The sequence below is a fragment of the Engystomops pustulosus genome, unplaced genomic scaffold (genome assembly GCF_040894005.1).
Source record: "Engystomops pustulosus unplaced genomic scaffold, aEngPut4.maternal MAT_SCAFFOLD_110, whole genome shotgun sequence".
NCBI lineage: Eukaryota > Metazoa > Chordata > Amphibia > Anura > Leptodactylidae > Engystomops > Engystomops pustulosus.
Window position 1 is genome coordinate 79,427 of NW_027284992.1, and position 72,089 is coordinate 151,515.

The window sequence follows — 72,089 nt, forward strand, 5'->3', positions numbered from 1 at the left end:
AGACATTACATACACTGCAGACACTAGTACAGATAATACAGACATTACATACACTGCAGACACTAGTACAGATCATACAGACATTACACACACTGCAGACACTAGTACAGATAATACAGACATTACATACACTGCAGACACTAGTACAGATAATACAGACATTACATACACTGCAGACACTAGTACAGATAATACAGACATTACATACACTGCAGACACTAGTACAGATAATACAGACATTACATACACTGCAGACAATAGTACAGATAATACAGACATTACATACACTGCAGACACTAGTACAGATAATACAGACACTACATACACTGCAGACACTAGTACAGATAATACAGACACTACATACACTGCAGACACTAGTACAGATAATACAGACATTACATACACTGCAGACACTAGTACAGATAATACAGACATTACATACACTGCAGACACTAGTACAGATAATACAGACATTACACACACTACAGACACCAGTACAAATAATACAGACATTACATACACTGCAGACACTAGTACAGACAATACAGACATTACATACACTGCAGACACTAGTACAGATAATACAGACATTACATACACTGCAGACACTAGTACAGATAATACAGACATTACATACACCGCAGACACTAGTACAGATAATACAGACATTACATACACTGCAGACACTAGTACAGATAATAGATACATTACATACACCGCAGACACTAGTACAGATAATATACACATTACATACACTGCAGACACTAGTACAGATAATACACACATTACATACACTGCAGACACTAGTACAGATAATACAGACATTACATACACTGCAGACACTAGAACAGATAATAAACACATTACATACATTGCAGACACTAGTACAGATAATACAGACATTACATACACTGCAGACACTAGTACAGATAATACAGACATTACATACACTGCAGACACTAGTACAGATAATACAGACATTACATACACTGCAGACACTAGTACAGATAATACAGACATTACATACACTGCAGACACTAGTACAGATAATACAGACATTACATACACTGCAGACACTAGTACAGATAATACAGACATTACATACACTGCAGACACTAGTACAGATAATACAGACATTACATACACTGCAGACACTAGTACAGATAATACAGACATTACATACACTGCAGACACTAGTACAGATAATACAGACATTACATACACTGCAGACACTAGTACAGATAATACAGACATTACATACACTGCAGACACTAGTACAGATAATACAGACATTACATACACTGCAGACACTAGTACAGATAATACAGACATTACATACACTGCAGACACTAGTACAGATAATACACACATTACATACACTGCAGACACTAGTACAGATAATACAGACATTACATACACTGCAGACACTAGTACAGATAATACAGACATTACACACACTGCAGACACTAGTACAGATAATACAGACATTACATACACTGCAGACACTAGTACAGATAATACAGACATTACATACACTGCAGACACTAGTACAGATAATACAGACATTACATACATTACAGACACTAGTACATATAATACAGACATTACATACACTGCAGACACTAGTACAGATAATACAGACATTACATACACTGCAGACACTAGTACAGATAATACAGACATTACATACACTGCAGACACTAGTACAGATAATACAGACATTACATACACTGCAGACACTAGTACAGATAATACAGACATTACATACATTACAGACACTAGTACATATAATACAGACATTACATACACTGCAGACACTAGTACAGATAATACAGACATTACATATACTGCAGACACTAGTACAGATAATACAGACATTACATACACTGCAGACACTAGTACAGATAATACAGACATTACATACACTGCAGACACTAGTACAGATAATACAGACATTACATACACTGCAGACACTAGTACAGATCATACAGACATTACACACACTGCAGACACTAGTACAGATAATACAGACATTACATACACTGCAGACACTAGTACAGATAATACAGACATTACATACACTGCAGACACTAGTACAGATAATACAGACATTACATACACTGCAGACACTAGTACAGATAATACAGACATTACATACACTGCAGACAATAGTACAGATAATACAGACATTACATACACTGCAGACACTAGTACAGATAATACAGACATTACATACACTGCAGACACTAGTACAGATAATACAGACATTACATACACTGCAGACACTAGTACAGATAATACAGACATTACATACACTACAGACACTAGTACAGATAATACAGACATTAGATAATCTGCAGACACTAGTACAGATAATACAGACATTACATACACTACAGACACTAGTACAGATAATACAGACATTACATACACTGCAGACACTAGTACAGATAATACAGACATTACATACACTACAGACACTAGTACAGATAATACAGACATTACATACACTGCAGACACTAGTACAGATAATACAGACATTACATACACTGCAGACACTAGTACAGATAATACACACATTACATACACTGCAGACACTAGTACAGATAATACAGACATTACATACACTGTAGACAATAGTACAGATAATACAGACATTACATACACTGCAGACACTAGTACAGATAATACAGACATTACATACACTGCAGACACTAGTACAGATAATACAGACACTACATACACTGCAGACACTAGTACAGATAATACAGACATTACATACACTGCAGACACTAGTACAGATAATACAGACATTACATACATTACAGACACTAGTACATATAATACAGACATTACATACACTGCAGACACTAGTACAGATAATACAGACATTACATACACTGCAGACACTAGTACAGATAATACAGACATTACATACACTGCAGACACTAGTACAGATAATACAGACATTACATACACTGCAGACACTAGTACAGATAATACAGACATTACATACACTGCAGACACTAGTACAGATCATACAGACATTACACACACTGCAGACACTAGTACAGATAATACAGACATTACATACACTGCAGACACTAGTACAGATAATACAGACACTACATACACTGCAGACACTAGTACAGATAATACAGACATTACATACATTACAGACACTAGTACATATAATACAGACATTACATACACTGCAGACACTAGTACAGATAATACAGACATTACATACACTGCAGACACTAGTACAGATAATACAGACATTACACACACTGCAGACACTAGTACAGATAATACAGACATTACATACACTGCAGACACTAGTACAGATAATACAGACACTACATACACTGCAGACACTAGTACAGATAATACAGACATTACATACATTACAGACACTAGTACATATAATACAGACATTACATACACTGCAGACACTAGTACAGATAATACAGACATTACATACACTGCAGACACTAGTACAGATAATACAGACATTACATACACTGCAGACACTAGTACAGATAATACAGACATTACATACACTGCAGACACTAGTACAGATAATACAGACATTACATACACTGCAGACACTAGTACAGATCATACAGACATTACACACACTGCAGACACTAGTACAGATAATACAGACATTACATACACTGCAGACACTAGTACAGATAATACAGACATTACATACAATGCAGACACTAGTACAGATAATACAGACATTACATACACTGCAGACACTAGTACAGATAATACAGACATTAGATACTCTGCAGACACTAGTACAGATAATACAGAGATTACATACACTGCAGACACTAGTACAGATAATACAGACACTGCAGACACTAGTACAGATAATACAGACATTACATACACTGCAGACACCAGTACAGATAATACAGACATTACATACACTGCAGACACTAGTACAGATTATACAGACATTACATACACTGCAGACACTAGTACAGATAATATAGACATTACATACACTGCAGACACTAGTACAGATAATACAGACACTACATACACTGCAGACACTAGTACAGATAATACAGACATTATATACACTATAGTCACTAGTACAGATAATACAGACATTACATACACTGCAGACACTAGTACAGATTATACAGACATTACATACATTACAGACACTAGTACAGATAATACAGACATTACAGACACTGCAGACACTAGTACAGATAATACAGACACTGCAGACACTAGTACAGATAATACAGACATTACATACACTGCAGACACTAGTACAGATTATACAGACATTACATACACTGCAGACACTAGTACAGATAATACAGACATTACATACACTGCAGACACTAGTACAGATAATACAGACATTACATACACTGCAGACACTAGTACAGATAATACAGACATTACATACACTGCAGACACTAGTACAGATAATACAGACACTACATACACTGCAGACACTAGTACAGATAATACAGACATTACATACACTATAGTCACTAGTACAGATAATACAGACATTACATACACTGCAGACACTAGTACAGATTATACAGACATTACATACATTACAGACACTAGTACAGATAATACAGACACTACATACACTGCAGACACTAGTACAGATAATACAGACATTACATACACTGCAGACACTAGTACAGATAATACAGACATTACATACACTACAGACACTAGTACAGATAATACAGACATTACATACACTGCAGACACTAGTACAGATAATACAGACATTACATACACTGCAGACACTAGAACATATAATACAGACATTACATACACTGCAGACACTAGTACAGATAATACAGACATTACATACACTGCAGACACTAGTACAGATAATACAGACATGAGATACTCTGCAGACACTAGTACAGATAATACAGACATTACATACACTGCAGACACTAGTACAGATAATACAGACATTACATACACTGCAGACACTAGTACAGATAATACAGACATGAGATACTCTGCAGACACTAGTACAGATAATACAGACATTACATACACTGCAGACACTAGTACAGATAATACAGACATTACATACACTGCAGACACTAGTACAGATAATACAGACATGAGATACTCTGCAGACACTAGTACAGATAATACAGACATTACATACACTGCAGACACTAGTACAGATAATACAGACATTACATACACTGCAGACACTAGTACAGATAATACAGACATTACATACACTACAGACACTAGTACAGATAATACAGACATTACATACACTGCAGACACTAGTACAGGTAATACAGACATTACATACACTGCAGACACTAGTACAGATAATACAGACATTACATACACTGCAGACACTAGTACAGATAATACAGACAATACATACACTGCAGACACTAGTACAGATAATACAGACATTACATACACTGCAGACACTAGTACAGATAATACAGACATGAGATACTCTGCAGACACTAGTACAGATAATACAGACATTACATACACTGCAGACACTAGTACAGATAATACAGACATTACATACACTGCAGACACTAGTACAGATAATACAGACATGAGATACTCTGCAGACACTAGTACAGATAATACAGACATTACATACACTGCAGACACTAGTACAGATAATACAGACATTACATACACTGCAGACACTAGTACAGATAATACAGACATGAGATACTCTGCAGACACTAGTACAGATAATACAGACATTACATACACTGCAGACACTAGTACAGATAATACAGACATTACATACACTGCAGACACTAGTACAGATAATACAGACATTACATACACTACAGACACTAGTACAGATAATACAGACATGAGATACTCTGCAGACACTAGTACAGATAATACAGACATTACATACACTACAGACACTAGTACAGATAATACAGACATTACATACACTACAGACACTAGTACAGATAATACAGACATTACATACACTACAGACACTAGTACAGATAATACAGACATTACATACACTGCAGACACAAGTACAGATAATACAGACATTACATACACTGCAGACACTAGTACAGATAATACAGACACTACATACACTGCAGACACTAGTACAGATAATACAGACATTACATACACTACAGACACTAGTACAGATAATACAGACATTACATACACTACAGACACTAGTACAGATAATACAGACACTACATACACTACAGACACTAGTACAGATAATAGATACATTACATACACTGCAGACACTAGTACAGATAATACAGACATTACATACACTGCAGACACTAGTACAGATAATACAGACATTACATACACTGCAGACACTAGTACAGATAATACAGACATTACATACACTGCAGACACTAGTACAGATAATACAGACATTACATACACTACAGACACTAGTACAGATAATACAGACATTACATACACTGCAGACACTAGTACAGATAATACAGACATTACATACACTGCAGACACTAGTACAGATAATACAGACATTACATACACTGCAGACACTAGTACAGATAATACAGACATTACATACACTGCAGACACTAGTACAGATAATACAGACATTACATACACTACAGACACTAGTACAGATAATAGATACATTACATACACTGCAGACACTAGTACAGATAATACAGACATTACATACACTGCAGACACTAGTACAGATAATACAGACATTACATACACTGCAGACACTAGTACAGATAATACAGACATTACATACACTGCAGACACTAGTACAGATAATACAGACATTACATACACTGCAGACACTAGTACATATAATACAGACATTACATACACTGCAGACACTAGTACAGATAATACAGACATTACATACACTGCAGACACTAGTACAGATAATAGATACATTACATACACTGCAGACACTAGTACAGATAATACAGACATTACATACACTGCAGACACTAGTACAGATAATACAGACATTACATACACTGCAGACACTAGTACAGATAATACAGACATTACATACACTACAGACACTAGTACAGATAATAGATACATTACATACACTGCAGACACTAGTACAGATAATACAGACATTACATACACTGCAGACACTAGTACAGATAATACAGACATTACATACACTGCAGACACTAGTACAGATAATACAGACATTACATACACTACAGACACTAGTACAGATAATAGATACATTACATACACTGCAGACACTAGTACAGATAATACAGACATTACATACACTGCAGACACTAGTACAGATAATACAGACATTACATACACTGCAGACACTAGTACAGATAATACAGACATTACATACACTACAGACACTAGTACAGATAATAGATACATTACATACACTGCAGACACTAGTACAGATAATACAGACATTACATACACTGCAGACACTAGTACAGATAATACAGACATTACATATACTGCAGACACTAGTACAGATAATACAGACATTACATACACTGCAGACACTAGTACAGATAATACAGACATTACATACACTGCAGACACTAGTACAGATAATACAGACATTACATACACTACAGACACTAGTACAGATAATACAGACATTACATACACTGCAGACACTAGTACAGGTAATACAGACATTACATACACTGCAGACACTAGTACAGATAATACAGACATTACATACACTGCAGACACTAGTACAGATAATACAGACAATACATACACTGCAGACTCTAGTACAGATAATACAGACATTACATACACTGCAGACACTAGTACAGATAATACAGACATGAGATACTCTGCAGACACTAGTACAGATAATACAGACATTACATACACTGCAGACACTAGTACAGATAATACAGACATTACATACACTGCAGACACTAGTACAGATAATACAGACATGAGATACTCTGCAGACACTAGTACAGATAATACAGACATTACATACACTGCAGACACTAGTACAGATAATACAGACATTACATACACTGCAGACACTAGTACAGATAATACAGACATGAGATACTCTGCAGACACTAGTACAGATAATACAGACATTACATACACTGCAGACACTAGTACAGATAATACAGACATTACATACACTGCAGACACTAGTACAGATAATACAGACATTACATACACTACAGACACTAGTACAGATAATACAGACATGAGATACTCTGCAGACACTAGTACAGATAATACAGACATTACATACACTACAGACACTAGTACAGATAATACAGACATTACATACACTGCAGACACTAGTACAGATAATACAGACATTACATACACTACAGACACTAGTACAGATAATACACACATTACATACACTGCAGACACTAGTACAGATAATACACACATTACATACACTGCAGACACTAGTACAGATAATACAGACATTACACACACTACAGACACTAGTACAGATAATACAGACAATACATACACTGCAGACACTAGTACAGATAATACAGACACTACATACACTACAGACACTAGTACAGATAATACAGACATTACATACACTGCAGACACTAGTACAGATAATACAGACATTACATACACTACAGACACTAGTACAGATAATACAGACATTACATACACTACAGACACTAGTACAGATCATACAGACATTACATACATTGCAGACACTAGTACAGATAATACAGACATTACATACATTACAGACACTAGTACAGATAATACAGACATTACATACATTACAGACACTAGTACAGATAATACAGACATTACATACACTGCAGACACTAGTACAGATAATACACACATTACATACACTGCAGACACTAGTACAGATAATACAGACATTACATACACTGCAGACACTAGTACAGATAATACAGACATTACATACACTGCAGACACTAGTACAGATAATACACACATTACATACACTGCAGACACTAGTACAGATAATACAGACATTACATACACTGCAGACACTAGTACAGATAATACAGACATTACACACACTGCAGACACTAGTACAGATAATACACACATTACATACACTACAGACACTAGTACAGATAATACAGACAATACATACACTGCAGACACTAGTACAGATAATACAGACATTACATACACTGCAGACACTAGTACAGATAATACAGACATTACATACACTGCAGACACTAGTACAGATAATACAGACAATACATACACTGCAGACACTAGTACAGATAATACAGACATTACATACACTGCAGACACTAGTACAGATAATACAGACATTACATACACTCCAGACACTAGTACAGATAATACAGACATTACATACACTGCAGACACTAGTACAGATAATACAGACATTACATACACTGCAGACACTAGTACAGATAATACAGACATTACATACACTGCAGACACTAGTACAGATAATACAGACATTACATACACTACAGACACTAGTACAGATAATAGATACATTACATACACTGCAGACACTAGTACAGATAATACAGACATTACATACACTGCAGACACTAGTACAGATAATACAGACATTACATACACTGCAGACACTAGTACAGATAATACAGACATTACATACACTGCAGACACTAGTACTGATAATACAGACATTACATACACTGCAGACACTAGTACAGATAATACAGACATTACATACACTACAGACACTAGTACAGATAATACAGACATTACATACACTGCAGACACTAGTACAGATAATACAGACATTACATACACTGCAGACACTAGTACAGATAATACAGACATTACATACACTGCAGACACTAGTACAGATAATACAGACATTACATACACTACAGACACTAGTACAGATAATACAGACATTACATACACTGCAGACACTAGTACAGATAATACAGACATTACATACACTGCAGACACTAGTACAGATAATACAGACATTACATACACTGCAGACACTAGTACAGATAATACAGACATTACATACACTGCAGACACTAGTACAGATAATACAGACATTACATACACTGCAGACACTAGTACAGATAATACACACATTACATACACTGCAGACACTAGTACTGATAATACAGACATTACATACACTACAGACACTAGTACAGATAATACAGACATTACATACACTGAAGACACTAGTACAGATAATACAGACATTACATACACTACAGACACTAGTACAGATAATAGATACATTACATACACTGCAGACACTAGTACAGATAATACAGACATTACACACACTGCAGACACTGGTACAGATAATACAGACATTACATACACTACAGACACTAGTACAGATAATAGATACATTACATACACTGCAGACACTAGTACAGATAATACAGACATTACATACACTGCAGACACTGGTACAGATAATACAGACATTACATACACTACAGACACTAGTACAGATAATAGATACATTACATACACTGCAGACACTAGTACAGATAATACAGACATTACATACACTGCAGACACTAGTACAGATAATACAGACATTACATACACTGCAGACACTAGTACAGATAATACAGACATTACATACACTGCAGACACTAGTACAGATAATAGATACATTACATACACTGCAGACACTAGTACAGATAATACAGACATTACATACACTGCAGACACTAGTACAGATAATACAGACATTACATACACTGCAGACACTAGTACAGATAATACAGACATTGCACACACTGCAGACACTAGTACAGATAATACAGACATTACATACACTGCAGACACTAGTACAGATAATACAGACATTACATACACTGCAGACACTAGTACAGATAATACAGACATTACATACACTGCAGACACTAGTACAGATAATACAGACATTACATACACTGCAGACACTAGTACAGATAATACAGACATTACATACACTGCAGACACTAGTACAGATAATACAGACATTACATACACTGCAGACACTAGTACAGATAATACAGACATTACATACACTGCAGACACTAGTACAGATAATACAGACATTACATACACTGCAGACACTAGTACAGATAATACAGACATTACATACACTGCAGACGATGACTCAAGCCACTACCTGGGACCAGAGTCTAAGTGGTACCCGGTTTTCACCAGAGCCCGCAGCAAAGCGGGTTAGACAAGCTGCGGCGTGGTACCACCAGGTCGTTCCACAGGCGTGACTTGTCTGCAGTGGCGGCCAAGGTAGAAGTACAGGAACAGCAATCAAACTCGAGGTCACAGTCCAGGCACAGGGTCAGGGCAGGCAGCAGAGATGCAACGTCAGAGTCCAATCCGGGGTCAGCAACAGGAGGTCCAAGCAGAAGGGTACGGGAACACAGCACACACGGCAGCAACACGGAGGAACACTGGTACACGGGAACACGGAGGAGATCAGGTAACACAGGAACACGGAGGGACACAGGAACGCAGGAGACACAGGAATGCAGGTGCAACATCCCCCACCGGGGCCTAGCCTTTACTCGGGGCCTGGAGTCAGCCGGGGCCCGCAGTACCTGAGTGGCTGGCGGTTGCGGCCTAAGCACGCTTGTGTCACGGTGCTTGGTATGGGGAACCGGAGGGCTGTCCTACAGCCTGGCAGGTCTCCAGCAGGGTGGTGTTGGCAAGAAATGATGAGGGAGAGGCTGCTATAGCGGATCTCCCTGGGGCAACCCCTTAATGTCCCGAGTGTGAGTCTCTGGGTGATGGACAGGGTGCCGGTGATGAAGGCAGCCGTATTAGCAGGGACCAGACGGAGACAGAAGTTGAAGAAAACAACTTACAGTTCTTTATTTGAACCGGCAGGAACCGCAGCAACGTGCCTTTAACAGGTAGATGGAGTGCTGAGATGTGAGTTGGAGGGAGCCTCAGGAGATAGTTCACCAGCCTGGATGTAGAGGGCAGGCTGGGAGGCAGCTGTGTCCTGGTAGGAAGCTTCAGCTTGTCCTGTAGGGCTTCAGGTATCACCTTTAAAGGTAAGATGATACCCCTTTTCCTCACTACACTAACTCTAGTCTTATACTCCACTCTTCAGAGGCAGGGGCTAGGCTCTTCCTGCTCTGGTATGGGCTAGACAGAGATTGCTCACTCACTCACTGATCTCTAGGATTCTCCTACACTAGAATCTCTCTGTAAGAAGATCTCTTAGATCTGAGACTTCTCTAGGATTCCTCCAGAACATTCCTGGCCAGGGGGTTTTATTACCTCCCTTTGGTCAGGTGGTGGCTGCTCCTCCAATCACATCTCAGCTTACAAAGGACAGGATGTAACACAGATCATTGGACAATAGCATCTTGCATCATACAAAATACTTAACCTCTGCCTTGCCAGGCAGGATTCACCACTGCAATATCCCCTATGTCCTATCAGGACCATGTAGTGTAATGTGGATACATGCAGGTGGGACGTATTCGCAAACACTCCTTCGCCATTGCATCGGCGAGGGTGTTGCACAGGCAAATCGCAACAGAGCTTCCTCTAAGGCTGTGAGGCACAAAGATCCGGCAGGGTTAGATGGGAGAGGCAGGTATAAATAGCCTCATGGGAAATTGCCAGCGCCAATTAATAACGCGCTGGCCCTTTAAATTTTCTAAAGCTGCCGCGCACGTGCCCTAAGGCATGGGAACACGCACACACGGAGCGAGGCCGGGACTCGGGAGCGTGGAGAGGTATGGCGCCCTGGCGCTGCGCCTGCAGGGAGCGAGAGGCACGGGTGAGCTCGTGACATTCCATAAATAATATATTTATATACTGGGAAAGGGGACACCCCTGTGTTGTTCTGTTCGTTATCGAGAAGGGGGGGATACCATTCACCCTGACAGGCTGCTAAGCATAAAGAACCAGCTCACCCTGTCAAATGCCTTCTCGGCATCGGTGCCAAGAAGGACTTGCAGGGTTTTGGTGTTCCTCGCATGTTCGATGAGCCTCAGCACTCTACGTGTGTTGCCTGCCCATAACAAACCCTGATTGTTCAGGGGAGATCAGTTCGGTAATAAGCTACATATCCGGTTAGCCAAAGCTTTTGCCCACCACTCCACGTCCATGTTCAAAAGTGATATAGGGCGGTAATTCCCACAGTGTGTGGGGTCCTTACCCTCTTTATGAATGATGGTGATATTTGCCATTAAAGCCTGTCGGTGTACAGTCCTGGCCATAAGTCCTGAGAGTGACACAAATCTCCTCTTGTCACATGATGTGTCCCTCTGGTCTGTCAGATGTTTATCACATACAGAGATACAAGTGCAATCATATTATGGGGAGCAGAAGCTTTTATTGTCAGGTGGGAGGAGTTACTGCAGCGAGTCAGTATCTGCAGGACCTCTCCTTCTTCTTCAGGACCTCTGCAATTCTCCCTGGCAGCTCTCATCACCTCCTGCACCAGATCCTGACTGATCGCCGTCCATTCCTGCACAATCACTGCGCAGGGGACCACAATGGGATAAGATCTGGGAGTCTCCAGGCCATGGACCCAGAATCTCTGTGTTCTGTTCCCGGGCCATGGACCCAGAATCTCTGTGTTCTGTTCCCGGGCCGTGGACCCAGAATCTCTGTGTTCTGTTCCCTGATCCATTTAGTTCTCCCCTTTATGGCAGGTGCTCCATCATGCTGGAGGAGGCTCTGCTCATCACCATCTGCTCCTGGAGGGTTGGGAGAAGCGGCTCCTGGAGGACATTCTGCTCCATTCTTTATTCATGGAGGTGTTATTAGGCGATTCCCTTGGCTGAGAAGCCGCCCCCCCCCCCCCCACATGAATGGCTGCAGGAGGCTTTACAGGTGCAGGAGACAGGACTGGGGGCATCGCTCACCTTGTCTCCTCCCAACAATCGGAAAGGAGATTCATCAGAGACAATGGGGGTCATTTACTAAGGGCCCGATTCGCGTTTTCCCGACGTGTTACCCGAATATTTCCGATTTGCGCCGATTGTACCTGAATTGCCCCGGGATTTTGGCACGCGACGGAAATCGGGGGGCGTGGCCGAGCGAAAACCCGACAGATTCGGAAAAACCGCCGCATTTGAAAAAAAATTGTGTCGCGAAAATTTCACTCACCTTCATCCTGGATAGGCCGGTGTATTTCGAGGCATTCCAGCGGACTTCAGCGCAGCAGCGCCACCTGGTGGACGGCGGAGGAACTACCATCATAAATCCCGGCCGGACCCGAATCCTGTGCAGAGAACGCGCCGCTGAATCGCGAATGGACCGGGTAAGTAAATCTGCCCCAATGCCTTTCCCCCAGTCCCCAGCCGTCCACTCCCAGCACCTCCTGCAGAATATCCGTCTGTCCCTGATGGTTTCTGGAGAGAAGCGGCTTCTGTGCTGCCCTCCTGGACACCAGGCCTTGCTCCAGGAGTCTCCGCAGTGTCACAGTGCATGCAGATGCCTTACACCTGCCTGCTGCCATTTCCTTTCCATTTGTGCAGTGCAATGATGACTGCACGTGTTTCTTTAGAGATAACCATGGGTAACCGAAGAGAAACAATGATGCCAAGCACCAGCCTCCTTGTAAAGTGTCCAGGGGTGTGATTGTTACTTATCCTGACAGATTGTCCCCCAGCCCTGTCCCCATCAGCCCCGGCACCTGTGTTACTGGAGACATCACTGACACCACGGCAGCTGCTCCGCCTAAGGCGCCTGCAATGAAGGGGAAATGTGTTTTGGGGGAAAAAGTTCATTTTCTAGGCAAATATTGACTTTGCAATGAATTGCTGTTACGCTGATCACTCTTTATAACATTCTGGAGAATATGCAAATTACCATTATAACACCTGATGCCGGAGACTTTGTAACAATTACTATTTGTATCATTCTCAGAACTTATGGCCATGACTGTAATGAGCCCCCGGCAAGAGACACTCAGCAAATTTCTTGTAATACACTATTGGTAACCCATCAGGGCCTGGACACTTTCCAGATGGGATGGATCTGAGCTCATCCTCTGTAATAGGGGTAACGATCTCGGCCGCGCTCAATTGAGCTGATATCCCTCATGAGACAAGATTTTTCCAGGTTTACAACCTTTTTCCATTCAGTTTCCCTTACGGGGTCTGATATTATTCCCCGCTGTCATTGGAGAGGTCCGAGGGACCGTGATGCCATGGAAAGAGCTCACAAAATCCTGAATATCAGGTTATCCAAACATGTCACTTCATTGGGCTGAGCGGGGTTTCGCCATGTAGATTTGGAAGGCAACAATCGTCATCTTTTCATTGGTGCCAGTGTCCATCTGAACCTAATAGGGCTGGACATTCCGGTTTCTATACTTTTATTTATTATTTTATGTTCATATAAATAAAAATTGCTGTGGCCGACCCAGAACAAACCACCATGCATTGTCCTTTAATGGGAAGTGTTTGGTATAGGGTACAGGGTCAAGAGCCAGGCGCATGGCTGAGTTTTCAAATCCCTACAGTCCCTCTGGTGTTGTAGATCTGGAGACCTCCTGCGGATCAGGCTGTGCAGAGGTGAAGCTTCTCCAGCAGGTCCTCCTCTCCTCTGTGCAGAGGTGAAGCTTCTCCAGCAGGTCCTCCTCTCCTCTGTGCAGAGGTGAAGCTTCTCCAGCAGGTCCTCCTCTCCTCTGTGCAGAGGTGAAGCCTCTCCAGTAGGTCCTCCTCTCCTCTGTGCAGAGGTGAAGCTTCTCCAGCAGGTCCTCCTCTCCTCTGTGCAGAGGTGAAGCTTCTCCAGAAGGTCCTCCTCTCCTCTGTGCAGAGGTGAAGCTTCTCCAGCAGGTCCTCCTCTCCTATGTGCAGAGGTGAAGCTTCTCCAGAAGGTCCTCCTCTCCTATGTGCAGAGGTGAAGCTTCTCCAGCAGGTCCTCCTCTCCTCTGTGCAGAGGTGAAGCTTCTCCAGCAGGTCCTCCTCTCCTCTGTGCAGAGGTGAAGCCTCTCCAGCAGGTCCTCCTCTCCTCTGTGCAGAGGTGAAGCTTCTCCAGCAGGTCATCCTCTCCTCTGTGCAGAGGAGAAGCCTCTCCAGCAGGTCCTCCTCTCCTCTGTGCAGAGGTGAAGCTTCTCCAGCAGGTCCTCCTCTCCTCTGTGCAGAGGTGAAGCTTCTCCAGCAGGTCCTCCTCTCCTCTGTGCAGAGGTGAAGCTTCTCCAGCAGGTCCTCCTCTCCTCTGTGCAGAGGTGAAGCTTCTCCAGCAGGTCCTCCTCTCCTCTGTGCAGAGGTGAAGCTTCTCCAGCAGGTCCTCCTCTCCTCTGTGCAGAGGTGAAGCTTCTCCAGTAGGTCCTCCTCTCCTCTGTGCAGAGGTGAAGCTTCTCCAGCAGGTCCTCCTCTCCTCTGTGCAGAGGTGAAGCTTCTCCAGCAGGTCCTCCTCTCCTCTGTGCAGAGGTGAAGCTTCTCCAGCAGGTCCTCCTCTCCTCTGTGCAGAGGTGAAGCTTCTCCAGAAGGTCCTCCTCTCCTCTGTGGAGAGGTGAAGCTTCTCCAGCAGGTCCTCCTCTCCTCTGTGCAGAGGTGAAGCTTCTCCAGCAGGTCCTCCTCTCCTCTGTGCAGAGGTGAAGCCTCTCCAGCAGGTTCTCCTCTCCTCTGTGCAGAGGTGAAGCCTCTCCAGCAGGTCCTCCTCTCCTCTGTGCAGAGGTGAAGCTTCTCCAGCAGGTCCTCCTCTCCTCTGTGCAGAGGTGAAGCTTCTCCAGTAGGTCCTCCTCTCCTCTGTGCAGAGGTGAAGCTTCTCCAGTAGGTCCTCCTCTCCTCTGTGCAGAGGTGAAGCCTCTCCAGTAGGTCCTCCTCTCCTCTGTGCAGAGGTGAAGCTTCTCCAGCAGGTCCTCCTCTCCTCTGTGCAGAGGTGAAGCTTCTCCAGAAGGTCCTCCTCTCCTCTGTGCAGAGGTGAAGCTTCTCCAGCAGGTCCTCCTCTCCTATGTGCAGAGGTTAAGCTTCTCCAGCAGGTCCTCCTCTCCTATGTGCAGAGGTGAAGCTTCTCCAGCAGGTCCTCCTCTCCTCTGTGCAGAGGTGAAGCTTCTCCAGCAGGTCCTCCTCTCCTCTGTGCAGAGGTGAAGCTTCTCCAGCAGGTCCTCCTCTCCTCTGTGCAGAGGTGAAGCTTCTCCAGCAGGTCCTCCTCTCCTCTGTGCAGAGGTGAAGCTTCTCCAGCAGGTCCTCCTCTCCCCTGTGCAGAGGTGAAGCTTCTCCAGCAGGTCCTCCTCTCCTCTGTGCAGAGGTGAAGCTTCTCCAGCAGGTCCTCCTCTCCTCTGTGCAGAGGTGAAGCTTCTCCAGTAGGTCCTCCTCTCCTCTGTGCAGAGGTGAAGCTTCTCCAGCAGGTCCTCCTCTCCTCTGTGCAGAGGTGAAGCTTCTCCAGAAGGTCCTCCTCTCCTCTGTGCAGAGGTGAAGCTTCTCCAGCAGGTCCTCCTCTCCTCTGTGCAGAGGTGAAGCTTCTCCAGAAGGTCCTCCTCTCCTCTGTGGAGAGGTGAAGCCTCTCCAGCAGGTCCTCCTCTCCTCTGTGCAGAGGTGAAGCTTCTCCAGCAGGTCCTCCTCTCCTCTGTGCAGAGGTGAAGCTTCTCCAGAAGGTCCTCCTCTCCTCTGTGGAGAGGTGAAGCTTCTCCAGCAGGTCCTCCTCTCCTCTGTGCAGAGGTGAAGCTTCTCCAGCAGGTCCTCCTCTCCTCTGTGCAGAGGTGAAGCTTTTCCAGCAGGTCCTCCTCTTCTCTGTGCAGAGGTGAAGCTTCTCCAGAAGGTCCTCCTCTCCTCTGTGCAGAGGAGAAGCCTCTCCAGCAGGTCCTCCTCTCCTCTGTGCAGAGGTGAAGCTTCTCCAGAAGGTCCTCCTCTCCTCTGTGCAGAGGAGAAGCCTCTCCAGCAGGTCCTCCTCTCCTCTGTGCAGAGGTGAAGCTTCTCCAGCAGGTCCTCCTCTCCTCTGTGCAGAGGTGAAGCCTCTCCAGCAGGTCCTCCTCTCCTATGTGCAGAGGTGAAGTTTCTCCAGCAGGTCCTCCTCTCCTCTGTGCAGAGGTGAAGCTTCTCCAGCAGGTCATCCTCTCCTCTGTGCAGAGGTGAAGCTTCTCCAGCAGGTCATCCTCTCCTCTGTGCAGAGGAGAAGCCTCTCCAGCAGGTCCTCCTCTCCTCTGTGCAGAGGTGAAGCTTCTCCAGCAGGTCCTCCTCTCCTCTGTGCAGAGGTGAAGCTTCTCCAGTAGGTCCTCCTCTCCTCTGTGCAGAGGTGAAGCTTCTCCAGTAGGTCCTCCTCTCCTCTGTGCAGAGGTGAAGCCTCTCCAGTAGGTCCTCCTCTCCTCTGTGCAGAGGTGAAGCTTCTCCAGCAGGTCCTCCTCTCCTCTGTGCAGAGGTGAAGCTTCTCCAGAAGGTCCTCCTCTCCTCTGTGCAGAGGTGAAGCTTCTCCAGCAGGTCCTCCTCTCCTATGTGCAGAGGTGAAGCTTCTCCAGCAGGTCCTCCTCTCCTATGTGCAGAGGTGAAGCTTCTCCAGCAGGTCCTCCTCTCCTCTGTGCAGAGGTGAAGCTTCTCCAGCAGGTCCTCCTCTCCTCTGTGCAGAGGTGAAGCTTCTCCAGCAGGTCCTCCTCTCCTCTGTGCAGAGGTGAAGCTTCTCCAGCAGGTCCTCCTCTCCTCTGTGCAGAGGTGAAGCTTCTCCAGCAGGTCCTCCTCTCCCCTGTGCAGAGGTGAAGCTTCTCCAGCAGGTCCTCCTCTCCTCTGTGCAGAGGTGAAGCTTCTCCAGCAGGTCCTCCTCTCCTCTGTGCAGAGGTGAAGCTTCTCCAGTAGGTCCTCCTCTCCTCTGTGCAGAGGTGAAGCTTCTCCAGCAGGTCCTCCTCTCCTCTGTGCAGAGGTGAAGCTTCTCCAGAAGGTCCTCCTCTCCTCTGTGCAGAGGTGAAGCTTCTCCAGCAGGTCCTCCTCTCCTCTGTGCAGAGGTGAAGCTTCTCCAGAAGGTCCTCCTCTCCTCTGTGGAGAGGTGAAGCTTCTCCAGCAGGTCCTCCTCTCCTCTGTGCAGAGGTGAAGCTTCTCCAGCAGGTCCTCCTCTCCTCTGTGCAGAGGTGAAGCTTCTCCAGAAGGTCCTCCTCTCCTCTGTGGAGAGGTGAAGCTTCTCCAGCAGGTCCTCCTCTCCTCTGTGCAGAGGTGAAGCTTCTCCAGCAGGTCCTCCTCTCCTCTGTGCAGAGGTGAAGCTTTTCCAGCAGGTCCTCCTCTTCTCTGTGCAGAGGTGAAGCTTCTCCAGAAGGTCCTCCTCTCCTCTGTGCAGAGGAGAAGCCTCTCCAGCAGGTCCTCCTCTCCTCTGTGCAGAGGTGAAGCTTCTCCAGAAGGTCCTCCTCTCCTCTGTGCAGAGGAGAAGCCTCTCCAGCAGGTCCTCCTCTCCTCTGTGCAGAGGTGAAGCTTCTCCAGCAGGTCCTCCTCTCCTCTGTGCAGAGGTGAAGCCTCTCCAGCAGGTCCTCCTCTCCTATGTGCAGAGGTGAAGTTTCTCCAGCAGGTCCTCCTCTCCTCTGTGCAGAGGTGAAGCTTCTCCAGCAGGTCATCCTCTCCTCTGTGCAGAGGTGAAGCTTCTCCAGCAGGTCATCCTCTCCTCTGTGCAGAGGAGAAGCCTCTCTAGCAGGTCCTCCTCTCCTCTGTGCAGAGGTGAAGCTTCTCCAGCAGGTCCTCCTCTCCTCTGTGCAGAGGTGAAGCTTCTCCAGCAGGTTCTCCTCTCCTATGTGCAGAGGTGAAGTTTCTCCAGCAGGTCCTCCTCTCCTCTGTGCAGAGGTGAAGCTTCTCCAGCAGGTCATCCTCTCCTCTGTGCAGAGGTGAAGCTTCTCCAGCAGGTCATCCTCTCCTCTGTGCAGAGGAGAAGCCTCTCCAGCAGGTCCTCCTCTCCTCTGTGCAGAGGTGAAGCTTCTCCAGCAGGTTCTCCTCTCCTCTGTGCAGAGGTGAAGCCTCTCCAGCAGGTCCTCCTCTCCTCTGTGCAGAGGTGAAGCTTCTCCAGCAGGTCCTCCTCTCCTCTGTGGAGAGGTGAAGCTTCTCCAGCAGGTCCTCCTCTCCTCTGTGCAGAGGTGAAGCTTCTCCAGCAGGTCCTCCTCTCCTCTGTGCAGAGGAGAAGCCTCTCCAGCAGGTCCTCCTCTCCTCTGTGCAGAGGTGAAGCTTCTCCAGCAGGTCCTCCTCTCCTCTGTGCAGAGGAGAAGCCTCTCCAGCAGGTTCTCCTCTCCTCTGTGCAGAGGTGAAGCTTCTCCAGCAGGTCCTCCTCTCCTCTGTGCAGAGGTGAAGCTTCTCCAGCAGGTCCTCCTCTCCTCTATGCAGAGGTGAAGCTTCTCCAGCAGGTCCTCCTCTTCTCTGTGCAGAGGTGAAGCTTCTCCAGCAGGTCCTCCTCTTCTCTGTGCAGAGGAGAAGCCTCTCCAGCAGGTCCTCCTCTCCTCTGTGCAGAGGTGAAGCTTCTCCAGCAAGTCCTCCTCTCCTCTGTGGAGAGGTGAAGCTTCTCCAGCAGGTCCTCCTCTCCTCTGTGCAGAGGTGAAGCTTCTCCAGCAGGTCCTCCTCTCCTCTGTGCAGAGGTGAAGCTTCTCCAGCAGGTTCTCCTCTCCTCTGTGCAGAGGTGAAGCTTCTCCAGCAGGTCCTCCTCTCCTCTGTGCAGAGGTGAAGCTTCTCCAGCAGGTCCTCCTCTCCCCTGTGCAGAGGTGAAGCTTCTCCAGCAGGTCCTCCTCTCCTCTGTGCAGAGGTGAAGCTTCTCCAGCAGGTCCTCCTCTCCTCTGTGCAGAGGTGAAGCTTCTCCAGTAGGTCCTCCTCTCCTCTGTGCAGAGGTGAAGCTTCTCCAGCAGGTCCTCATCTCCTCTGTGCAGAGGTGAAGCTTCTCCAGAAGGTCCTCCTCTCCTCTGTGCAGAGGTGAAGCTTCTCCAGCAGGTCCTCCTCTCCTCTGTGCAGAGGTGAAGCTTCTCCAGAAGGTCCTCCTCTCCTCTGTGGAGAGGTGAAGCTTCTCCAGCAGGTCCTCCTCTCCTCTGTGCAGAGGTGAAGCTTCTCCAGCAGGTCCTCCTCTCCTCTGTGCAGAGGTGAAGCTTCTCCAGAAGGTCCTCCTCTCCTCTGTGGAGAGGTGAAGCTTCTCCAGCAGGTCCTCCTCTCCTCTGTGCAGAGGTGAAGCTTCTCCAGCAGGTCCTCCTCTCCTCTGTGCAGAGGTGAAGCTTCTCCAGCAGGTCCTCCTCTTCTCTGTGCAGAGGTGAAGCTTCTCCAGAAGGTCATCCTCTCCTCTGTGCAGAGGAGAAGCCTCTCCAGCAGGTCCTCCTCTCCTCTGTGCAGAGGTGAAGCTTCTCCAGAAGGTCCTCCTCTCCTCTGTGCAGAGGAGAAGCCTCTCCAGCAGGTCCTCCTCTCCTCTGTGCAGAGGTGAAGCTTCTCCAGCAGGTCCTCCTCTCCTCTGTGCAGAGGTGAAGCCTCTCCAGCAGGTCCTCCTCTCCTATGTGCAGAGGTGAAGTTTCTCCAGCAGGTCCTCCTCTCCTCTGTGCAGAGGTGAAGCTTCTCCAGCAGGTCATCCTCTCCTCTGTGCAGAGGTGAAGCTTCTCCAGCAGGTCATCCTCTCCTCTGTGCAGAGGAGAAGCCTCTCCAGCAGGTCCTCCTCTCCTCTGTGCAGAGGTGAAGCTTCTCCAGCAGGTTCTCCTCTCCTATGTGCAGAGGTGAAGTTTCTCCAGCAGGTCCTCCTCTCCTCTGTGCAGAGGTGAAGCTTCTCCAGCAGGTCATCCTCTCCTCTGTGCAGAGGTGAAGCTTCTCCAGCAGGTCATCCTCTCCTCTGTGCAGAGGAGAAGCCTCTCCAGCAGGTCCTCCTCTCCTCTGTGCAGAGGTGAAGCTTCTCCAGCAGGTTCTCCTCTCCTCTGTGCAGAGGTGAAGCCTCTCCAGCAGGTCCTCCTCTCCTCTGTGCAGAGGTGAAGCTTCTCCAGCAGGTCCTCCTCTCCTCTGTGGAGAGGTGAAGCTTCTCCAGCAGGTCCTCCTCTCCTCTGTGCAGAGGTGAAGCTTCTCCAGCAGGTCCTCCTCTCCTCTGTGCAGAGGAGAAACCTCTCCAGCAGGTCCTCCTCTCTTCTGTGCAGAGGTGAAGCTTCTCCAGCAGGTCCTCCTCTCCTCTGTGCACAGGTGAAGCTTCTCCAGCAGGTCCTCCTCTCCTCTGTGCAGAGGAGAAGCCTCTCCAGCAGGTTCTCCTCTCCTCTGTGCAGAGGTGAAGCTTCTCCAGCAGGTCCTCCTCTCCTCTGTGCAGAGGTGAAGCTTCTCCAGCAGGTCCTCCTCTCCTCTGTGCAGAGGTGAAGCTTCTCCAGCAGGTCCTCCTCTTCTCTGTGCAGAGGTGAAGCTTCTCCAGCAGGTCCTCCTCTTCTCTGTGCAGAGGAGAAGCCTCTCCAGCAGGTCCTCCTCTCCTCTGTGCAGAGGTGAAGCTTCTCCAGCAAGTCCTCCTCTCCTCTGTGGAGAGGTGAAGCTTCTCCAGCAGGTCCTCCTCTCCTCTGTGCAGAGGTGAAGCTTCTCCAGCAGGTCCTCCTCTCCTCTGTGCAGAGGTGAAGCTTCTCCAGCAGGTTCTCCTCTCCTCTGTGCAGAGGTGAAGCTTCTCCAGCAGGTCCTCCTCTCCTCTGTGCAGAGGTGAAGCTTCTCCAGCAGGTCCTCCTCTCCTCTGTGCAGAGGTGAAGCTTCTCCAGCAGGTCCTCCTCTTCTCTGTGCAGAGGTGAAGCTTCTCCAGAAGGTCCTCCTCTCCTCTGTGCAGAGGTGAAGTTTCTCCAGCAGGTCCTCCTCTCCTCTGTGCAGAGGTGAAGCTTCTCCAGCAGGTCATCCTCTCCTCTGTGCAGAGGTGAAGCTTCTCCAGCAGGTCCTCCTCTTCTCTGTGCAGAGGTGAAGCTTCTCCAGAAGGTCCTCCTCTCCTCTGTGCAGAGGTGAATCTTCTTCAGAAGGTCCTCCTCTCCTCTGTGCAGAGGTGAAGTTTCTCCAGCAGGTCCTCCTCTCCTCTGTGCAGAGGTGAAGCTTCTCCAGCAGGTCCTCCTCTCCTCTGTGCAGAGGTGAAGCTTCTCCAGCAGGTCCTCCTCTTCTCTGTGCAGAGGTGAAGCTTCTCCAGCAGGTCCTCCTCTCCTCTGTGCAGAGGTGAAGCTTCTCCAGCAGGTCATCCTCTCCTCTGTGCAGAGGTGAAGCTTCTCCAGCAGGTCATCCTCTCCTCTGTGCAGAGGAGAAGCCTCTCCAGCAGGTCATCCTCTCCTCTGTGCAGAGGTGAAGCTTCTCCAGCAGGTCCTCCTCTTCTCTGTGCAGAGGTGAAGCTTCTCCAGAAGGTCCTCCTCTCCTCTGTGCAGAGGTGAAGCTTCTTCAGAAGGTCCTCCTCTCCTCTGTGCAGAGGTGAAGCTTCTCCAGCAGGTCCTCCTCTCCTCTGTGCAGAGGTGAAGCTTCTCCAGCAGGTCCTCCTCTTCTCTGTGCAGAGGTGAAGCTTCTCCAGAAGGTCCTCCTCTCCTCTGTGCAGAGGTGAAGTTTCTCCAGCAGGTCCTCCTCTCCTCTGTGCAGAGGTGAAGCTTCTCCAGCAGGTCATCCTCTCCTCTGTGCAGAGGTGAAGCTTCTCCAGCAGGTCCTCCTCTTCTCTGTGCAGAGGTGAAGTTTCTCCAGCAGGTCCTCCTCTCCTCTGTGCAGAGGTGAAGCTTCTCCAGCAGGTCATCCTCTCCTCTGTGCAGAGGTGAAGCTTCTCCAGCAGGTCCTCCTCTTCTCTGTGCAGAGGTGAAGCTTCTCCAGAAGGTCCTCCTCTCCTCTGTGCAGAGGTGAAGCTTCTTCAGAAGGTCCTCCTCTCCTCTGTGCAGAGGTGAAGCTTCTCCAGCAGGTCCTCCTCTTCTCTGTGCAGAGGTGAAGCTTCTCCAGAAGGTCCTCCTCTCCTCTGTGCAGAGGTGAAGTTTCTCCAGCAGGTCCTCCTCTCCTCTGTGCAGAGGTGAAGCTTCTCCAGCAGGTCCTCCTCTTCTCTGTGCAGAGGTGAAGCTTCTCCAGCATGTCCTCCTCTCCTCTGTGCAGAGGTGAAGCTTCTCCAGCAGGTCATCCTCTCCTCTGTGCAGAGGTGAAGCTTCTCCAGCAGGTCATCCTCTCCTCTGTGCAGAGGAGAAGCCTCTCCAGCAGGTCATCCTCTCCTCTGTGCAGAGGTGAAGCTTCTCCAGCAGGTCATCCTCTCCTCTGTGCAGAGGTGAAGCTTCTCCAGCAGGTCATCCTCTCCTCTGTGCAGAGGTGAAGCTTCTCCAGCAGGTCATCCTCTCCTCTGTGCAGAGGAGAAGCCTCTCCAGCAGGTCATCCTCTCCTCTGTGCAGAGGTGAAGCTTCTCCAGCAGGTCATCCTCTCCTCTGTGCAGAGGTGAAGCTTCTCCAGCAGGTTCTCCTCTTCTCTGTGCAGAGGTGAAGCTTCTCCAGCAGGTCCTCCTCTTCTCTGTGCAGAGGTGAAGCTGATTACTGTTTTGCGCCGGCATGCATGCGACGGAAATCGTGGCGTGGCCGTGGGAAAACCCGATGGATTTGGAAAAACCGCCGTATTTTTTTTTAAAAAAGTGTCGCTTGACACGCACTTACTTGCACCCAGGCTAGCTTGGTGAACTTCAGTGCATTCCAGGGAACTTCAGAGCAGCAGCGACACCTGGTGGACATCGGACGCACTACCTTAGTGAATCCTGGCCGGACCCGAATCAGCGTTGGAGAACCCGCCGCTAGATCGCAAATGGACCGGGTAAGTAAATGACCCCCATTGGGTTTTTGGATAACGTGTCCTAACTTTGCGTTTTCTCCCTTGCGTTTTTTGTGTCTGTGTTTGTGAGGTGCCAACACATGTGATTACTCGCAGCAGGAGAAGATCTCGCCGTTATTACAAATTCCAGGAGACGCAGCTGCAGATAATTACCGCACATCAAGCATCTAAAAACGCAAACATTTGAAAAACGCAGCGAAAAAAGCGAATTCTTGTAATTGGATCCGTGTTGGGGATTATAAGCTTATGACAAGCTCCTGCCTGGAATTCATGATGCGCTGAGGCTTTGTTACAATGTAACTGGGTGGATAATAAAGTGTGAGGGAGACAATTGTTCTGTTGTGATGTCACTGAGGGTGAAGACACACATGGCGTTTTTAGGCCGTTTTTGGGCCGTTTTTAGTTAGTGCGTTTTCAGATCGTTAAAAACGCATGCGTTAAAAAACGCATGCGTTTTTGACCAGTTTGAATTAAGATAATTGCTCAAACCTGTCAAAAACGCATGCGTTTTTAACGATCTGAAAACGCACTAACTAAAAACGGCCCAAAAACGGCCTAAAAACGCCATGTGTGTCTTCACCCTGAGGTGTCTACATACAGGGCAGATTCCAGCACATGCGCTGCCTGAGGTGAATATTAATTAGCCCCCCCCCCCCCTCAGTAGCCTCTTCTTCTGTTCCATAGTCCGCACCCTGTCCAGTAAATGCTGAAAACTTTACTAACAATTGTTTCCACCCCCACAGGCAGGATCACTGACACTGTGACTGGCTGCAGGTTCTGAGAGTCATTGGTGGCGTCTGGTACCTAATAGACAATGGGGCACATTTACTTACCCGTCGCGATCCCCGAGGTCCGTTGCAGCCCTCCAACTACCGCCCCATCTCCCTAATTCATTGGGACACAGAGTCGTTAGCATCGGTACCAGCTGCAGCCCCCTAAACGCCCTTCTCCCTGAAAACATTTCCCCAAATCTTGAATGGAATGCACTGGTCCAAAATAAATCCCTACCCCATGATGTTGGTGGCTTTGGCATTACCAGGGGGATGGGCATCAGGGGCCGTTTTGTGGACCCCCCTGAAGGTTCCAGCAGCAGTTCCATCCCCGATCCACACCCAGAGCGGAGGAGGCCGGGCTGTCCTATGGAGCCGCTGGCAATCGCTATCAGAAATAATTGTCATATATCGGGGGCAACAATACAAAACGAATCTGTTTGTGGAAGATTTGCTTCTACCTTTAGGTCGCCCTCGCACCTCCCTCCCGAACCTCTTCCGTGTTATGGAACGGTCCGGTCTCAGGCTGAATAGACGGAAGTCGGAGGTTTTGTATTGTAATATGCAAATGCCCGCTAGAAAGCTCTAAACTTTGGTTTGTCAGACACCCCTGACCCATTGCCCTAGCTAGGGGTGTGTATCCCGGGACAATCTGCACAGCCATGTTTACCTTGATAGGGTCTGACATGAAGAAGTGGGACCTCCCGCATGTCTCCAGGACAGGAGCATAACATGGTGCAGCTCCCCAGACTCTTCACCTCTTCCATTCCCTCCAGCGACCTCCCAGCCCTCCAGTCAGAGGCAAAGAGGCCGAGAATAGAAAAAAATATTGGGGCTCATTTACTAAAGGTCCGAACACAGCACTTTGGTCGGGTTTCCCGAATGTTTCCAATTTGCGCCAAATTGCCCCGGGATTGTGGCGCATTGGCGCCGGCTTTCACACGACAGAAATCGAGGGGGGGGCGTGGCCATCAGACAACCCGATGGATTCAGAAAAAACGCGGAATTTAAAAAAAGAATTTGTGTAGCAAGATCAAGCACTTACATGCACGGAGGAGAAGATGGCGGACCTCGGCGCAGCAGCGACACAGGAAGGAAATTGTAGTGAATCCCGACAGACCCGAATCAGCGTCGGACAATGCGCCGCGGGATAACGACTGGACCGGGTAAGGGTCCATGTCTGTAACCCAGAGGTCCGGCCAGGGTCCATGTCTGTAAGCCAGAGGTCCGGCCAGGGTCCATGTCTGTAACCCAGAGGTCCGGCCAGGGTCCATGTCTGCAACCCAGAGGTCAGGCCAGGGTCCATGTCTGTAACCCAGAGGTCCGGCCAGGGTCCATGTCTGTAAGCCAGAGGTCCGGCCAGGGTCCATGTCTGTAAGCCAGAGGTCCGGCCAGGGTCCATGTCTGTAACCCAGAGGTCCGGCCAGGGTCCATGTCTGTAACCCAGAGGTCCGGCCAGGGTCCATGTCTGTAACCCAGAGGTCCGGCCAGGGTCCATGTCTGTAAGCCAGAGGTCCGGCCAGGGTCCATGTCTGTAACCCAGAGGTCCGGCCAGGGTCCATGTCTGTAACCCAGAGGTCCGGCCAGGGTCCATGTCTGTAACCCAGAGGTCCGGCCAGGGTCCATGTCTGTAACCCAGAGGTCCGGCCAGGGTCCATGTCTGTAACCCAGAGGTCCCCGCCAGGGTCCATGTCTGTAACCCAGAGGTCCCCGCCAGGGTCCATGTCTGTAACCCAGAGGTCCCCGCCAGGGTCCATGTCTGTAACCCAGAGGTCCGGCCAGGGTCCATGTCTGTAACCCAGAGGTCCGGCCAGGGTCCATGTCTGTAACCCAGAGGTCCGGCCAGGGTCCATGTCTGTAACCCAGAGGTCCGGCCAGGGTCCATCGTGCAAGTGTCACCCCCAGCAAAGGATAGACAGCAGGCTGCAAGATGGACTAAACATCGGGTCCACATCACTAAGCTGCTGCAAGCCTCCCCCCCCCCCCCCCCCCCTCTGCAGCCTCAGCTACACCCAACCATCCTCCAGGAGTGCAGGTATCTGTGTAAGACACAAGTGTGTAGTGTGCAAAGAGAGTGTTCATAGACATTCAATGCACTATTTGGATGCATATATGTGTAATTGCTTGTAAGTAGATTTGTGTGAGCTTATGTATGTGTTATGGGAATATATAGGGAATATATAGGGAATATATAGGTGCATACATCAGTATATATCTGTACATAGGCTACTATATATGTACAGTTTTCTTAAATCACTGCTCCCCTCCCCCCTCAGATGTGAGTCCATTGAAGACAGAGTGCACTGAGCCGGGTGCTGAGACCTTGGGGCTGACTGTTAGTATAAATGACAGCGATAGTCCATAACGGATGTGACAGCACATGTGTACTACAATCTGTGTGACTGCATGTGTACTACAATCTGTGTGACTGCATGTGTACTACAATCTGTGTGACTGCATGTGTACTACAATCTGTGTGACTGCATGTGTACTACAATCTGTGTGACAGCACATGTGTACTACAATCTGTGTGACTGCATGTGTACTACAATCTGTGTGACTGCATGTGTACTACAATCTGTGTGACTGCATGTGTACTACAATCTGTGTGACTGCATGTGTACTACAATCTGTGTGACTGCATGTGTACTACAATCTGTGTGACTGCATGTGTACTACAATCTGTGTGACTGCATGTGTACTACAATCTGTGTGACTGCATGTGTACTACAATCTGTGTGACTGCATGTGTACTACAATCTGTGTGACTGCATGTGTACTACAATCTGTGTGACTGCATGTGTACTACAATCTGTGTGACTGCGTGTGTACTACAATCTGTGTGACTGCATGTGTACTACAATCTGTGTGACTGCATGTGTACTACAATCTGTGTGACTGCGTGTGGCCATACATTACCCTACATTATGCATATGTCTGGGTACGGCCGGGGATGTGTCTTGTGAATTTGTGCTAGATAGTAACATTGTATCATCTCTGTAAAATGTCCCATTACATACATTACATTGTGATATATACTTTGTTGTAACACATATTTTTTTTCTATGGCAGTAACAAAATCTGCTGCCTAAGGGTCCACATAGACGTGGAGGCGGCCTGGAATTTAAAAATGGCAGAGGGAGAATAAGGCCCCTTCCACACTAGCGTTTTTCACGCGCGAGTTCTGCGCATGCTTTTGACGCGCAGAACTTGCATTGCACTCTGTCCCATTGTTTCCAATGGGTCTTTCCTCATTCGCGTTGGTTTTCACGCGCGTGCTTGCGTTTGTTTTGACGCGCGTCAAAATCGCAGCATGCTCTACTTTTGCGTTTCACGCGCGTTTTTCCCACCCCATTCAAGTCTATGGAGACGCATCAAAAATGCACTGCACTCACAAGCATTGCTAGGTGACATGAATAATTCCCCTGCTCGCGATCGCGCATTTAATTAAAAAAACACAGTGAAGAACAGTGAAGAATAGAATAAAAACAGTGAACACAGGATCATTTAAGTGAAGAACACAGTGAGAATAGATTACAGATGTTCGGCACATCTGCTTACTTGTCGGGAGATACGCGCGGAACGGTGCGAACAAAATAGCATGTGAAGAACAATATATATGTGTGAAGAACACATTGCAGATGTCTCCATACATGTTTCCATACATCTGCAATGTGTTCTTCACACATATATATTGTTCTTCACATGCTATTTTGTTCGCAGCGCTCCGCGCGTATCTCCCGGCAAGTAATCAGATGTGCCGAACATCTGTAATCTATTCTCACTGTGTTCTGCACTTAAATGATCCTGTATTCACTGTTTTTATTCTATTCTTCACTGTTCTTCACATCTGCTAACTTGTCGGGAGATAATATACGCGCAGAACAGTGAAGAATAGATCGCAGATGTTTGCATACATCTAATAACTTATCAGAACACATTGGGGGACATTGATCATAGTCAGTTAGACTGTTTTGAGCGTCTTTTAACGCTAAAATCTGGCGCATCTCGTTAATTAGGCGCATTTATGCGCCATTTCTGGCGCACGGCAAAGTTCGGCACGTATTGGTTTTGAGTCTCTGCGCCTTATCTGACATAGTGAGTGCGTCCTAAACAGATGTTTGCACGGGATCTATCACAAAAGTGCGCCTAAAAAGGCACAAAATAGGCGCAGAAAATGCACCTGCTCTGAGCAGGTGTACTTTAAAAAAACTTCCCTTTTCATTACTAAAAACATACATTTTAGGTTCCCAAATGAAGAATAACCTCTATGCAACATGGAAAATACTTCGGAGCAGTTTTAAAATGTAAAATTTCTCCAGTAACGACTTCATCATTGTCTATGGGATCATCTCTGGGAGTGATTATTGTCTTATTGTACAGATCTGAGAATATTATCAGTCTCCATTTCATGTAAATTACAATAAAAAGGGAAAAGACTCATTTCAGCAAGAATTTTTTTTTTTTTTTTTTTACATCTCTGTCACATTTAGTCCCTGCATTTGCATCATAATGATATTTTTTTTGTGCAGAGATGAAGCCCTGAACGTTCTGTCACATTTTCTCAGTCTCCTTTCATTATTGCTCACAAATGAGATCTAACAATTGCGCCAAATTTGGCGCTAATTTAGGCGCAAATAAATGGGACATGCGACAAATCCAAAGTGCATTTACTAAGGCAGAACCAGATCCATCATAGATCAGGAGCCAAAAAGAAGAGCAAACCAGGCGCAAAAACAGGCGAACCTGAGACCCACTATGATTAATGTCCCCCATTCTTTTTCAATGAAATAAAACATTTTATTCCCGAACCATGGGAAAAAACACAAAAACGCTAATGACTCCAAAGAAAAATGGAACAAAAACGCAGCCAAAAACGTCAGTTTTTCACGCATTGCCCCCTGACGTGAAATGCAACGCTAGTGTGGAAAGGGCCTTACACTAGTATCAGTCCAAATGGCACTAACATATCTGGCTGATACAGTAGTAGTGACACATACCGGCAGTCTCACAGTTACAGACATTACATTGTGATATATACATAGAGGCGGAGTCGGGTCGGGCAGAGGGAGAATAACACTAGTATCAGTCCTAATGGCACTGACATATCTGGCTGATACAGTAGTAGTGACACCGGCAGTCTCAGGGTTACAGACATTACATTGTGATACATACATAGACGCATTGCCCCATGACGTGAAATGCAACGCTAGTGTGGAAAGGGCCTTACACTAGTATCAGTCCAATGGCACTAACATATCTGGCTGATACAGTAGTAGTGACACCGGCAGTCTCACAGTTACAGACATTACATTGTGATATATACATAGAGGCGGAGTCGGGTCGGGCAGAGGGAGAATAACACTAGTATCAGTCCAATGGCACTGACATATCTGGCTGATACAGTAGTAGTGACACCGGCAGTCTCACAGTTACAGACATTACATTGTGATATATACATAGAGGCGGAGTCGGGTCGGGCAGAGGGAGAATAACACGAGTATCAGTCCAATGGCACTAACATATCTGGCTAATACAGTAGTAGTGACACCGGCAGTCTCACAGTTACAGACATTACATTGTGATATATACATAGAGGCGGAGTCGGGTCGGGCAGAGGGAGAATAACACTAGTATCAGTCCAATGGCACTGACATATCTGGCTGATACGGTAGTAGTGACACCGGCAGTCTCAGGGTTACATACAAAATAGGTTCTTTAGGTTTGTTCTTAAGTAGAATTTTTACTCAAGTCAGAACTGTATATTTTATCATTGTAGATCCAGACAAAATACATTTTTGCCCAAGCGAATTGGATTTTCAAATAGTTTGCTGTAACGGGACCAAGGATTATCAGTAAAGCTTCATTACAGACACCTTACAGCTGATCACTGCAGCCGGGGACTATAGTAACATCCAGAGAGGTCACCAGAGGTCACAGGGTGCAGAGGGGTCCGTCTGTAACTAGGGGTCGTCTGTAACTAGGGGTTGTGTGCCCTTCAGTATTGGACCGCCTGTACTTAGCATTTGGTCTTTTATGTTAGGATATTTACTTCAATTGTTCTGCTCCCATCATAGAATAGAATATGTGAAACTTCCGACTTTTACTTGAAACCAGTCTGTATGGCCGCCGTACCGTAGTACTAGGGGCATACATCGTCACAGCGGAGAGGAGCCCCTCTCCATAGGAGCGCACGGCGCTGTATAAAACATGTCCTGTCTTTCTACAAGCTCCGGAGCGGTGTGCTGCCTTGTACCACTCCCAGACAGGGCCGTGAGCCCATAGAAGTGTATGGGAGATGTATATACGTCCCCCATACGTGCCCCATACGTCCCCCATACGTCCCCCATACGTCCCCCATACGTCTCTTTACATGCACGGAGCACATACACTATTCTGAGTTATGAAATGCTCTTTCTGCACCATAGGAAGTATCAAATGAAAAACAGTGAATGCTGGGCCCTATGAATTTATTTCTTTGGTGGGCCCAAGGTACCCCAGTCCGACACTGGGGACAGATGGGAGGAGCCGGCCGGAAGCTCCCTGTGCTCCTGTAAACAAACAGGGGCACCGATCAAACGGAGCGCGGCACGGAACATCAGCGGCGCCAGAGAAGGTACACGCTCATTATTTTTACATAGCCGGCACTAAGTAAAGTTTTATACCCCGATAACCCCTTTAAACTTTTTTTGGGGGGTTAACGTGAACGAACACATTTAGGAAAAATGTTTCTAATCAACACAGAAAACTCCCGGATTGTTATTTATTCTGCACAGAAGGCGATTGGAGCGAGGAGCGAGGGCTCCGATACATGACCGTAACTCCGGAGCCTTCAGGAGGGTCACCACACGTCTTGTTCCTCTTCATCCTGGTGAATATGTTCCCGTAGGTCTCCCATGTCCCCCATTTCTACAGCTTTCTCATACACTTGCTTGCTGTCAGTGAATGGAGCCGGCTCTTGTACGTTGCTAGCTCCAGTGTGGACAATCTTCTCCTTGAGTCTCACTTCTTCTTCTTCTTGGGCGACGTTCACTTTAAGAGGTTTATTGTGCACAGAAATAACCAGACTGTAAGAATTTGGGAGCGTTGGGAGATGCGCGGCCGCCCCTCCTCGCCCCTCCTCGCCCCTCCTCGCCCCTCCTCGCACCCCTCCTCGCACCCCTCCTCCTCCTCCTCAGTGGAAAGGATGACAACATCTGGCCGGAGAACATGGTGAGCGCTTTCCGTCTACTCGTATTGTCATCCCATCATCTTCTCCCTTTTGGAGACTTTTGAGATGTTCTCCTAAAGATCCTCCTTGTATCTGTAACCTACCTGTAAGGGAGACCTACCATGAGGAATCAGAAGTGGATGTGATGGTGGACGCCTCCTCCGGACCCTGCCCTGATCTGTAATATAATAATCCTGGAGCACAAGTGGTGAAAAACTTTATTATAGTGATATGTAAATTACCTGCAGAGGCTATAGGGGCGTGTCCCAGCTTACTCCCCGCCCCAGGAGCCTCGGCAGGTAATTTACATATAACTATGATAAAGTTTTTTACAAGTTCTGTTCCAGGATTATTACATTACAGATCAGGGCGGAGGAGGCGTCCACCATCACATCTACGTCTAGTAGCAGATTCCTCATAGGTTTCCTTTAAACTGTAACATCCCATCCCCCGTCATTGTGCTGGGGGGGGGGGGCACCCAGAGGGGCTTATTGCCTCCATGTAGAGTATTTCTAGGGGTTGTACCTGGATGAAATACTCAGGAAACATCTCACCTACCAATGTATCATCTGTCAGAGCTGAGCTGCAGTACCAGAGGCCACCTGAGGCCAGGTGTGGGGCTGTTACTGGAAATGTTTTCCTGGACAATGGGGCACATTTACTTCCCCGGTCTAGTCGCGATCCCGCGGTGCGTTGTCTGACGAGGATTCGGATCTTCCGACGATTCACAAAGGTCGTGAGTCCAATTTCCTGCAGATGTCGCTGCTGCGCCGAGGTCCACCGGAGTTCACCTTCTTCTTCCTGGTGCATGTAAGTGCATTGTCCGTGTATAATGCGCTGTGCGGGGAGTCCCTAAGATCCTGCGCCCGATATCCTGCATGTGTCGCTTCCCCGCTCAGGTCCCCGGAGTTCACCTTCTTCTTCCTGGTGCATGTAAGTGCATTGTCCGTGTATAATGCGCTGTGCGGGGAGTCCCTAAGATTGTGCTCCCGATATCCTGCATGTGTCGCTTCCCCGCTCAGGTCCCCGGAGTTCACCTTCTTCTTCCTGGTGCATGTAAGTGCATTGTCCGTGTATAATGCGCTGTGCGGGGAGTCACTAAGATCCTGCACCCGATATCCTGCATGTGTCGCTTCCCCGCTCAGGTCCCCGGAGTTCACCTTCTTCTTCCTGGTGCATGTAAGTGCATTGTCCGTGCATAATGCGCTGTGCGGGTAGTCACTAAGATCCTGCACCCGATATCCTGCATGTGTCAAATCCCCGCTCAGGTCCCCGGAGTTCACCTTCTTCTTCCTGGTGCATGTAAGTGCATTGTCCGTGTATAATGCGCTGTGCGGGGAGTCACTAAGATCCTGCACCCGATATCCTGCATGTGTCGCTTCCCCGCTCAGGTCCCAGGAGTTCACCTTCTTCTTCCTGGTGCATGTAAGTGCATTGTCCGTGTATAATGTGCTGTGCGGGGAGTCACTAAGATCATGCGCCCTATATCCTGCATGTGTCGCTTCCCCGCTCAGGTCGCTGGAGTTCACCTTCTTCTTCCTGGTGCATGTAAGTGCATTGTTCATGTATAATGCGCTGTGCAGGGAGTCACTAAGATCCTGCGCCTGATATCCTGCATGTGTCGCTTCCCCGCTCAGGTCCCTGGAGTTCACCTTCTTCTTCCTGGTGCATGTAAGTGCATTGTCCGTGTATAATGCGCTGTGCAGGGAGTCACTAAGATCCTGCCCCCGATATCCTGCACGTGTCGCTTCCCCGCTCACGTCCCCGGAGTTCACCTTCTTCATCCTGGTGCATGTAAGTGCATTGTCCGTGTATAATGCGCTGTGCGGGGAGTCACTAAGATCCTGCGCCTGATATCCTGCATGTGTCGCTTCCCCGCTCAGGTCCCTGGAGTTCACCTTCTTCTTCCTGGTGCATGTAAGTGCATTGTCCGTGTATAATGCGCTGTGCGGGGAGTCACTAAGATCCTGCGCCCGATATCCTGCATGTGTCGCTTCCCCGCTCAGGTCCCTGGAGTTCACCTTCTTCTTCCTGGTGCATGTAAGTGCATTGTCCGTGTATAATGCGCTGTGTGGGGAGTCACTAAGATCCTGCACCCGATATCCTGCATGTGTCGCTTCCCCGCTCAGGTCCCTGGAGTTCACCTTCTTCTTCCTGGTGCATGTAAGTGCATTGTCCGTGTATAATGCGCTGTGCGGGGAGTCACTAAGATCCTGCACCCGATATCCTGCATGTGTCACTTCCCCGCTCAGGTCCCTGGAGTTCACCTTCTTCTTCCTGGTGCATGTAAGTGCATTGTCCGTGTATAATGCGCTGTGTGGGGAGTCACTAAGATTGTGCGCTCGATATCCTGCATGTGTCGCTTCCCCGCTCAGGTCCCCGGAGTTCACCTTCTTCTTCCTGGTGCATGTAAGTGCATTGTCCGTGTATAATGCGCTGTGCGGGGAGTCACTAAGATCCTGCACCTGATATCCTGCATGTGTCGCTTACCTGCTCAGGTCCCCGGAGTTCACCTTCTTCTTCCTGGTGCATGTAAGTGCATTGTCCGTGTATAATGCGCTGTGCGGGGAGTCACTAAGATCCTTCCTCCGTTATCCTGCATGTGTCCCTCCCCGCTCAGGTCCCTGGAGTTCACCTTCTTCTTCCTGGTGCATGTAAGTGCATTGTCCGTGTATAATGCGCTGTGCGGGGAGTCACTAAGATCGTGCGCCCGATATCCTGCATGTGTTGCTTCCCCGCTCAGGTCCCCGGAGTTCACCTTCTTCTTCCTGGTGCATGTAAGTGCATTGTCCGTGTATAATGCGCTGTACAGGGAGTCACTAAGATCCTGCACCCGATATCCTGCATGTGTCGCTTCCCCGCTCAGGTCCCCAGAGTTCACCTTCTTCTTCCTGGTGCATGTAAGTGCATTGTCCGTGTATAATGCGCTGTGCGGGGAGTCACTAAGATCCTGCACCCGATATCCTGCATGTGTCACTTCCCTGCTCAGGTCCCCGGAGTTCACCTTCTTCTTCCTGGTGCATGTAAGTCCATTGTCCGTGTATTATGCGCTGTGCGAGTAGTCACTAAGATCCTGCACCCGATATCCTGCATGTGTCGCTTCCCCGCTCAGGTCCCCGGAGTTCACCTTCTTCCTCCTGGTGCATGTAAGTGCATTGTCCATGTATAATGTGCTGTGCAGGGAGTCACTAAGATCCTGCCCCGATATCCTGCATGTGTCGCTTCCCCGCTCAGGTCCCCGGAGTTCACCTTCTTCTTCCTGGTGCATGTAAGTACATTGTCCGTGTATAATGCGCTGTGCGGAGAGTCCCTAAGATCCTGCCCCGATATCCTGCATGTGTCGCTTCCCCGCTCAGGTCCCCGGTGTTCACTTTCCTCTTCCTGGTGCATGTAAGTGCATTGTCAGTGTATAATGCGCTGTGCGGGGAGTCACTAAGATCCTGCGCCCGATATCCTGCATGTGTCGCTGCCCCACTCAGGTCCCCGGAGTTCACCTTCTTCTTCCTGGTGCATGTAAGTGCATTGTCCGTGTATAATGCGCTGTGCGGGGAGTCACTAAGATCCTGCACCCGATATCCTGCATGTGTCACTTCCCTGCTCAGGTCCCCGGAGTTCACCTTCTTCTTCCTGGTGCATGTAAGTGCATTGTCCGTGTATAATGGGCTGTGCGGGGAGTCACTAAGATCCTGCACCCGATATCCTGCATGTGTCGCTTCCCCGCTCAGGTCCCCGGAGTTCACCTTCTTCCTCCTGGTGCATGTAAGTGCATTGTCCATGTATAATGCGCTGTGCGGGGAGTCACTAAGATCATGCACCCGATATCCTGCATGTGTCACTTCCCCGCTCAGGTCCCCGGAGTTCACCTTCTTCTTCCTGGTGCATGTAAGTGCATTGTCCGTGTATAATGCGCTGTGCAGGGAGTCACTAAGATCCTGCCCCGATATCCTGCATGTGTCGCTTCCCCGCTCAGGTCCCCAGAGTTCACCTTCTTCTTTCTGGTGCATGTAAGTGCATTGTCCGTGTATAATGTGCTGTGCAGGGAGTCACTAAGATCCTGCCCCGATATCCTGCATGTGTCGCTTCCCCGCTCAGGTCCCCGGAGTTCACCTTCTTCTTCCTGGTGCATGTAAGTACATTGTCCGTGTATAATGCGCTGTGCGGAGAGTCCCTAAGATCCTGCCCCGATATCCTGCATGTGTCGCTTCCCCGCTCAGGTCCCTGGAGTTCTCCTTCTTCTTCCTGGTGCATGTAAGTGCATTGTCCGTGTATAATGCGCTATGCGGGGAGTCACTAAGATCCTGTGCCCGATATCCTGCATGTGTCACTTCCCCGCTCAGGTCCCCGGAGTTCACCTTCTTCTTCCTGGTGCATGTAAGTGCATTGTCCGTGTATAATGCGCTGTGCGGGGAGTCCCTAAGATCGTGCTCCCGATATCCTGCATGTGTCGCTTCCCCGCTCAGGTCCCCGGAGTTCACCTTCTTCTTCCTGGTGCATGTAAGTGCATTGTCCGTGTATAATGCGCTGTGCGGGGAGTCACTAAGATCCTGCACCCGATATCCTGCATGTGTCGCTTCCCCGCTCAGGTCCCCGGAGTTCACCTTCTTCTTCCTGGTGCATGTAAGTGCATTGTCCGTGCATAATGCGCTGTGCGGGTAGTCACTAAGATCCTGCACCCGATATCCTGCATGTGTCAAATCCCCGCTCAGGTCCCCGGAGTTCACCTTCTTCTTCCTGGTGCATGTAAGTGCATTGTCCGTGTATAATGCGCTGTGCGGGGAGTCACTAAGATCCTGCACCCGATATCCTGCATGTGTCGCTTCCCCGCTCAGGTCCCAGGAGTTCACCTTCTTCTTCCTGGTGCATGTAAGTGCATTGTCCGTGTATAATGTGCTGTGCGGGGAGTCACTAAGATCATGCGCCCTATATCCTGCATGTGTCGCTTCCCCGCTCAGGTCGCTGGAGTTCACCTTCTTCTTCCTGGTGCATGTAAGTGCATTGTTCATGTATAATGCGCTGTGCAGGGAGTCACTAAGATCCTGCGCCTGATATCCTGCATGTGTCGCTTCCCCGCTCAGGTCCCTGGAGTTCACCTTCTTCTTCCTGGTGCATGTAAGTGCATTGTCCGTGTATAATGCGCTGTGCAGGGAGTCACTAAGATCCTGCCCCCGATATCCTGCACGTGTCGCTTCCCCGCTCAGGTCCCCGGAGTTCACCTTCTTCATCCTGGTGCATGTAAGTGCATTGTCCGTGTATAATGCGCTGTGCGGGGAGTCACTAAGATCCTGCGCCTGATATCCTGCATGTGTCGCTTCCCCGCTCAGGTCCCTGGAGTTCACCTTCTTCTTCCTGGTGCATGTAAGTGCATTGTCCATGTATAATGCGCTGTGCGGGGAGTCACTAAGATCCTGCGCCCGATATCCTGCATGTGTCGCTTCCCCGCTCAGGTCCCTGGAGTTCACCTTCTTCTTCCTGGTGCATGTAAGTGCATTGTCCGTGTATAATGCGCTGTGTGGGGAGTCACTAAGATCCTGCACCCGATATCCTGCATGTGTCGCTTCCCCGCTCAGGTCCCTGGAGTTCACCTTCTTCTTCCTGGTGCATGTAAGTGCATTGTCCGTGTATAATGCGCTGTGCGGGGAGTCACTAAGATCCTGCACCCGATATCCTGCATGTGTCACTTCCCCGCTCAGGTCCCTGGAGTTCACCTTCTTCTTCCTGGTGCATGTAAGTGCATTGTCCGTGTATAATGCGCTGTGTGGGGAGTCACTAAGATTGTGCGCTCGATATCCTGCATGTGTCGCTTCCCCGCTCAGGTCCCCGGAGTTCACCTTCTTCTTCCTGGTGCATGTAAGTGCATTGTCCGTGTATAATGCGCTGTGCGGGGAGTCACTAAGATCCTGCACCTGATATCCTGCATGTGTCGCTTACCTGCTCAGGTCCCCGGAGTTCACCTTCTTCTTCCTGGTGCATGTAAGTGCATTGTCCGTGTATAATGCGCTGTGCGGGGAGTCACTAAGATCCTTCCTCCGTTATCCTGCATGTGTCCCTCCCCGCTCAGGTCCCTGGAGTTCACCTTCTTCTTCCTGGTGCATGTAAGTGCATTGTCCGTGTATAATGCGCTGTGCGGGGAGTCACTAAGATCGTGCGCCCGATATCCTGCATGTGTTGCTTCCCCGCTCAGGTCCCCGGAGTTCACCTTCTTCTTCCTGGTGCATGTAAGTGCATTGTCCGTGTATAATGCGCTGTACAGGGAGTCACTAAGATCCTGCACCCGATATCCTGCATGTGTCGCTTCCCCGCTCAGGTCCCCAGAGTTCACCTTCTTCTTCCTGGTGCATGTAAGTGCATTGTCCGTGTATAATGCGCTGTGCGGGGAGTCACTAAGATCCTGCACCCGATATCCTGCATGTGTCACTTCCCTGCTCAGGTCCCCGGAGTTCACCTTCTTCTTCCTGGTGCATGTAAGTCCATTGTCCGTGTATTATGCGCTGTGCGAGTAGTCACTAAGATCCTGCACCCGATATCCTGCATGTGTCGCTTCCCCGCTCAGGTCCCCGGAGTTCACCTTCTTCCTCCTGGTGCATGTAAGTGCATTGTCCATGTATAATGTGCTGTGCAGGGAGTCACTAAGATCCTGCCCCGATATCCTGCATGTGTCGCTTCCCCGCTCAGGTCCCCGGAGTTCACCTTCTTCTTCCTGGTGCATGTAAGTACATTGTCCGTGTATAATGCGCTGTGCGGAGAGTCCCTAAGATCCTGCCCCGATATCCTGCATGTGTCGCTTCCCCGCTCAGGTCCCCGGTGTTCACTTTCCTCTTCCTGGTGCATGTAAGTGCATTGTCCGTGTATAATGCGCTGTGCGGGGAGTCACTAAGATCCTGCGCCCGATATCCTGCATGTGTCGCTGCCCCACTCAGGTCCCCGGAGTTCACCTTCTTCTTCCTGGTGCATGTAAGTGCATTGTCCGTGTATAATGCGCTGTGCGGGGAGTCACTAAGATCCTGCACCCGATATCCTGCATGTGTCGCTTCCCCGCTCAGGTCCCTGGAGTTCACCTTCTTCTTCCTGGTGCATGTAAGTGCATTGTCCGTGTATAATGGGCTGTGCGGGGAGTCACTAAGATCCTGCACCCGATATCCTGCATGTGTCGCTTCCCCGCTCAGGTCCCCGGAGTTCACCTTCTTCCTCCTGGTGCATGTAAGTGCATTGTCCATGTATAATGCGCTGTGCGGGGAGTCACTAAGATCATGCACCCGATATCCTGCATGTGTCACTTCCCCGCTCAGGTCCCCGGAGTTCACCTTCTTCTTCCTGGTGCATGTAAGTGCATTGTCCGTGTATAATGCGCTGTGCAGGGAGTCACTAAGATCCTGCCCCGATATCCTGCATGTGTCGCTTCCCCGCTCAGGTCCCCAGAGTTCACCTTCTTCTTTCTGGTGCATGTAAGTGCATTGTCCGTGTATAATGTGCTGTGCAGGGAGTCACTAAGATCCTGCCCCGATATCCTGCATGTGTCGCTTCCCCGCTCAGGTCCCCGGAGTTCACCTTCTTCTTCCTGGTGCATGTAAGTACATTGTCCGTGTATAATGCGCTGTGCGGAGAGTCCCTAAGATCCTGCCCCGATATCCTGCATGTGTCGCTTCCCCGCTCAGGTCCCTGGAGTTCTCCTTCTTCTTCCTGGTGCATGTAAGTGCATTGTCCGTGTATAATGCGCTATGCGGGGAGTCACTAAGATCCTGTGCCCGATATCCTGCATGTGTCACTTCCCCGCTCAGGTCCCCGGAGTTCACCTTCTTCTTCCTGGTGCATCTAAGTGCATTGTCCGTGTATAATGTGCTGTGCGGGGAGTCACTAAGATCCTGCACCCGATATCCTGCATGTGTCGCTTCCCCGCTCAGGTCCCTGGAGTTCACCTTCTTCTTCCTGGTGCATGTAAGTGCATTGTCCGTGTATAACGCGCTGTGCAGGGAGTCACTAAGATCCTGCTCCCGATATCCTGCATGTGTCATTTCCCCGCTCAGGTCCCCGGCGTTTTCCTACTTCATGATGCATGTAATTTGAATGTTAAATTCCGCGCTCAGTTCGAATCCTTCGGATCGTAACGTCACAATCTGATCACGTGTGACACAATCCCAGCGTAGACACTACTTATACCTACCACAGCCTCGTAATCCTGAAATCCGTGAACAATCCGAGGAAAGTGCAGCATGACCCTTAGTGAATGAGCCCCATTATATAAGTATTTTATTATCATTCTCCTTTTTCATCAATGGAGCTTGGTTTTTGTAGGATCAGTTGACATTTTTATTGGTGTAATGTTTTGGTTTCCTTTATATCACTCACATGATTGGAGAATAGTAACGCTGGAGGCGCGGTATAGATGGACTCACCTCCTGATCTGACATGTCATCCTATTCACCGGCCTCAATGGTCGTATGTCATGAGTGCACAGTCCTGTCCTTATGTCTGGATGTCTCTGCAGATCACCAGGAAGGGGCTGCTGTGGTTTGTACCTTTTATGGCTCTGAGTTACATCATGTACATCCGATCCTTAATGTGAGTATGGAAATTTACCTCCAACACTAGTAAAAATCTAAAAGCAAGAAATACTGGGGGTCATTTACTAAGGGCCCGATTCGCGTTTTCCCGACGTGTTACCCGAATATTTCCGATTTGCGCCGATTGTACCTGAATTGCCCCGGGATTTTGGCGCACGCGATCGGATTGTGGCGCATCGGCGCCGGCATGCGCGCGATGGAAATCGGGGGGCGTGGCCGAACGAAAACCCGACGTATTCGGAAAAACCGCCGCATTTAAAAACCGAAAAAGTGTCGCTTGGGAAGCGCTTACCTTCACCTGGTCCAGCTCGGTGCATTCCGGCGCGTTCAGATGATTTTCAGCGCAGCAGCGCCACCTGGTGGACGGCGGAAGAACTACCTTCATAAATCCCGGCCGGACCCGAATCCTGTGCAGAGAACGCGCCGCTGGATCGCAAATGGGGCAGGTAAGTAAATCTGCCCCAGTGGGTTTACCCGGTCCGTTCGCGATCCAGCGGCGCGTTCTCTGCACAGGATTCGGGTCCGGCCGGGATTCATCAAGGCAGTTCCTCCGACGTCCACCAGGCGGCGCTGCTGCGCTGAAGTCCGCTGGAATGCCTCGAAATACACTGGCCTATCCAGGATGAAGGTGAGTGAAATTTTCGCGACACTTTTTTTTTTTTAAATGCGGCGGTTTTTCCGAATACGTCGGGTTTTCGTTCGGCCACGCCCCACAATTTCTGGCGCGCGCATGCCGGTGCCGATGCGCCACAATCCAATCGCGTGCGCCAAAATCCCGGGGCAATTCAGGTACAATTGTCGCAAATCGGAAATATTCGGGTAACACGTCGGGAAAACGCGAATCGGGCCCTTAGTAAATGACCCCCACTGTGTGTGTCTTGTGTCTCCTGATCACAGGATTTCTGATGATTAACCCTGCGTGTGCTTTTAGCTTCTTTCCTAAAGAGCCGTCCAGGACGCGGTGGGGGGCTCCGATCGTCTGGGAAGGAACATTTGATCGTGAAAAGGACAATAGATTCCACCGGACTCGTGGGACTGTGGTCGGCCTCTCGGTATTTGCCGTTGGAATGTGAGTGTAATGTCCGGTGGGACCTGAGTTCCCGTATAATTGGTGTTTTCATCTCCGCGATGGTCTCCTCAGGTACCTGGAGACTTACCTCGAGGACTTCCTGGTGTCGGCCAGTCGTTACTTCATGCCTGATCTGCCCTTGATGGTCTATGTCCTCACTGAGCGTCCATCCGAGGTGCCCACAACCCCTGCGCGGCGCGGTATGTCCGTCATCACCCTGAAGGTGACCAGACAGACTCGCTGGCAGGACGTCTCTATGCTGCGCATGATGGATCTGAGGGATCGAGTGCTGCCCATGGCTCGGGATCAAGTGGATTACCTCTTCTGTATGGATGTGGATCAGGTATAGTAACTGGGACAAGAGACGGCTACAGCCTGGGGTTCTCCGGGATTGAGTGCATGCTGGGAGATCTTCATTACATGTATATAGGAGAATAGTGAAGCCCCAGCAGCTGCAGGGTTCTCCGCAGACTCCCGCGATGGACTTTGTACCTTCAGGCTTTGCCTTACATTTCCTTCCTTCTTAATTCTTTAGATATTCACCTCCATTTATGGACCAGAGACTCTCGGTGACCTTGTGGCTCAACTTCATTCTGGATATTACTTGGCGAGCAGAGAGGAATTTCCCTACGAGCGGAGCCCATTCTCGGAGGCCTTCATACCTCCAGGGGACGGCGCGTTTTACTACCACGGAGCCGTATATGGGGGCAAACCCAACCTCCTCCTGAACCTCACCTCCCGCTGTCTGAGGGGCATCCTGAGGGACAAAAATATTGGTGTGGAAGCCATCTGGCAGGATGAAAGCCACCTCAACAAGTACCTGAACCTGGAGCACCTACCATCGAAGCTGCTGTCCCCTGAGTACTGCTGGGACAACAGGCTGTGGCTGAGGTTTCACAAACTGAGGTGGGGAAAGAAAAACTATGAAAAAACCAGAGCATGACCAAGAAACACGGAGCCGGGAGGCCGCTCCTCAGTGACAGTGACTTACCTGGACCAGAGGGACACCAGCACAAGGCACAGAAGTGTCTACCTCCAGGGGAAGACAAGAAGTATGGAACTTACTATTATTATCAAGAAAAACCAACGTGAGCAGGTTATAATGCCGCCATATAGTGCCGAAATAATAGCGCCAAAAGAAACCCATATAATATCTACATGATACACAGTGCACATATAATACCGCCACGCAGTGCACATATAATACCGCCTCGCAGTGCACATATAATACCGCCTCGCAGTACAGTATTCATCTGATCCATCCTCAAACCTCCTATACTGGACCATTAGCGCGGAATCTGTGTGCGCTATATAAATAAAGAATTATTATTATTATTACTGGAGGTCGCGGCGGTCCCCCAATTAGTAGCCCCTTAATAATCGTGTGGGGTCTCCTGGTGCCTAATAACTTTCATTGTGTCTGGTGTCACTAGAAGGGGCTCACTGAATAAGCATGAGCAGTAAGTCTACTCGGTGCTCCACCTGGTGGTGGTGACGGAAAGACAGAATCTAATCATTTTATCATTAGGAGGGAAGACGTTCTGCTGCTTCCAGTCCACAAGTGTCCCTCGTCCACCCAAGTCCAATGTCCTGAGCACCAGACTCCCCGGATCTCATCCAAGCACCAAACAGCCGCTCCCTCCAATGCTAAGACACAAACATGCAGGTGACTGTGTTTCTGTGCTGTTCTTCCAGGTGTCAGGACTTTTTCCTGTGTCTTTGGCGTTACTGGATTGTATTTGCCCTGATACAGAGGGAAGAGTTGGCGCAGGCAATGGCTTCATGGACGATGATGTGGAAATAGTCACCACTACAGAATAAAGTTAGGACTGGTGATGGGTATTCAAACGAACCTTTTAGTCTGCCCCGCCCACACACAGTGATTGACAGTGAGAGTCCTGATTACTCCGCCCACACACAATGATTGACAGTGAGAGTCCTGATTACTCCACCCACACACAGTGATTGACATTGAGAATCCTGATTACTCCGCCCACACACAATGATTGACAGTGAGAGTCATGATTACTCCGCCCACACACAATGATTGACAGTGAGAGTCCTGATTACTCCACCCACACACAGTGATTGACATTGAGAATCCTGATTACTCCGCCCACACACAATGATTGACAGTGAGAATCCTGATTACTCCGCCCACACACAGTGATTGACAATGAGAGTCCTCATTACCCCGCCCACACACAGTGATTGACAGTGAGAGTCCTGATTACCCCGTCCACACACAGTGATTGACATTGAGAATGCTGATTACTCCACCCACACACAGTGATTGACAGTGAGAGTCCTGATTACCCCGCCCACACACAGTGATTGACAGTGAGAGTCATGATTCCTCCACCCACACACAGTGATTGACATTGAGAATCCTGATTACTCCGCCCACACACAGTGATTGACAGTGAGAGTCCTGATTACTTCACCGACACACAGTGATTGACAGTGAGAGTCCTGATTACCCCGCCCACACACAATGATTGACAGTGAGAGTCATGATTACTCCACCCATACACAGTGATTGACATTGAGAATCCTGATTACTCCGCCCACACACAGTGATTGACAATGAGAGTCCTGATTACCCCGCCCACACACAGTGATTGACAAGGAGAGTCCTGATTACTCCGCCCACACACAGTGATTGACAGTGAGAGTCCTGATTACTCCGCCCACACACAGTGATTGACAATGAGAGTCCTCATTACCCCGCCCACACACAGTGATTGACAAGGAGAGTCCTGATTACCCCGCCCACACACAGTGATTGACATTGAGAATGCTGATTACTCCACCCACACACAGTGATTGACAGTGAGAGTCCTGATTACCCCGCCCACACACAGTGATTGACAGTGAGAGTCCTGTTTGTCCCGCCCACACACAGTGATGGACAGTGAGAGTCCTGATTGCCCCGCCCACATTGTGATGTCACGTCTAAATTCTATTTGATGTCCAATTTGAAGTTTGTTCAGTAAGACTGATTGACGAGCCACACCCAACAATATGGCCACTTACCCAACTTTCCGAGAGCCCTGAAGGGCAAATCAGCTTATCAGTATTCAGAAGCTTGGGCTAGCTGAGTGACCAGCACATGTTTTAATGGCAGACATCGTGGTTGTCACCCAGCTTTCCCAGACACACATAACATGAATGGGTAATGTGATGATTGGGGATTTTTGGGGGGCAGTTACTATAGGGGCCCTTAGTCTCCATCGTGATGAAACGTGGCTGTAATATGCACATAGAAGGCACAGTCTGAGAGATTGGGGGATGGGCGCGGGTGTGACAAGGATTCCCTGCAGGGTGGGTCAGCTGTCAGAGCAGGGCTGATAACAGAGAACAATAGACTGTATTTTCATGAATAGAAACATCTCATAAGGCAGACACCGAACACTTCTCACAGCTGAGGGTTTGTCGCAGTCGTGTCTGCTGTAGTAACCAGCAGTCACTGATGTCCTAGTTTGTTACTGTGTATCAGTTCAGGAAAAATGAACTGGAGCTCCATTTCAGAGGCTGTCAAGGCTGGGTGCAATTGTACCAAACCCTCAGCAGTGAGATCTTCTGAACATGGCGACTACAAGAGGTTTAGTTGTGTCTTTATTGTTCCAAATAAATAACAGAGAGGATTATGGGTAACAATACAGCAGCAACAAGAAAGAGGCGCCGCAGCTTCTCGGCGGGGGATAAATAGTGATGCTCTACACGATATGGGCACAGGGGGCCGGGGGGCGCTCAGTAGTTGGTGAAGCGATAGTTGGGGTGCAGTTCGGCTTTGACGTCACACACCAGGCTCAGCAGTCTCCTCAGCACCAGCTCCTTATTCTTCCCATGGCTGCTCTGCACCATCTGCAGCGTGTGACGGGTGCGGGCTTCTATCTCCGAGGACAGGTCCCCCTGCGTTCCCAAGGCCTGACAAGAACACAACAGAAGTCAGGCAGCCTGGTATGTACAGGACTTGTGTTTTATGGGATGATTTGTAGCTGCTCCCCTATGTCCAGCCGTCCGCTCTCTGTGCGCGGAATTAGTTCTAATTGGGGAATCTGATTGATAGAAGTGAAAGGACAGCAGAACAGCAGGACAGCAGGACAGCAGCACAGCAGGACAGCAGAACAGCAGGACAGCAGAACAGCAGCACAGCAGGACAGCAGAACAGCAGGACAGCAGCACAGCAACACAGCAGGACAGCAGCACAGCAGAACAGCAGGACAGCAGGACAGCAGGACAGCAGCACAGCAGCACAGCAGGACAGCAGCACAGCAGGACAGCAGAACAGCAGAACAGCAGGACAGCAGAACAGCAGAACAGCAGGACAGCAGAACAGCAGAACAGCAGGACAGCAGCACAGCAGGACAGCAGCACAGCAACACAGCAGGACAGCAGCACAGCAGAACAGCAGCACAGCAGCACAGCAGGACAGCAGCACAGCAGGACAGCAGGACAGCAGCACAGCAGGACAGCAGAACAGCAGCACAGCAGGACAGCAGCACAGCAACACAGCAGCACAGCAGCACAGCAGGACAGCAGCACAGCAACACAGCAGGACAGCAGAACAGCAGCAGAGCAGAACAGCAGGACAGCAGCACAGCAACACAGCAGCACAGCAGAACAGCAGCACAGCAGCACAGCAGGACAGCAGGACAGCAGCACAGCAGAACAGCAGCACAGCAACACAGCAGCACAGCAGAACAGCAGGACAGCAGCACAGCAACACAGCAGGACAGCAGCACAGCAGAACAGCAGCACAGCAGGACAGCAGGACAGCAGCACAGCAACACAGCAGCACAGCAGAACAGCAGAACAGCAGCACAGCAGAACAGCAGAACAGCAGGACAGCAGCACAGCAGAACAGCAGCACAGCAGGACAGCAGCACAGCAGAACAGCAGGACAGCAGCACAGCAGGACAGCAGCACAGCAGGACAGCCGAACAGCAGAACAGCAGCACAGCAGGACAGCAGGACAGCAGAACAGCAGGACAGCAGCACAGCAGAACAGCAGCACAGCAGAACAGCAGCACAGCAGGACAGCAGCACAGCAGGACAGCAGAACAGCAGGACAGCAGAACAGCAGAATAGCAGCACAGCAGGACAGCAGAACAGCAGCACAGCAGAACAGCAGCACAGCAGGACAGCAGGACAGCAGGACATCAGGACAGCAGGACAGCAGCACAGCAGAACAGCAGCACAGCAGAACAGCAGGACAGCAGAACAGCAGCACAGCAGGACAGCAGAACAGCAGGACAGCAGAACAGCAGCACAGCAGGACAGCAGCACAGCAGCACAGCAGGACAGCAGAACAGCAGGACAGCAGAACAGCAGAACAGCAGGACAGCAGCACAGCAGGACAGCAGAACGGCAGCACAGCAGCACAGCAGGACAGCAGAACAGCAGGACAGCAGAACAGCAGCACAGCAGGACAGCAGCACAGCAGGACAGCAGAACAGCAGCACAGCAGAACAACAGTCATAAAACTCATTGATGTTTCCCAGAAAATGGTGTTTCTGAAAATTACAACTCACAGAACATGAATCTGGTGCCCCCTGTGCTGCCCCGGCAGAGGGCATCATTTATTTCTGGTGCACCTTTAACATGGGGCGCGCCACACAATTCTGTTGGACTTTGTATGATAAATGTGTCGCACGGACTGGGCCCCGGACGCCCCTTCAGTGCAGAAATCTGTGTCGCCTGATGGTGCAGCCGCTCCCCAAATGTGCAGACACTTCTTATACGTGTGCGAGGAGTTTACACCTAAATGAACCTTCGCAAGGTCCTTAGGAAATGAGCCCCAATATCTTATACTAGACGGGGCCTGGATTGTGGCGTGGAAGGTATTAGTGACGCATCAATCCACCCATTACATGCGCCCCATGACCTCCCTATAGTATCCGTCCACCTACCGTGCGCTGCTGGCTCTGGAATTCCCTCTCCCTCTCGATCCGATATTGTTCTATCTCCACCTGAGCCTCTTCTTTTGCTTGTTTCAGCCTCCGGGCTTTACCTGTAGGAGATTTACATAGATTATATAGAAGGAATATACTGGATATTAAGGTATCAGTCACACAGGTGCGGGGGCTGATGGGGACAGGGCTGGGGACAATGTGTCATGTGTAAGTAACAATCACCACTGGGCAGTATAATAGGAGCAGGTAACATGGTGTCAGTGATGTCTCCAGTAACACAGGTGCAGGGGCTGATGGGGACAGGGCTGGGGACAATGTGTCATGTGTAAGTAACAATCACCACTGGGCAGTATAATAGGAGCAGGTAACATGGTGTCAGTGATGTCTCCAGTAACACAGGTGCGGGGGCTGATGGGGACAGGGCTGGGGACAATGTGTCATGTGTAAGTAACAATCACCACTGGGCAGTATAATAGGAGCAGGTAACATGGTGTCAGTGATGTCCCCAGTAACACAGGTGCCGGGGCTGATGGGGACAGGGCTGGGGACAATGTGTCATGTGTAAGTAACAATCACCACTGGGCAGTATAATAGGAGCAGGTAACATGGTGTCAGTGATGTCTCCAGTAACACAGGTGTGGGGGCTGATGAGGACAGGGCTGGGGGACAATCTGTCAGGATTAAGTAACAATCACACCCCTGGACACTTTACAAGGAGGCTGGTGCTTGGCATCATTGTTTCTCTTCTGTTACCCATGGTTATCTCTAAAGAAACACGTGCAGTCATCATTGCACTGCACAAAACTGGCCTCACAGGGAAGAGTATCGCAGCGAGAAAGATTGCCCCTCAGTCACCGATCTATCGCATCATCAAGGGATTCAAGGAGAGAGGCTCCATTGTTACCAAAAAGGCTCCAGGAGCCCAAGAAGGAGCAGCAAGCGCCAGGAGCGTCTCTTACAAGTGTCTCAGCTTGGGGATGGGGCTCCCAGCATCGCAGAGCTCAGGAATGGCAGCAGCAGGTGTGAGGCATCTGCACTGTGACACTGCGGAGACTCCTGGAGCAAGGCCTGGTGTCCAGGAGGGCAGCACAGAAGCCGCTTCTCTCCAGGAACCATCAGGGACAGACTGATATTCTGCAGGAGGTGCAGGGAGTGGACGCTGAGGACTGGGGGGACAGACGGATATTCTGCAGGAGGTGCAGGGAGTGGACGCTGAGGACTGGGGGACAGACGGATATTCTGCAGGAGGTGCAGGGAGTGGACGCTGAGGACTGGGGGACAGACGGATATTCTGCAGGAGGTGCAGGGAGTGGACGCTGAGGACTGGGGGACAGACGGATATTCTGCAGGAGGTGCAGGGAGTGGACGCTGAGGACTGGGGGACAGACGGATATTCTGCAGGAGGTGCAGGGAGGGGACGCTGAGGACTGGGGGACAGACGGATATTCTGCAGGAGGTGCAGGGAGAGGACGCTGAGGACTGGGGGACAGACGGATATTCTGCAGGAGGTGCAGGGAGTGGACTGCTGAGGACTGGGGGAAGTCATTGGGGGTCATTTACTAAGGGCCCGAATCGCGTTTTAGCGGCGGGTAACCCGAATTTTTCAGTTTCGCGCCGATTTCCCCTGAATTGCCCCGGGATTTTGGCGCACGCGATCGGATTGTGGCGCATCGGCGCTGGCATGCACGCGACGGAAATCGGGGGGGCGTGGCCGAATGAAAACCCGACGGATTCGGAAAAACCGCCGCATTTAAAAAAAAAATGTGTCGCGGAGCTTGCACTTACCTTCATCCAGGATAGGCCGGTGTATTTGAGTGTGTTCCGATGCTCTTCAGCGCAGCAGCGCTACCTGGTGGACGGCGCAGGAACTGCCTTAATAAATCCAGGCCGGACCCGAATCCACCGCAGAGAACGCGCCGCTGGATCGCGAATGGACCGGGTAAGTAAATCTGCCCCATTGTGACAGAATGCAGCAGTGATTGTGCAGGAATGGACGGCGATCAGTCAGGATCTGGTGCAGGAGGTGAGTGAGAGCTGCCAGGGAGAATTGCAGAGGTCCTGAAGAAGAAGGAGAGGTCCTGCAGATACTGACTCGCTGCAGTAACTCCTCCCACCTGACAATAAAAGCTTCTGCTCCCCATAATATGATTGCACTTGTATCTCTGTATGTGATAAACATCCGACAGACCAGAGGGACACATCATGTGACAGGAGGAGATTGTGTCATTCTCAGGACTTATGGCCAGGACTGTATATAGTAGACATGGCCCCTGTGTATAGTATTATATAGCAGTAATATACAGGGTACAGATCACACAGGGGGGAGGGGCTGTATATAGTAGACGTGGCCCCTGTATATAGTATTATGATAATATACAGGTGACACCCCCCCCCTCTTGCACATAGACAGACGGATGCACACACAGATCTTACGTTTTCTGGCCTCGGACACGCGCTCGGCCGCCCTCTTCTCAGCCTGCAGCAGCTGCTGGATGCCCTGGGACTGGCTGGTCATGGTGTATACGGCTGTATAGGATGTGGTGTATACGGCTGTATAGGATGTGGTGTATACGGCTGTATAGGATGTGGTGTATACAGATGCGGCTGCTGTCCCTGTGTCCTCTGCTCTGGCTCCAGTCTCCTCCTCCTCAGCATCATTCGGCTGCTTCCCCCCCCCTCCATCCTCCTCCTCCTCCCCCCTCCTCCATCCTCCTCCTCCTCCCTCCTCCTCCTCCATCCTCCTCAGCATCATTCGGCTGCTCCCCCCTCCTCCATCCTCCTCCTCCTCCCTCCTCCTCCTCAGCATCATTCGGCTACCCCCTCCCTCCTCCTCCCGGAGCAGCATCTCCTGTATCTGGGTACCGCTCCTCCCCATGTAGCCTCCTGGGGGCGCCACACTGCAGCCAATGTGAATGACTGATCCATTCTTCTCATACAAGAGATTTCATCAGCTCCCGTATAGTTGTCTGTACCGTATATATATATATAAACCTTTCACCACAATCCAAAGACACACGAGTGTGAACTGGTTCTTATAAACTAAATCTCAAAAGAAAAAAACTTTAAAAATTCTATTTTTTATTAAAGATAATTAAAAAAAAAAACTCATTACAACATTTGTAGATGACTACAAGAAATCCTTCAGTCTGACCCTAAACCTTCCGTGACTGCATGAAGCGCATCAATCCGTGCCAATCGCTGCATCTCTAAAGAAGTACAAATGCAGAAATAGACTGCGAATACGTATCAGAGCGCCGCATTAACCTGCCCCCTGAGGAAGCGGTGACACGCGGAGCGCGCCAGAGTAACGTGCCCCCAGAGGAAGCGGTGACACGCGGAGCGCGCCAGAGTAACGTGCCCCCAGAGAAAGCGGTGACACGCGGAGCGCGCCAGAGTAACGTGCCCCCAGAGAAAGCGGTGACACGCGGAGCGCGCCAGAGTAACGTGCCCCCAGAGGAAGCGGTGACACGCGGAGCGCGCCAGAGTAACGTGTCCCCTGAGGAAGCGGTGACACGCGGAGCGCGCCAGAGTAACGTGCCCCCAGAGGAAGCGGTGACACACGGAGCGCGCCAGAGTAACGTGCCCCCAGAGGAAGCGGTGACACGCGGAGCGCGCCAGAGTAACGTGCCCCCTGAGGAAGCGGTGACACGCGGAGCGCGCCAGAGTAACGTGCCCCCAGAGGAAGCGGTGACATGCGGAGCGCGCCAGAGTAACGTGCCCCCTGAGGAAGCGGTGACATGCGGAGCGCGCCAGAGTAACGTGCCCCCAGAGGAAGCGGTGACACGCGGAGCGCGCCAGAGTAACGTGCCCCCAGAGGAAGCGGTGACACGCGGAGCGCGCCAGAGTAACGTGCCCCCTGAGGAAGCGGTGACACGCGGAGCGCGCCAGAGTAATGTGCTCCCTGAGGAAGCGGTGACACGCGGAGCGCACCAGAGTAACGTGCCCCCTGAGGAAGCGGTGACACGCGGAGCCCACCAGAGTAACGCGCCCCCAGAGGAAGCGGTGACACGCGGAGCCCACCAGAGTAACGTGCCCCCAGAGGAAGCGGTGACACGCGGAGCGCGCCAGAGTAACGTGCCCCCAGAGAAAGCGGTGACACGCAGAGCGCGCCAGAGTAACGTGCCCCCTGAGGAAGCGGTGACACGCGGAGTGCGCCAGAGTAACGTGCCCCCTGAGGAAGCGGTGACATGCGGAGCGCGCCAGAGTAACGTGCCCCCAGAGGAAGCGGTGACACGCGGAGCGCGCCAGAGTAACGTGCCCCCAGAGGAAGCGGTGACACGCCGAGCGCGCCAGAGTAACGTGCCCCCAGAGGAAGCGGTGACACGCGGAGCGCGCCAGAGTAACGCGCCCCCAGAGGAAGCGGTGACACGCGGAGCGCGCCAGAGTAACGTGCCCCCAGAGGAAGCGGTGACACGCGGAGCGCGCCAGAGTAACGTGCCCCCAGAGGAAGCGGTGACACGCGGAGCGCGCCAGAGTAACGTGCCCCCAGAGGGAGCGGTGACACGCGGAGCGCGCCAGAGTAACGCGCCCCCAGAGGAAGCGGTGACACGCGGAGCGCGACAGAGTAACGTGCCCCCAGAGGAAGCGGTGACACGCGGAGCGCGCCTCGGGGTACTTCCTCCGTAGACACTACACACCAGGGGTGAGTGAACTTGGAACAGTGGATGTTGGAATTCTTTGAAAGTTACTTTGTTACAATCTTTGCACTTTTTATTCCATGGGTAATTGTAACTATGGGCACGTTAATACGGCGCGCTGATATGCAGGGGCGTAACTAGGAAAGACAGGGCCCCACAGCAGACTTCTGAATGGGGCCCCCTTCCCACTGTAAAATATGCATCTTACACTCACATGTCCAGCAAAATATGCATATAATGGTGCACATCCTCCATTTTTTAGTGTTACCTTGGATGACGGGGCCCCCTGACACTGTGGGCCCCATAGCGGCTGCTATGGCTGCTACCACTGTAGTTACGCCCCTGCTGATACGTATTCGCAGTCTATTTCTGCATTTGTACTTCTTTAGAGATGCAGCGATTGGCACGGATTGATGCGCTTCATGCAGTCACGGAAGGTTTAGGGTCATTCTGAAGGATTTCTTGTAGTCATCTACAAATGTTGTAATGAGTTTTTTTGAAGATTATCTTTAATAAAAAATGTAATTTTTAATGTTTTTTTCTTTTGAGATTTAGTTTGTAAGGACCAGTTCACACTCGTGTGTTTTTGGATTGTGGTGAATGGTTTATGGAGTGGGTTTGGATCAGAAGAAATATTTTGGAATTATTGTTACTTTTCTGTGTTGATAATTTGGTTTTTTTATATATATACCTGCAGTAATCACCAATAATCACGAAGGGTTTAACCCTTTCCCAGCTTCGCCCAGTATAATATATAATATTCCATCACGTGTGAATAAACGCATTGACGCCATTTTCTTGTGGGCTCAGTTTTTCACACGTCCTTTCAGTACAATCTTCAGTACACGCCTTTGGGTCAGTACAATATTCAGTACACGCCTTTGGGTCAGTACAATATTCAGTACACGCCTTTGGGTCGGTACAATCTTCAGTACACGCCTTTGGGTCAGTACAATCTTCAGTACACGCCTTTGGGTCAGTACAATCTTCAGTACACGCCTTTGGGTCAGTACAATATTCAGTACACGCCTTTGGGTCAGTACAATCTTCAGTACACGCCTATGGGTCAGTACAATATTCAGTACACGCCTTTGGGTCGGTACAATCTTCAGTACACGCCTTTGGGTCAGTACAATCTTCAGTACACGCCTTTGGGTCAGTACAATCTTCAGTACACGCCTTTGGGTCAGTACAATATTCAGTACACGCCTTTGGGTCAGTACAATCTTCAGTACACGCCTATGGGTCAGTACAATATTCAGTACACGCCTTTGGGTCGGTACAATCTTCAGTACACGCCTTTGGGTCAGTACAATCTTCAGTACACGCCTTTGGGTCAGTACAATCTTCAGTACACGCCTTTGGGTCAGTACAATCTTCAGTACACGCCTTTGGGTAAGTACAATCTTCAGTACACGCCTTTGGGTCAGTACAATCTTCAGTACACGCCTTTGGGTAAGTACAATCTTCAGTACACACCTTCAGGTCAGTACAATCTTCATTACACGCCTTTGGGTCAGTACAATCTTCAGTACACGCCTTTGGGTCAGTACAATCTTCAGTACACGCCTTTGGGTAAGTACAATCTTCAGTACACGCCCTCGTGTCAGTACAATCTTCAGTACACGCCTTTGGGTCAGTACAATCTTCAGTACACGCCCTCGTGTCAGTACAATCTTCAGTACACACCTTCGGGTCAGTACAATCTTCATTACACGCCTTCGGGTCAGTACAATATTCAGTACACGCCTTCGGGTCAGTACAATCTTCAGTACACGCCTTTGGGTCAGTACAATCTTCAGTACACGCCTTTGGGTCAGTACAATCTTCAGTACACGCCTTTGGGTCAGAACAATCTTCAGTACACGTCTTTGGTCAGTACAATCTTCAGTACACGCCTTTGGGTCGGTACAATCTTCGGTACACGCCTTTGGGTCGGTACAATCTTCAGTACACGCCTTTGGGTCAGTACAATATTCAGTACACGTCTTTGGGTCAGTACAATCTTCAGTACACGCCTATGGGTCAGTACAATATTCAGTACACGCCTTTGGGTCGGTACAATCTTCAGTACACGCCTTTGGGTCAGTACAATCTTCAGTACACGCCTTTGGGTCAGTACAATCTTCAGTACACGCCCTCGTGTCAGTACAATCTTCAGTACACGCCTTTGGGTAAGTACAATCTTCAGTACACGCCCTCGTGTCAGTACAATCTTCAGTACACGCCTTCGGGTCAGTACAATCTTCATTACACGCCTTCGGGTCAGTACAATATTCAGTACACGCCTTCGGGTCAGTACAATCTTCAGTACACGCCTTTGGGTCAGTACAATCTTCAGTACACGCCTTTGGGTCAGTACAATCTTCAGTACACGCCTTTGGGTCAGTACAATCTTCAGTACACGTCTTTGGTCAGTACAATCTTCAGTACACGCCTTTGGGTCGGTACAATCTTCGGTACACGCCTTTGGGTCGGTACAATCACGGAGGCACCTACCGGTTTTAATTCATTGTTCTAAATAAAATAAATAAAAATGACGCCGTTTCGCCGTTTTTGTTCCATAAATTTTTCGCACCTCGTTGTACTGACATCTGTAAGGTGTCGTGTTTTGCAGGATGAGCTGTAGTTTTCATTGATACCATTTTGGGGACTAGGACCTTATGATCTTTTTTTATTTAACTATTTATGACAAAAGTGGAGTGAAAGTTGCCATTCAGGCCGCGTGATGTCCATAGTGTCTGCCCCGCGCAGGCAGGAAGAGGAATAGATGTCCTCCATCTGTACACATTTCTGTACAGGGGACTCTGCTGTGGACATTTCTGTACAGGGGGCACTGCTGTGGACATTTCTGTACAGGGGGCACTGCTGTGGACATTTCTGTACAGGGGGCTCTGCTGGAGGACATTTCTGTACAGGGGGCTCTGCTGGAGGACATTTCTGTACAGGGGGGCTCTGCTGTGGACATTTCTGTACAGGGGGCACTGCTGTGGACATTTCTGTACAGGGGGCACTGCTGTGGACATTTCTGTACAGGGGGCTCTGCTGGAGGACATTTCTGTACAGGGGGCTCTGCTGGAGGACATTTCTGTACAGGGGGCTCTGCTGGAGGACATTTCTGTAAAGGGGGCTCTGCTGGAGGACATTTATGTAGAGGGGGCTCTGCTGGAGGACATTTCTGTAAAGGGGGCTCTGCTGTGGACATTTCTGTACAGGGGGCTCTGCTGGAGGACATTTCTGTACAGGGGGCTCTGCTGTGGACATTTCTGTACAGGGGGGCTCTGCTGGAGGACATTTCTGTACAGGGGGCTCTGCTGGAGGACATTTCTGTACAGGGGGCTCTGCTGGAGGACATTTCTGTACAGGGGGCTCTGCTGGAGCACATTTCTGTACAGGGGGCTCTGCTGGAGGACATTTCTGTAAAGGGGGGCTCTGCTTGAGGACATTTCTGTACAGGGGGCTCTGCTGGAGGACATTTCTGTACAGGGGACTCTGCTGGAGGACATTTCTGTACAGGGGACTCTGCTGGAGGACATTTCTGTACAGGGGGCTCTGCTGGAGGACATTTCTGTACAGGGGGCTCTGCTGGAGGACATTTCTGTACAGGGGGGCTCTGCTGGAGGACATTTCTGTACAGGGGGGCTCTGCTGGAGGACATTTCTGTACAGGGGGCTCTGCTGTGGACATTTCTGTAAAGGGGGCTCTGCTGGAGGATATTTCTGTACAGGGGGCTCTGCTGGAGGACATTTCTGTACAGGGGGCTCTGCTGGAGGACATTTCTGTACAGGGGGCTCTGCTGGAGGACATTTCTGTACAGGGGGCTCTGCTGGAGGACATTTCTGTACAGGGGGCTCTGCTGGAGGACATTTCTGTACAGGGGGCTCTGCTGGAGGACATTTCTGTAAAGGGGACTCTGCTGGAGGACATTTCTGTACAGGGGGCTCTGCTGGAGGACATTTCTGTAAAGGGGGCTCTGCTGGAGGACATTTCTGTACAGGGGGCTCTGCTGGAGGACATTTCTGTACAGGGGGCTCTGCTGGAGGACATTTCTGTAAAGGGGGCTCTGCTGGAGGACATTTATGTAGAGGGGGCTCTGCTGGAGGACATTTCTGTAAAGGGGGCTCTGCTGTGGACATTTCTGTACAGGGGGCTCTGCTGGAGGACATTTCTGTACAGGGGGCTCTGCTGTGGACATTTCTGTACAGGGGGGCTCTGCTGGAGGACATTTCTGTACAGGGGGCTCTGCTGGAGGACATTTCTGTACAGGGGGCTCTGCTGGAGGACATTTCTGTACAGGGGGCTCTGCTGGAGCACATTTCTGTACAGGGGGCTCTGCTGGAGGACATTTCTGTAAAGGGGGGCTCTGCTTGAGGACATTTCTGTACAGGGGGCTCTGCTGGAGGACATTTCTGTACAGGGGACTCTGCTGGAGGACATTTCTGTACAGGGGACTCTGCTGGAGGACATTTCTGTACAGGGGGCTCTGCTGGAGGACATTTCTGTACAGGGGGCTCTGCTGGAGGACATTTCTGTACAGGGGGCTCTGCTGGAGGACATTTCTGTACAGGGGGGCTCTGCTGGAGGACATTTCTGTACAGGGGGGCTCTGCTGGAGGACATTTCTGTACAGGGGGCTCTGCTGTGGACATTTCTGTAAAGGGGGCTCTGCTGGAGGATATTTCTGTACAGGGGGCTCTGCTGGAGGACATTTCTGTACAGGGGGCTCTGCTGGAGGACATTTCTGTACAGGGGGCTCTGCTGGAGGACATTTCTGTACAGGGGGCTCTGCTGGAGGACATTTCTGTACAGGGGGCTCTGCTGGAGGACATTTCTGTACAGGGGGCTCTGCTGGAGGACATTTCTGTAAAGGGGACTCTGCTGGAGGACATTTCTGTAAAGGGGGCTCTGCTGGAGTACATTTCTGTACAGGGGGCTCTGCTGGAGGACATTTCTGTACAGGGGGCTCTGCTGGAGGACATTTCTGTAAAGGGGGCTCTGCTGGAGGACATTTATGTAGAGGGGGCTCTGCTGGAGGACATTTCTGTAAAGGGGGCTCTGCTGTGGACATTTCTGTACAGGGGGCTCTGCTGGAGGACATTTCTGTACAGGGGGCTCTGCTGTGGACATTTCTGTACAGGGGGGCTCTGCTGGAGGACATTTCTGTACAGGGGGCTCTGCTGGAGGACATTTCTGTACAGGGGGCTCTGCTGGAGGACATTTCTGTACAGGGGGCTCTGCTGGAGCACATTTCTGTACAGGGGGCTCTGCTGGAGGACATTTCTGTAAAGGGGGGCTCTGCTGGAGGACATTTCTGTACAGGGGGCTCTGCTGGAGGACATTTCTGTACAGGGGACTCTGCTGGAGGACATTTCTGTACAGGGGACTCTGCTGGAGGACATTTCTGTACAGGGGGCTCTGCTGGAGGACATTTCTGTACAGGGGGCTCTGCTGGAGGACATTTCTGTACAGGGGGCTCTGCTGGAGGACATTTCTGTAAAGGGGGGCTCTGCTGGAGGACATTTCTGTACAGGGGGCTCTGCTGGAGCACATTTCTGTACAGGGGGGCTCTGCTGGAGGACATTTCTGTACAGGGGGGCTCTGCTGGAGGACATTTCTGTACAGGGGGCTCTGCTAGAGGACATTTCTGTACAGGGGGCTCTGCTGGAGGACATTTCTGTACAGGGGGCTCTGCTGTGGACATTTCTGTACAGGGGGCTCTGCTGGAGGACATTTCTGTACAGGGGACTCTGCTGGAGGACATTTCTGTACAGGGGACTCTGCTGGAGGACATTTCTGTACAGGGGGCTCTGCTGGAGGACATTTCTGTACAGGGGGCTCTGCTGGAGGACATTTCTGTACAGGGGACTCTGCTGGAGGACATTTCTGTAAAGGGGGCTCTGCTGGAGGACATTTCTGTACAGGGGGGCTCTGCTGGAGGACATTTCTGTACAGGGGGGCTCTGCTGGAGGACATTTCTGTACAGGGGACTCTGCTGGAGGACATTTCTGTACAGGGGACTCTGCTGGAGGACATTTCTGTACAGGGGGCTCTGCTGGAGGACATTTCTGTACAGGGGGCTCTGCTGGAGGACATTTCTGTACAGGGGGCTCTGCTGGAGGACATTTCTGTACAGGGGGGCTCTGCTGGAGGACATTTCTGTACAGGGGGGCTCTGCTGTGGACATTTCTGTACAGGGGGCTCTGCTGGAGGACATTTCTGTACAGGGGGACTCTGCTGTGGACATTTCTGTACAGGGGACTCTGCTGGAGGACATTTCTGTAAAGGGGGCTCTGCTGTGGACATTTCTGTACAGGGGGCTCTGCTGGAGGACATTTCTGTACAGGGGACTCTGCTGGAGAACATTTCTGTACAGGGGACTCTGCTGGAGGACATTTCTGTACAGGGGGCTCTGCTGTGGACATTTCTGTACAGGGGGCTCTGCTGGAGGACATTTCTGTACAGGGGGGCTCTGCTGGAGGACATTTCTGTACAGGGGGCTCTGCTGGAGTACATTTCTGTACAGGGGGCTCTGCTGGAGGACATTTCTGTACAGGGGGCTCTGCTGGAGGACATTTCTGTACAGGGGGCTCTGCTGGAGGACATTTCTGTACAGGGGGCTCTGCTGGAGGACATTTCTGTAAAGGGGGCTCTGCTGGAGGACATTTCTGTACAGGGGGCTCTGCTGGAGGACATTTCTGTACAGGGGGCTCTGCTGGAGGACATTTCTGTACAGGGGGACTCTGCTGGAGGACATTTCTGTACAGGGGGCTCTGCTGGAGGACATTTCTGTAAAGGGGGGCTCTGCTGGAGGACATTTCTGTACAGGGGGCTCTGCTGGAGAACATTTCTGTACAGGGGGCTCTGCTGGAGGACATTTCTGTACAGGGGGCTCTGCTGGATGACATTTCTGTACAAGGACTCTGCTGGAGGGCATTTCTGTACAGGGGGCTCTGCTGGATGACATTTCTGTAAAGGGGGCTCTGCTGGAGGACATTTCTGTACAGGGGGGCTCTGCTGTGGACATTTCTGTACAGGGGGGCTCTGCTGGAGGACATTTCTGTACAGGGGGCTCTGCTGGAGGACATTTCTGTACAGGGGGGCTCTGCTGGAGGACATTTCTGTACAGGGTAACAAATACAGTGAAAAAAGGAAAGAACACAGCGCAAGATATGTAACACCTTGTTAGACAATATAGAAATTGGCAGTATATGCCTGGTACAAATCACAACCGTGATGGTAAGTCGTATCTGAGTGGTGGAGCTGCTGCAGTGCACCTGACATCCAGTACTGATAATTGTAGCGGATGTTAATAGGGGTTTTTTGAGAGAGGAGAAAAAATCACAGGATAGAACCGCGCTGCTCAATATTCGTATTTTAATTCAAAGTAGGGTGGACAACGCGTTTCGGAAGCGGAATGCCTCCTTCATCAGGTCCGTACATACAATTTCTAAAAAAGATACAAAAGTTCTGCTAGAAAGTATACACATATATAAAAGAGGAATGCATATAAAAAACATATGTAAAGATTATGTAAATATTAATAAAAATAAAACAAATACAGGAAAAACGGAGAGGTTGCACTTCAATATGCTAATAGTTATAGACATATATAATAATAATAGTAGCATGTATATTAGGTTACACCTGGATAAAAATTCATAAAAGATATATATAAAAAAAGTTTTTTGATCGGATTAAAACGTATGCTTCAGTAAGATATATAAATAAATTAAAGTCAATACAAACAAACGAATCAGAAGTGCATACTTTTACATAATGAAATGTAGAGTGGTAGTTGTATGTTGAATTTATATACATGGGTGGATATTCTATAAAATAGATCCCTACCCTATTTTCCTCCCTTAGATGATTGGTCCTAGATGTGGGGGAGAAAGGTCCCAATAGACTCCTACGAGTAAAGAAAAAATGGGGGAGAGGGTGATCAGTATCTCATGTAGGGGAAGGGTGTGATGAGTAAAAAAGTCGGTACCTTAGTATAGCTGGGGCCGGACCAGAATCAAATGGATGAAATTCTGGGGAAAATATAATATTATAAGGTAAAATAGAAAAACGCTAGTCGTGTGAATGATGCACGAGTTGCGGTACTTACTGAAAATCGGGTGCGAGCCGGCGTGGGTGCTGTGTTGCGCGCCCCTGCCGGCTTCGCTGGTGGTTTAAATAGCCACTGGAATTAGATGATGCGCATGCGCGTGTGGAGACGCGCACGCGCAGTGAGGCGGCATTATGTAATTCTTGAATGGTGCGGTGCGCATGCGCGTGCTGATCCACGCGCATGCGCTGTGAAGACGGGACTGGGATCGTCGCTGAGACGATGCAACGGGGACAGCGCTGGATAGTAGGAGAGGTGGGTAGAATGTCTGTGCAAGTTCCCTAACTGATGAGGAGTGGTGAATAGTGTAAGGGATCTATTTTATAGAATATCCACCCATGTATATAAATTCAACATACAACTACCACTCTACATTTCATTATGTAAAAGTATGCACTTCTGATTCGTTTGTTTGTATTGACTTTAATTTATTTATATATCTTACTGAAGCATACGTTTTAATCCGATCAAAAAACTTTTTTTATATATATCTTTTATGAATTTTTATCCAGGTGTAACCTAATATACATGCTACTATTATTATTATATATGTCTATAACTATTAGCATATTGAAGTGCAACCTCTCCGTTTTTCCTGTATTTGTTTTATTTTTATTAATATTTACATAATCTTTACATATGTTTTTTATATGCATTCCTCTTTTATATATGTGTATACTTTCTAGCAGAACTTTTGTATCTTTTTTAGAAATTGTATGTACGGACCTGATGAAGGAGGCATTCCGCTTCCGAAACGCGTTGTCCACCCTACTTTGAATTAAAATACGAATATTGAGCAGCGCGGTTCTATCCTGTGATTTTTTCTCCTCTTTTAAAAAAATTTCTGTACAGGGGACTCTGCTGGAGGACATTTCTGTACAGGGGGCTCTGCTGGAGGACATTTCTGTACAGGGGGCTCTGCTGGAGGACATTTCTGTACAGGGGGCTCTGCTGTGGACATTTCTGTAAAGGGGGCTCTGCTGGAGGACATTTCTGTACAGGGGGCTCTGCTGGAGGACATTTCTGTACAGGGGGGCTCTGCTGGAGGACATTTCTGTACAGGGGGCTCTGCTGTAGGACATTTCTGTACAGGGGGCTCTGCTGGAGGACATTTCTGTACAGGGGACTCTGCTGGAGGACATTTCTGTACAGGGGACTCTGCTGGAGGACATTTCTGTACAGGGGGCTCTGCTGGAGGACATTTCTGTACAGGGGACTCTGCTGGAGGACATTTCTGTACAGGGGGCTCTGCTGGAGGACATTTCTGTACAGGGGGCTCTGCTGGAGGACATTTCTGTACAGGGGACTCTGCTGGAGGACATTTCTGTGCAGGGGGCTCTGCTGGAGGACATTTCTGTGCAGGGGGCTCTGCTGCGGACATTTCTGTACAGGGGGCTCTGCTGGAGGACATTTCTGTACAGGGGGACTCTGCTGGAGGACATTTCTGTACAGGGGACTCTGCTGGAGGACATTTCTGTACAGGGGGCTCTGCTGGAGGACATTTCTGTACAGGGGGCTCTGCTGGAGGACATTTCTGTACAGGGGGCTCTGCTGGAGGACATTTCTGTACAGGGGGCTCTGCTGGAGGACATTTCTGTACAGGGGGGCTCTGCTGGAGGACATTTCTGTACAGGGGGCTCTGCTGGAGGACATTTCTGTACAGGGGGCTCTGCTGGAGGACATTTCTGTACAGGGGGGCTCTGCTGGAGGACATTTCTGTACAGGGGGGCTCTGCTGGAGGACATTTCTGTACAGGGGGCTCTGCTGGAGGACATTTCTGTACAGGGGGACTCTGCTGGAGGACATTTCTGTACAGGGGGCTCTGCTGGAGGACATTTCTGTACAGGGGGCTCTGCTGGAGGACATTTCTGTACAGGGGGCTCTGCTGGAGGACATTTCTGTAAAGGGGGCTCTGCTGGAGGACATTTCTGTACAGGGGACTCTGCTGGAGGACATTTCTGTACAGGGGGCTCTGCTGGAGGACATTTCTGTACAGGGGGCTCTGCTGGAGGACATTTCTGTACAGGGGGGCTCTGCTGGAGGACATTTCTGTACAGGGGGCTCTGCTGGAGGACATTTCTGTACAGGGGGCTCTGCTGGAGGACATTTCTGTACAGGGGACTCTGCTGGAGGACATTTCTGTGCAGGGGGCTCTGCTGGAGGACATTTCTGTGCAGGGGGCTCTGCTGGAGGACATTTCTGTACAGGGGGCTCTGCTGGAGGACATTTCTGTACAGGGGGCTCTGCTGGAGGACATTTCTGTACAGGGGGCTCTGCTGGAGGACATTTCTGTACAGGGGGCTCTGCTGGAGAACATTTCTGTACAGGGGGCTCTGCTGGAGGACATTTCTGTACAGGGGGCTCTGCTGGAGGACATTATTCATCCCCTGGGAGGAAATTATTTTATACATAATGTTCCGGCGATTGTTACACCGGGTGTAACGCTACAGATACATAAATACTACGAGAGGCGTCTTCTTACATGCTGCTGGTTCCTTAGTTTCATACAAACACAGGACGTTGCGATACAGCACATTGCAGGTCACATGACACATCACATGGGAAAGCAATTACTGTACAAAAATATCCCAGTCACAATAACACAAAGACAGGTGTGGGGGACATTACAGGGGGGGCCGGGGTTGTGCTCGTACGGTCGTGTGCCGCTGCTGGTGGGTCAGAAGAGACACTGAAGCTGCGGCCACCGGTGCCGAATGATCGTCTCCATCATGAAATGTCACATTCGCTGTTGGACCAAAGGCCTCCACAAGAAATAGAGGTGATAATGGCCTTCCTCTTCCACATTCAGAGGAACCGGAACAATCACATTCACTGACACCGGATCCTGAACTTATTCCCAAAGAAGGACATTCCTCTCCTGGAAGGGGGAAGAAACAAAATTCTATCCTGAATCCTGTTTCTATTATACTGAGCATCCACGGATAGAAGCATCCTCCATGAGGATAGAAGACGCCCCCCGCTGGGGAGTCACGGGTTCTCCATGAGGATAGAAGACGCCCCCCGCTGGGGAGTCACGGGTTCTCCATGAGGATAGAAGACGCCCCCCGCTGGGGAGTCACGGGTCCTCCATGAGGATAGAAGACGCCCCCCGCTGGGGAGTCACGGGTTCTCCATGAGGATAGAAGACGCCCCCCGCTGGGGAGTCACGGGTTCTCCATAAGGATAGAAGACGTCCCCCCCCGCTGGGGAGTCACAGGTTCTCCATGAGGATAGAATACGCCCCCCGCTGGGGAGTCACGGGTCCTCCATGAGGATAGAAGACGCCCCCCGCTGGGGAGTCACGGGTCCTCCATGAGGATAGAGGACGCCCCCCCGCTGGGGAGTCACGTGTTCTCCATGAGGATAGAAGACGCCCCCCCGCTGGGGAGTCACGGGTCCTCCATGAGGATAGAAGACGCCCCCCGCTGGGGAGTCACAGGTTCTCCATGAGGATAGAATACGCCCCCCGCTGGGGAGTCACGGGTTCTCCATGAGGATAGAAGACGCCCCCCCCTGGGGAGTCACGGGTCCTCCATGAGGATAGAAGACGCCCCCTGCTGGGGAATCATGGATTCTCCATGAGGATAGAAGACACCCCCCCCCCCCCCACTGGGGAGTCACAGGTTCTCCATGAGGATAGAAGAGGCCCCCCCACCGCTGGGGAGTCACAGGTTCTCCATGAGGATAGAAGACACCCCCCGCTGGGGAGTCACGGGTTCTCCGTGAGGATAGAAGACGCCCCCCGCTGGGGAGTCACGGGTTCTCCATGAGGATAGAAGAGACCCCCCACTGCTGGGGAGTCACAGGTTCTCCATGAGGATAGAAGACACCCCCCGCTGGGGAGTCACGGGTTCTCCATGAGGATAGAAGACACCCCCCGCTGGGGAGTCACGGGTTCTCCATGAGGATAGAAGACGCCCCCCCCGCTGGGGAGTCATGGGTTCTCCATGAGGATAGAAGACGCCCCCCCCGCTGGGGAGACACAGGTTCTCCGTGAGGATAGAAGACGCCCCCCGCTGGGGAGTCACGGGTTCTCCATGAGGATAGAAGACGCCCCCTGCTGGGGAATCATGGGTTCTCCATGAGGATAGAAGACACTCCCTCCCCGCTGGGGAGTCACAGGTTCTCCATGAGGATAGAAGACGCCCCCCGCTGGGGAGTCACGGGTCCTCCATGAGGATAGAAGACGCCCCCCCCCCCCCCGCTGGGGAGTCACGGGTTCTCCATGAGGATAGAAGACCCCCCCGCTGGGGAGTCACGGGTTCTCTATGAGGATAGAAGACGGCCCCCCCCCGCTGGGGAGTCACGGGTTCTTCATGAGGATAGAAGACGCCCCCCCCCGCTGGGGAGTCACGGGTTCTCCATGAGGATAGAAGACGCCCCCCCCTGGGGAGTCACGGGTCCTCCATGAGGATAGAAGACGCCCCCTGCTGGGGAATCATGGATTCTCCATGAGGATAGAAGACACCCCCCCCCCCCCCGCTGGGGAGTCACAGGTTCTCCATGAGGATAGAAGAGGCCCCCCCACCGCTGGGGAGTCACAGGTTCTCCATGAGGATAGAAGACACCCCCCGCTGGGGAGTCACGGGTTCTCCGTGAGGATAGAAGACGCCCCCCGCTGGGGAGTCACGGGTTCTCCATGAGGATAGAAGACGCCCCCCGCTGGGGAGTCACGGGTTCTCCGTGAGGATAGAAGACGTCCCCCACTGGGGAGTCACGGGTTCTCCATGAGGATAGAAGACGCCCCCCCGCTGGGGAGTCACAGGTTCTCCATGAGGATAGAAGACACCCCCCGCTGGGGAGTCACGGGTTCTCCATGAGGATAGAAGACGTCCCCCGCTGGGGAGTCACGGGTTCTCCATGAGGATAGAAGAGGCCCCCCCACTGCTGGGGAGTCACAGGTTCTCCATGAGGATAGAAGACACCCCCTGCTGGGGAGTCACGGGTTCTCCATGAGGATAGAAGACACCCCCTGCTGGGGAGTCACAGGTTCTCCATGAGGATAGAAGACGCCCCCCCCGCTGGGGAGACACAGGTTCTCCGTGAGGATAGAAGACGCCCCCCGCTGGGGAGTCACGGGTCCTCCATGAGGATAGAAGACGCCCCCTGCTGGGGAATCATGGGTTCTCCATGAGGATAGAAGACACCCCCCCCCGCTGGGGAGTCACAGGTTCTCCATGAGGATAGAAGACGCCCCCCGCTGGGGAGTCACGGGTCCTCCATGAGGATAGAAGACGCCCCCTGCTGGGGAATCATGGGTTCTCCATGAGGATAGAAGACACCCCCCCCCCCCGCTGGGGAGTCACAGGTTCTCCATGAGGATAGAAGACGCCCCCCGCTGGGGAGTCACGGGTCCTCCATGAGGATAGAAGACGCCCCCCGCTGGGGAGTCACGGGTCCTCCATGAGGATAGAGGACGCCCCCCCGCTGGGGAGTCACGTGTTCTCCATGAGGATAGAAGACGCCCCCCCGCTGGGGAGTCACGGGTCCTCCATGAGGATAGAAGACGCCCCCTGCTGGGGAATCATGGGTTCTCCATGAGGATAGAAGACACCCCCCCCCCCGCTGGGGAGTCACAGGTTCTCCATGAGGATAGAAGACACCCCCCGCTTGGGAGTCACGGGTTCTCCGTGAGGATAGAAGACGCCCCCCGCTGGGGAGTCACGGGTTCTCCATGAGGATAGAAGACGCCCCCCGCTGGGGAGTCACGGGTTCTCCGTGAGGATAGAAGACGTCCCCCGCTGGGGAGTCATGGGTTCTCCATGAGGATAGAAGACGCCCCCCCGCTGGGGAGTCACAGGTTCTCCATGAGGATAGAAGACACCCCCCGCTGGGGAGTCGCGGGTTCTCCGTGAGGACAGAAGACCCCCCCCCGCTGGGGAGTCACGGGTTCTCCATGAGGATAGAAGAGGCCCCCCCACTGCTGGGGAGTCACAGGTTCTCCATGAGGATAGAAGACACCCCCGCTGGGGAGTCACGGGTTCTCCATGAGGATAGAAGACGCCCCCCGCTGGGGAGTCATGGGTTCTCCATGAGGATAGAAGACGCCCCCCCCCGCTGGGGAGACACAGGTTCTCCGTGAGGATAGAAGACGTCCCCCGCTGGGGAGTCACAGGTTCTCCGTGAGGATAGAAGACACCCCCCGCTGGGGAGTCACAGGTTCTCCGTGAGGATAGAAGACCCCCCCCCTGCTGGGGAGTCACAGGTTCTCCGTGAGGATAGAAGACCCCCCCCCTGCTGGGGAGTCATGGGTTCTCCATGAGGATAGAAGACCCCCCCCCCCCGCTGGGGAGTCATGGGTTCTCCATGAGGATAGAAGAGGCCCCCCCCCCCCGCTGGGGAGTCACGGGTTCTCCATGAGGATAGAAGACGCCCCACGTTGGGGAGTCATGGGTTCTCCATGAGGACAGAAGACACCCCCCCCCCCCGCTGGGGAGTCACAGGTTCTCCATGAGGATAGAAGACGCCCCCCGCTGGGGAGTCACGGGTCCTCCATGAGGATAGAAGACGCCCCCCCCGCTGGGGAGTCACGGGTTCTCCATGAGGATAGAAGACGCCCCCCCGCTGGGGAGTCAGGGGTCCTCCATGAGGATAGAAGACGCCCCCTGCTGGGGAATCATGGGTTCTCCATGAGGATAGAAGACACCCCCCCCCGCTGGGGAGTCACAGGTTCTCCATGAGGATAGAAGACACCCCCCGCTGGGGAGTCACGGGTTCTCCGTGAGGATAGAAGACGCCCCCCGCTGGGGAGTCACGGGTTCTCCGTGAGGATAGAAGACGTCCCCCGCTGGGGAGTCACGGGTTCTCCATGAGGATAGAAGACGCCCCCCCGCTGGGGAGTCACAGGTTCTCCATGAGGATAGAAGACACCCCCCGCTGGGGAGTCACGGGTTCTCCATGAGGATAGAAGACGCCCCCCGCTGGGGAGTCACGGGTTCTCCGTGAGGATAGAAGACGTCCCCCGCTGGGGAGTCACGGGTTCTCCATTAGGATAGAAGACGCCCCCCCGCTGGGGAGTCACAGGTTCTCCGTGAGGATAGAAGACGCCCCCCGCTGGGGAGTCACGGGTTCTCCGTGAGGATAGAAGACGCCCCCCCGCTGGGGAGTCACGGGTTCTCCGTGAGGATAGAAGACCCCCCCCCCCCCCCCCCCGCTGGGGAGTCACGGGTTCTCCATGAGGATAGAAGAGGCCCCCCCACTGCTGGGGAGTCACAGGTTCTCCATGAGGATAGAAGACACCCCCCGCTGGGGAGTCACGGGTTCTCCATGAGGATAGAATACGCCCCCCGCTGGGGAGTCATGGGTTCTCCATGAGGATAGAAGACGCCCCCCCCCCCCCCCCGCTGGGGAGACACAGGTTCTCCGTGAGGATAGAAGACGTCCCCCACTGGGCAGTCACAGGTTCTCCGTGAGGATAGAAGCCACCCCCCGCTGGGGAGTCACAGGTTCTCCGTGAGGATAGAAGACCCCCCCCCCCCCCCCCTGCTGGGGAGTCACAGGTTCTCCGTGAGGATAGAAGACCCCCCCCCCCTGCTGGGGAGTCATGGGTTCTCCATGAGGATAGAAGAGGCCCCCCCCCCCGCTGGGGAGTCACGGGTTCTCCATGAGGATAGAAGACGCCCCCTGCTGAGGAGTCACGGGCTGTCCGTGAGGATAGAAGACGCCCCCCGTTGGGGAGTCACAGGTTCTCCATGAGTATAGAAAACGCCCCCCCCCCCCCCCCCCCACGCTGGGGAGTAATGGGTTCTCCATGAGGATAGAAGACGCCCCACGTTGGAGAGTCATGGGTTCTCCATGAGGATAGAAGACACCCCCCCCCCCCCCACTGGGGAGTCACGGGCTCTTGTGTTGCCCTGCCATTGCCCCCTGTACTGAAGGACCTGGCTTACCGCTTCTGAATTGACCCTGTGACTCTTCAGTGGACAGGAAGGATTACTAGGAGCCTCTCCAGGAGACGTCTGATTCCGCTTCGACATGTCGCTGCCTGGAAAGGGGACGTTCCATGGATCAGGGCCGTTTGGTTACGTCAATGGGGTCAGATCCGGCTACTCGCCCCGGCATGGATTCAGACCGGAGGTAACGATTAAACAATTAACAACGATTATTTCTTGTTATACGGAGCAGAGAGCAGAGTTTACGTATATTATGTGTTATCCAAAGGAAAAACTCAGATGCATTCAAAAATAATTTATTACAAATTTATGACGAGTTTTGGTTTATAGGAGACGTCCCCCCAGAATCCTCCTGTAACCGCGTGTAATGAGATGATTATTCTTAGACACAGCGCCCCTTCCTACCCGCAGGCTGTGAGCAGTACTGCAGTTACATGTACTTTATACACTACACGCATGTAGCAGAGCCGATCGCTGCGCTGCATTGAGTCAAGTACTTGCAGGACAAACTCAGCTCTGCTACATCCGTCTCTATAGACATAATATGTCTGGAGATCGGTTCCTGCAGCTGTTGTGATCTACATATAAGAGATACGCGCCCAAAACAGGAGACCATAGTGTGGACTTAAAGGGGTTGTCTGGAGGTTGAAAAACATGGCTGCCGCCTTCCAAAAACAGCGCCACACGTGACCGGAGAGGTAATGCATCAGTTATGACGAGCGCGGCCCCTGGAGCAGCCATGTTATACCCCCGGACAACCCCTTTAATACCCTAATCAGTGACAATCCTGACCATTAGATCAGTAGAGGTCACTTCAAGGGTAACTCCTCCATCATTGCTGGGATATGTCATGACTTTATGATTGTGGGGTCCGACCCGGGGCCTAAAACTCATTGGAAGGAGCCGAATGATTGGTTCCGGGCTGTGGTCCCTACAAAGTCCCGGCTTATGAGAGGAGGTCAGAGAAGTTACATGGGGGGTGGGGTGGGGGTGGGGGGGGTGTTATTGAAAGTGGACAATCCCTTTAATAGAGTCCTCAGATGCTCCCGTATACATTGACCTTGACCAGCGCGATGGACTCCGTTATGTCCCGTCTTCCCTTCTCGTAGATGATGTAGATGTTCTCGTTGTCCTCGAGGTGACGGGACAGGGTGGTCAGACTCGAGTAGCCGCTGGGTCCCGGCCAGATCTGGATGGAATTCTGCTCCCAGGAATCCCCGGAGGTAAAACTCCAGCGGAGAGTGAGATTAACCCCTGGAAACACAAGGAACGAACAAAACATAAAGGGAACCCTACTCTTCCGATAACATCCCCCCCATAGATCCCCGGAGCTGCTCCCCCCCCAGAACCCCAAGACTAAATCACTTACTGTGCGCCTGGTTGGCCGGGTTGACAAAGTAAGTGACCCCTCCTTTGTACAGCGCTCCGGCGGCCACGGCGGGGTCCGGCAGCCCTCATCGAAGCGAACGCTCTCCAGAGGAATGGTGTCGCAGGCGTCGGTGGAGGAGGCCCACGATCCGGCAGCGGCAGTGGTAGAAGTATTGGTTCCGGGCATTAATGACCACGGAGCCATCCGGGAGCTCGTACGGCTGTGGAGGGGTTAAAGGTCAGAGTGGGGCAGAGAGGATTGTGGGTAAGACACAGCGACCTCCTGGCGATTACCTGACACTCATCCGGGCTGAAGTCCCCCAGTCGCTTCTGCTGTTTGAATGGAAGCCCCTCCAGGCTCCCCCCCTTCTCCAGCTGTTCCCGTGGTCGTCACTTAGGAGGCAGAAGATCCCGTCCTCCTCCAGGGTCCCGTGACCGCACACGATGAGACGACCTTTTTTGGCGCAATTTTTTCTTTGGAACACAAAATAAACCTCATGTTATTCCAACGGACACACGACACAGGGGTCCCGCAGCAGACCCTCACCTGGATCCCATATCCTGGGCCGGGGGCAAACATTTGGGTTCCGATCTCCTGGGAGATGTTCCTGGGGGGCTCCAGGTGACCCCGTCGTCCGAGCTGTTGGTTACCATGACGCTGGAGACCCCGCACTGCAGGTAGTGGGCGCACAGGGTGTACACCAGGAAGATGTTCCTCGTCTCGTCATCCACCACCACCGCGCCCAGATTCAGGCCGTCCTGGGTGGTCCCATCGTCTATGATGAAGGAGGTGGGGACCCCAGGTGTAGCCTGCAGACACGCAGAGGATTCAGGGGAAACATTACCCGGTCATCTCTACAAATTCCAATGTGAACTTCTTGTCTATGGACCCAATTCCCCATGTCAAGCATCAGCGCCTTCCTCCCTTCCCTGCAGCCATTGCATCTCTCAGCTCCCTCCCCCCTCCATCTCCTTCTGCATCTCTCAGCTCCCTGCACCTCCTCCCTCTCCTCCTGCATCTCTCAGCTCCCTGCACCTCCTCCCTCCCTCTCCTCCTGCACCACCTCCTCCATCTCTCAGCTCCCTGCACCTCCTCCCTCTCCTCCATCTCTCAGCTCCCTGCACCTCCTCCCTCTCCTCCTCCATCTCTCAGCTCCCTGCACCTCCTCCCTCTCCTCCTCCATCTCTCAGCTCCCTGCACCTCCTCCTGCATCTCTCAGCTCCCTGCACCTCCTCCCTCCCTCTCCTCCTCCATCTCTCAGCTCCCTGCACCTCCTCCCTCTCTCAGCTCCCTGCACCTCCTCCCTCTCCTCCTCCATCTCTCAGCTCCCTGCACCTCCTCCTGCATCTCTCAGCTCCCTGCACCTCCTCCCTCCCTCTCCTCCTCCCTCTCCTCCTCCATCTCTCAGCTCCCTGCACCTCCTCCCTCTCTCAGCTCCCTGCACCTCCTCCCTCTCCTCCTCCCTCTCTCAGCTCCCTGCACCTCCTCCCTCTCCTCCTCCCTCTCTCAGCTCCCTGCACCTCCTCCCTCTCCTCCTCCATCTCTCAGCTCCCTGCACCTCCTCCCTCTCCTCCTCCATCTCTCAGCTCCCTGCACCTCCTCCCTCTCCTCCTCCATCTCTCAGCTCCCTGCACCTCCTCCCTCTCCTCCTCCATCTCTCAGCTCCCTGCACCTCCTCCCTCTCCTCCTCCATCTCTCAGCTCCCTGCACCTCCTCCCTCTCCTCCTCCATCTCTCAGCTCCCTGCACCTCCTCCCTCTCCTCCTCCATCTCTCAGCTCCCTGCACCTCCTCCCTCTCCTCCTCCATCTCTCAGCTCCCTGCACCTCCTCCCTCTCCTCCTCCATCTCTCAGCTCCCTGCACCTCCTCCCTCTCCTCCTCCATCTCTCAGCTCCCTGCACCTCCTCCCTCTCCTCCTCCATC

General features: G+C 50.6%; 3 protein-coding genes across 5 annotated transcripts in view; 1 reads left to right on the forward strand and 2 right to left on the reverse strand.

Moving 5' to 3' along the window:
- Positions 1-12,710: 12,710 nt before the first annotated feature.
- On the forward strand, positions 12,711-43,580 carry LOC140107068 (N-acetyllactosaminide alpha-1,3-galactosyltransferase-like). 3 transcript variants are annotated; one of them, XM_072131636.1, is made up of 6 exons: positions 31,799-32,617; positions 33,192-33,425; positions 41,098-41,171; positions 42,105-42,242; positions 42,315-42,585; positions 42,778-43,580. In XM_072131636.1, exons 2-6 carry the CDS (start codon positions 33,372-33,374, stop codon positions 43,183-43,185), a joined length of 945 nt encoding a protein of 314 aa, XP_071987737.1. In that variant the 5' UTR covers positions 31,799-32,617; positions 33,192-33,371; the 3' UTR covers positions 43,186-43,580. The 3 variants fall into 3 exon arrangements, with proteins under 3 accessions (XP_071987738.1, XP_071987737.1, XP_071987739.1); XM_072131637.1 differs by lacking the exons at positions 31,799-32,617; positions 33,192-33,425 and adding an exon at positions 12,711-12,769; XM_072131638.1 differs by lacking the exon at positions 33,192-33,425 and having other exon boundaries at positions 31,800-32,617.
- Positions 43,581-45,847: 2,267 nt separating this feature from the next.
- Positions 45,848-50,829, reverse strand: ATP6V1G2 (ATPase H+ transporting V1 subunit G2). The gene is made up of 3 exons (XM_072131632.1): positions 50,594-50,829; positions 48,158-48,258; positions 45,848-46,172 (listed from the first exon to the last, which is right to left on the reverse strand). The coding sequence occupies exons 1-3, from the start codon at positions 50,673-50,675 to the stop codon at positions 45,996-45,998; spliced, it is 360 nt and encodes a 119-aa protein (XP_071987733.1). The 5' UTR covers positions 50,676-50,829; the 3' UTR covers positions 45,848-45,995.
- Positions 50,830-69,771: 18,942 nt separating this feature from the next.
- The window catches only part of NEU1 (neuraminidase 1), a 3,821-nt gene continuing 1,503 nt past the window's right edge, over positions 69,772-72,089 (reverse strand). Inside the window, 9 exon segments of the mRNA XM_072131631.1 lie at positions 69,772-70,052; positions 70,168-70,248; positions 70,251-70,308; positions 70,310-70,387; positions 70,461-70,537; positions 70,540-70,660; positions 70,714-70,781; positions 70,784-70,964; positions 70,966-70,976. Of these exon segments, the coding sequence (XP_071987732.1) occupies positions 69,835-70,052; positions 70,168-70,248; positions 70,251-70,308; positions 70,310-70,387; positions 70,461-70,537; positions 70,540-70,660; positions 70,714-70,781; positions 70,784-70,964; positions 70,966-70,976 (893 nt within the window). The 3' untranslated portion in view covers positions 69,772-69,834.

Coding starts and splice junctions, on each gene's coding strand:
- LOC140107068 (XM_072131636.1), top strand. CDS start 33,372: ATGTCGCTGCTGCGCCGAGGTCCACCGGAGTTCACCTTCTTCTTCCTG. Junction 41,172..42,104: donor ATGTACATCCGATCCTTAAT/GTGAGTATGGAA, acceptor GTGTGCTTTTAG/CTTCTTTCCTAAAGAGCCGT. Junction 42,243..42,314: donor TCGGTATTTGCCGTTGGAAT/GTGAGTGTAATG, acceptor TGGTCTCCTCAG/GTACCTGGAGACTTACCTCG.
- ATP6V1G2 (XM_072131632.1), bottom strand. CDS start 50,675: ATGACCAGCCAGTCCCAGGGCATCCAGCAGCTGCTGCAGGCTGAGAAG. Junction 48,259..50,593: donor CGTGTCCGAGGCCAGAAAAC/GTAAGATCTGTG, acceptor AATCTCCTACAG/GTAAAGCCCGGAGGCTGAAA. Junction 46,173..48,157: donor TCCAGAGCCAGCAGCGCACG/GTAGGTGGACGG, acceptor TGTTCTTGTCAG/GCCTTGGGAACGCAGGGGGA.